Source organism: Pteropus medius, unplaced genomic scaffold (assembly GCF_902729225.1).
Source record: "Pteropus medius unplaced genomic scaffold, Ma_sr-lr_union100, whole genome shotgun sequence".
Taxonomy (NCBI): Eukaryota; Metazoa; Chordata; class Mammalia; order Chiroptera; family Pteropodidae; genus Pteropus; species Pteropus medius.
The window spans coordinates 40313247-40385335 of NW_024354875.1; the positions used below are offsets into that span (position 1 = coordinate 40313247).

Here is a 72089-nt window from a genome sequence, read left to right on the forward strand (position 1 = left end):
TTTGGAAAACTTATACTTGCAGTTATTTTTCTGTTCCTTTTGAAATGTATACAAATTCCCTTAGAAGCCTTTTGCTAGTTTTATGATCCAGGGAATGTCTTTCTCAAAGACATGAGAGTCACCATTTTGAAATATATTCATTAAGGAAGATAGCACCCTTTTCTCTCAGACTCTGTAGGAAGATTGAAGTCTAACTTCAGTGGGTGCATAGCTCCAGGTTGTAAAATTTCTTCCTGTCATGAAGATGCAAGAGTTTACTTTTCCTTTGGGTTAGATCAATTAGCAGATGTAGGTGATCTATGATTCCCCACATCCCAACTCTTAAAAAATCTCCAGCTCTTTGTTTCAGTGTAGTCAAGTTCGGTCTCTTTCTCTCCATTGCAATAATCCTGAGGAAAAGTCTTCTTTACTTGTATAACTTTGTCCAGTGCAACTTTTCTTTGAGATTAATAATATCAAGCTATTCATGTATCCCTGCTATACTATGTTTCCAGTCAGTGATGAATCTTTGCCTTTATAATGCAATGTTTCACAGCAAAAAATTTAAAAATTGCCCATTAAGTGTTCCAAAGAACATCTGTATGAAATAACAGACTGTGACGATGAATTTTTTGCACAGAAAAAGTCAAAATTCAGATTATTTAAAGTTTAGAATTCAAAGTTAACAATGGAACTGGGTCAAGATTCCAAGTGGGATATTCTATACTATTATTGAATCCTTTAACCTCTGAGTGCCAGATTAGAAAACAAAGGTACTGGGTGATGTGACTTGGAAATCTAACCAATGCTCTTTTAGTTAGAAAGGCATCTCTGAAGAACTTGCAAAAAGCTACAATGAATTGCAGAGAGAGAACACAGCAGTGTTGAAGTTAGAGAGACTTCAGTTTGAATTGTAGCTCCACCACTGGTTATATGTGTGACTTTGGGCAGATTATTTCCTTGCCTTTACAAAAGTTTTCTTATGTTTGAATAAAGAAGATAATAATATTCCCTTGGCCAGGGTTTTGTAAGTTGTATGTGAGAAAATGTGTGTAACTGAGACAAATGATGGTTTTTACCACTTTCTCAGGCCACTCATATCTTAGATGGCTGTGCAAAGCTTACCATTTAAAAGGGCATTGACAGGATGTGCTAGAATAGAGACAGACTTCTTCAGAGTAAACTCTGCCCTCACTACCTCCCTGTCCTCCTAGAGTGGTGAGAGTCTCTTGCTAGCATCCGTTAGCATTTGCAGTTGAGAGTAACCTCTCAGCAGGGAGCCTAACTGAGGCGCCTGCCTGGCTGCCCCAGGTTCTGGCTTCATCCGGAACAAGTGCTTCAGTCTTAAGCACAGAGGAGAACCAAGCCAAATCATTAACTATACAAACAAAACAGATTCGATACACTGTGAAAGGTAATTGGAGAATAGTTTTCCGAGTTACTCTACCAAAACAAACAAACAAACAAAAAACCATGACTAAAAGAAATCAAACAAACAAAAAAAACTGATATAAAAAACATGAGGGTTCCGCAACTTTTTTAAAAAAAAAAACCTATGTAAAACAGAGTCTAAAACTTTTAAACCTAAGTAGAGGAACACAGCAATCTTTTAACTTCAGCGGAGGGTAAGAGATAGATGTGGAGTGGTTAAAAACTGCATTTTGGCCCTAGCTGTCATACAAATTCTAGTTGGTCATTAAAATCTGAGAATCACCTGGAAGGTATTGATATCTTCCAAGAAATCTCATTAAAATATAGATCCTGATGAAAACCATATTCTGATGTCAACATGCTGATAGGACAACATGCTGATCTCATTTAAAAATTGATAGCATGCTATTTATATGAAATATATTTTGAAAGTCTCTTCCCTATTTGGTTAATATTTATTTTTCAATGTTCTTAATCTTAGAGATTTTTCCATTAAAATTTGCCTATAAAATTGTACAGAGAGTAGAAATCATCTAGGTTTGGGCATTTTTTATTTTCTGGTTCAGAAAGCAATTCAGAATTCCCAGTTAATTGATAATATACAGTTTTCTTTAAGGAAACGTCCATCCATTTTCTTAATCTTACATCTTTTGAACTCTACCCACATGATTTTGCTTTTCTCATGGTAAAATAGATCATAACACAAGGTTAACAAGGAGGGCAACATCTGTGCTGATTATTCAGAAAAGCAAAATATTTATCATCTTTGTACACTTGTTGGAAACAGAAGTAATTTTTCTCTTCGTTTCCATAGATACAGTAAGTCTGATTATTAATCAGAATGATAGACCGTAAATTACAAAACCAGTTAAATATCATCTGTCCTTATTTAATATTCCAAACATTTTCCTGTTTACTAATTGGTTCCATTTCTGTTATACTGAATATGATTTTAAAGGCCAGTTTGACTTAAATTTAGATGCATTTCAGATGTATATATAGAAGAAATGGTCGTACTATGCTTAACCATAAACAAAATGTAATCAAAGGAAGATAAAATTTGGATATTATAAAATAATGTATCCCCATTTCTAATAAGACAGGCCAGAAATACAATGTTTTCTCTATCCCTATATTGGAAGCACTTCAAGTTCTATCTCTTCTTCCTCCTACAAATTATGGAGAATTCATTTTTAGTTTTCCTCCCAGTATACAATCTGTCATATTCAAAGAAAATACATTTTTTAAAACTGCAAAATTGAGTGACAAATATTTTATGGACAGTTGGAGGAAATTAAGGCAACACAAAAGATCAGTAACTAGAAAAGATAAGAAAAGAATAAGTAAATTAGAGAGCACATCTAATCCTGAATCTTTTGAGCTCTACTCAGCCCACCACACATGGCACCACTAACATGGGAAGATTAGTGCCATGTGTGGTGGGCTGAGTAGAGCTCTCCATGACTTTGGTTCTGAACAACCCTCTTTCTACTTCAGCTTGAATTACTTCCAACTATGTCAGTTATTTACTTTTGCTATCCGCTTTTTTTCTACTGCTTACCCATGTGATCACCTTCGTATTACCTGTTATAATGTATATAGATTTATACACCAGCATTTCTCAGATTGACACTATCGACAATTTGGACCAGATGATACTTTGTTATAGAACCTGATCTGTATATTGTAGGATTTTTTGCAGCATCCCTGGCTCTACCCACTAGATGATATAACAAATCTTGTCAATCAACATGTCTCCCAACATTGCCAAAAGTCTCCTGGTAGGCAAGATCAAGCACCCCATTTGAAAACCACTGGTTCACACTGACATTTGTGTATTTATACATTGATCCATTCAATAAATGTCTATTGGATGCAGGCTGTGTGTCAAGTACTGGCGTACAACAGTAAAAAAAGATATAGTGCTTGCCCTCTCCTGCTCTGTAGTCTAGTTATAAGTGTGGACAAGTAAACTGACAATTACAATTTTATATATAAAGTATTATCACAGAGGTAAAAACAAAGTACTACTACACTATAATGAAAGGGCGCCTAACCTAGCTTGGGTGGATCAAGCCTTCCACAAAGGAAGAGGCACTTAAACTGATGTCAAAAAAATGAGTGAGATTTAGCTTGGTGAAAAATTATATAGGGACAAAATGTTCCAGGAAAAGAGAACAATTAAGCAAAAGCCCGTAGGTGAGAAGGCACATCATCATTATTGGGACACTGAGAACTGTAAGCAAGAACCAGATCACATGAGGTCTTACGGTTCATATTAATAAGATTTGAGTTTATTCTGAGGAGCTATGATCTTGTTCTTCAGGAAAATGACTCTTGTTGGACTCCCTTGCCCTGACTTGTGTAACTTAAGATAAATGTCCTTCCAATGTAAGTCAGTCGTTGAATACGTCTATGCCAGCCCAAAACTCTCCCCAATTTCTCTACTATTTTACCAGGTACAAGACAGAAAAGAATAAGAAATTATTTCTGTAACTAAAACTAAAACTATCTCATTTTTCACTATTACACAAATAACTCTAAACTCAAAGATATTTCATGTGGATACAACTAAGAGGCGTACCAAGTTTTATACACTAATTAAATTAATGTTCAAAGCAGTTCTTTAAGAAGATAAGCAAGTACATAGTTGATTGGTCATTTATAGATGAAACCGAAAAAAAGCGAATCAATGGCATGTCAAGTTTGGAAAAAACTACCGACTTTCCTTCCCAAGCCTTGATGTTATATGCTATTAGATTTGTCTAGAATTCAATTGGGAATTTATAAATCATAAGGATATAAATTTTTTTTAATTAAGTGTCTAATCCATGCATTACATAAGCACTGGATTTGGTTCTTTATGAGAATTAAATACATTAAATAGATAGGTGATGTTTATTCAATATAACACACAACTAAAGAAGAGATTTAGCATGAGAGAAAACAACTTGATTTGACTTTGAGTAATATCTGTGTCACAAATAAGAAAGTCAAATGAATGCTCAATATATTGGGAGAAATTTTTTTGCCAAAGAGTGACAAGTGTTTTAACAGAATGTATTTTTGATTGAATCAGTTTGGAATTTGAAGGATGAAAAATTGGTAGTGCTGCTTTGCTATTAACTAACCTTACTCAAAGCAAAGCTTTGTAGAATATGTCTATTTGCAAGTAAATAAGTTTGAATCACTTCCTCTTTATCATCTGTTCACTATGACATAAAACAGGAAAAGAGAGCTCTGAGGAAAATAAAGCAGAGATGAATTTTTTCCTCCAATTCTGTATTTAAAAAAAAAAAGTCTTTACATCTAGAGATGTGGGTAAGGGACCTCTATCTTTGACCCTTAGCTCACTTTGAAGTAATTCTTATCAATTGATTTTTCTCTCACAGGTAAAAAATTTCCTGGAGTTTTAAATTCCTTGAAATTATTCTCTTACATCTTTAATTCTGAATATTTAGTAGGCCTTTCAAGTGCTGGAAATCTAAGTTTCCCCAGAAACTCTTATTCTCATTTTCTCTTCAGAAATAAATTTAAATATCACTGCAAGTTTCTTAAAAATTAACACTCATGTGACCCTTTTGCCTTATTATCTGTTGTCTAGGTTTTAAATATTATCTCATCCTTTCTAAGTGGTCTTATCTGAGTGTTTAATTATAAAACCTACCAGAGGAGGATTGGAATTTAATTCTTTGTTCCTAACATTATTTAAATTTTCAGTGGTAATCAAAAAAATTAATTATTTAAAATAGTAAATGCCGATCTTTTGTCACAATTATATTGTTATAATTTTTTAATTTAGCATAATTGATCTGATTTTGAGAGCCAAAAAAAAGAAAAAAAATACAAAAGAAGGAAGGGAGTGATGGAGAGAGGAAGAGAGAAAAGAAAGAAAGAAAAAAGAGAGGAAGGAAGGAAAGACAGAAGGAAGGTGAAGTGAAGAGGGAGAAAGAAGAATGGAGGAAATAAAGGCGGATGGAGAAGGAGAGCAGAAGGGATGGAAATACAGTAAATGTTGTGATTCATATAAGCTACAGTGTGACAATCTCCACCGAGATTTTGAGTCAATGAATGATATATGAGTACAGAGATCCCTGGCCAAAAAGACAAAATCGACTCTGAATCAATATAATATCCTTATAGAAAGAATGTATCCATCATAAATTGGTGGAGGATATAGAAAAGCAGGAGTTTTTTGTTATGGAATTATCAAAAATGAAAATTCAAGTAGCAAAAACTTAGAGCGTCCAGTCAAGCTTCATCCAAGGAAGGAAGTATCTTAGCCAATTACACTTAGAGTACTACAATACCATGAAAAATGCTCTCTATTTCAGGTAGATGAAAGCATTAGACTAAAGAAATTTGTTTAAAAAAAAACAAACTCAAAAAGTCTATGGCCATGCTACCCTGAACGTGCCCGATCTTGTCTGATCTCAGAAGCTAAGCAGGGTCAGGCCTGGTTAGTACTTGGATGGGAGATCACCTAGGAATATCAGGGTCTGTAGACGTTAAAAAACAAAAAACAAACAAACAAACAAAACTCAAAAAAAACAAACAAAAAAAGAAATTTGTAACTTAGTCTCAGTACTCTGGTTCTGATTCCAAATGGATGTGCCTAGAGATCAAGAATACTCTGATCATGCCAACACTTGTGAATATTGATATATTAACATTTGTATTCTTTACATCAGTCTCATGAGTCTGGTTAATGGGTGTCCATCACATCAGTGGCTAGCACATCTGCTTGCAGCGTGGGCACACAAGATTTAGAATTACATACTCACCAAGAAAATAAATGCCACTTGTGATTCCTCTTGGCCAATAAGTGAACACCTTAACCTTGGCATATTGTCTATGTGCTCTCTCTATTTTAATTTTCTACCACTAAAACTTGCTCATTTCTTGTGAACATCAAACAATATGTAGAAAATATAAATAAAAATAATATGTATCTTTCTCAATGTAGGGATAAGTGATGATAGTTTATTCATTTCCATAACTATAACTCCTTCTGTGTGCCAGGTTCTTTGGTAAGTACCAGAAATGTGCCATTCCTACCTAGAAACAGCTCAGAACCGAGCAGGGGAGAAAAATATGTGCATAATGTGATGTAATAAGAAAACACTATAATGGTGATTTGTTGAAGTAAAATTGAAACAAGTGCAGGGTGACTTACTTCTGCATATAAGGGAAAGAGGTCAGTCTCTAAATTAAAATAACCAAGAGACTTTACCAAATATTCTTTCATTTTCTATTTCATGTAGCAATGACTTGCAGAACTTACAGATTCTCTATCTTTAGAGTGATTAGCCCGGATATTTTATATGCAAACCTTTTTATAAAAATCTAGGGACCTTGTTCTAAGAGTAAAATTGGTAATAACATGTGACCACCCCCACACACACACACTCACATTTATTTGCAACCACTAATTTGCATTAAAAATGACTTCCTTACTATCAAAAGAACACACCTGTGTTCAAAATTGGAACTCAGACATATTTCTAATATAAATACACAAGAAAGTAAGCACTACGCCTATTTTGTTCATCATTAAATCCATAGGAACTATAATATTGCCTGGTACTTATAAGGTGCTTAATATACCCTATTAAATGTATGCGTAAAAATTTAAGCATGTCAACAGCTCATCAAGATAGTGGGTAGTCAATGTGATAGAAGGCTAAAGCAGTACCTTGCCTTTTGGAAATTAATCTAAGCAAGATTAGTTATACACCATTATTAGATAATTTTGATAAATATAAGTAGTCTCTAATAACAAGAGATAGATAAAAGCTATAGGTCTTTGCTCTCAAAATATCTTGATCTATCAGGTATTTTGTTACAGTGAGAGTAGATCTCAGACTGAATTCTGCAACATATGCACACATATATTAGCAAACATGCACAAAAATACCTAAATCCCGGTTCTCTGACCTCTTAAAAACTCTAACTTGCACCTTCCATAAAAGGTTCACTTGAGGGAATTGCAGTGATATTCTAATAACAGATGTCAGGTAAATTTCTAGTCAAAAACAAGACAGAATCAGTTAATGGCTACACATATGAACAAATAGAATCTCAGACCTAGGGCACTACCATGAAGAATCTAGGCTGGGTTTCTCAACCTTTACACTTACCAATATTTTGGATCAGATAATTCTTTGTTTAAGGGGTGGGGGGGGAAAGTTCTGTGCATTATAGAATTTTCAGCAACATCTCTAGCATCTACCCCTCCTAGATGAGACAACCAAAAATGCTGACATTGCCAAATTATAAAGTCACCCCTAATTGAGGACCACTGATCTAGGCCGCATGGCTCACTGGACACTTAGTCTCTTTTTATGTAGGTCAGAGGTGCCTATGAAATATTTCTAATCAACTCATATATCTTAAACACTCTCATTTTACCAACGAAAAATCATTTCAACATCCCGTATGCTATAATTAGGGTACCTACTAGTACTGACAAGATGGGGATAGTAAAAGTGCTAGTAGCAGGTGCCTCTGGAGAGTGCCCTCCTGATTAGATTCTTTCAAATACTGTTTGTTATGCATGTATGCCTGAGTAGAGTATTTCAAATACCAAATAACTATCCCTCCGACTTTAAATAAAATTAACACTTGTTATCTAATTTAGACCCGAGGTTGGTACTGCACAGGCACTTTACAGAAGCAACCACTGGGAAACTTAAAGGCTGAACTCTCAAAGAAAAAGTAATAAAGCTAATAGCAATAATGCAAACTCAGACAACACAAGCACACATACTGTATGTAATTCTATTGGGAGAATAGCACATTTTATCTTCTCTCCTTGAGTCTTGCCCAATTAAAATAATTTTGCTGGTACACAAACATACTCATTTAGTATGTTTTTCAGTTCAAAGAATGAGTTATGGGTAAAAGTTTTAGAAATATGTAGAATAAATATTTGGACAGTGAGATTTGAATAGTGAGGGTTATCTGTATATGAGATCCCTTTACACCTGAGGACTGATAAATAATTTTCCATCACCAGCTCCAATGGGTCAAATTGAGAAGTGGTTTTAGATTATTTCAATTTTGATTTTAGTTATATGTTATGCCTGAGTAAAATGATTATGCTGGACAAAAAACAGCTGATCCCAATCTGTAATTGGATATTCTGGGGACACTTTTCTGTGTACAAAATACATGTAAAAATAGGACAGGCTAAATCAAGTGAATGCAATTAAATAATCAAGCCCCATGGAAATGTTTTAGATAAATTTTACCTCTGGGCAGAGTGGCAGAGGTTTTATTCCTGACCCATAGAGAAAACAAAAAAGGGAATTGGGAAATGAGATAAGGAAGGAAAAGAGGGCAATTGATACATTTGTCAAAGCATACACCACTTCCACACACAATGATCCATCTCTGGACAGTGTACAAGGTAGGACTTTCTATTCCGCCCAAGGAGGAACTAGAAGTATAAAATAAGTAGGTGATTCAGAGGTCTCACCTGAAGAAGTGTGTAGTCTTTAAACACCAAGTACAGCGTCCCGCCCCAGAAGGAGATCCAGTTGAACATCTCAAGACAATAGTTAAATTTATCTGCCCGTGACGCCATTAACGCACACTAACTGCTTAGGATGTAGGGAGAGTTATATACCCTAGGGAAAAGCTGCCATTATATCTTCCAAGGAAAATTCTTTGGTGATAATAGAAATCAGTACAGGGACTACTCAGAGGAGGTTGTAACAAGGGAGGTAGAAGTATGTTATCTGTGGCATGTGGAATAGGAAAATCTCTTTTATAAACTCCTGATATCTATTTTTCACTAATTTAAATGATGAAGGGGGTGGGAGCAGTGAAGAAACTCTTGTCCATGATCACGAATCACACATACCTAAAAATTGGCAGGCAGGAGGAGAAAAGACAACCTTATTCCTTTTGTTTCATGTTTCCTGATGTCTCTCAATTCCTTCATTACTCATTCCCCCTATAAGAAGAAGAAGGACTTACCTAATTAATATATCTGGGGAAATAAATAAGTTTGCTTGACTTAGCATGTTTTGGGTTTTCTATATCAAATTTTCCTTCGGAAAGTGGGGAAACACTCTAGCCTGTACTCTACCCTATGAGAACTTATAGTGCTAAGTTGCCATTGTAGAAATTGTGCCAATCATGGATGGTTAGTTAAATCAGGGGTGATGTGTTAAGAAGCCCATTATGGAAGTACTTCTACTTTACAGTCTCCAATCTAGTTTTCACCCATTTTGAAGCTGATACCTTAGTATCTATCTATCTGTCAGCTCCTCTATCTATGTCTCAATTGGTTTTGGACTCAGAAGGATAAGAGAAAGGTTAAATATTGGCCAAACTATCAGTAAAATAACACAAACACACACACACAAAACCTTGATACATAGAAATGAGGACTACCATATGAAGACCAAGACAATACTTGGACATTGAAGTTTTTGGTGTGATTAGGATAGATGGTTTTAAAGTTTAATAGTTTAGAAAAAGTTAAATGAGATTCTAATATTGTGGGATTCCAGCAACTTATTGTAGCTTTGTTCACAAATGAAAGGTTAGACTCATATTCATTAAGGTTGTCAACAGGCTGGAAGACACCACACACGCACAAACACACGCACACGCACACATGCACACACATACACACACATGTGTACACAAACATAAGAGTTTCAAATTGGCTCTAATTTATTAATTACATAATCCATGACCTTATTATTAGAAAATATGCCATCTTCTTCAGTTGATATAAAGAAATAACTCAAGAAAATTATTGAAAATACAACAGCTATGTAGGCAATTAAAAAGAACTGTGCCTGGAACTCTCTGTCTCTAGGATCATATTTGTTCAGAAAAACAAAAAGAGATTGAATTAGTTGTAAAAATATGCTTTGACGGGAGCATGATAAAGAAAGAAAAATAAAAGAAGATGGGAAGAAAGCAAGAGATTGACCCAAAAGAAAAGGCTGAGATCTTAGAGCTCTTCTTGTATGTATATAAATGGGAAAAGAGGATGGACTCAGGTCTAGTTGCTCCTGAAGAAGGGATGTTAAAAGGAGAAGATTTTTAGTTATCACCAGATCAGAAAGAATAACTGGTGCTCAAGAGTCAGATAAAGGAAGAGACCCATGTCCTCAGAAAGAAGACTGGAATGATTCTCCCAGAAAAAAAATCAGATCCAAAAAATTAGAGTAACTTTATGTTTAAGCTTCAGAGAAATAGAGCCTATAACAAAAACAATTATAAACACATTTACGTGATAGTCAGAATAATGTCCCCCCTCAAATATTTAAACTCCTTACTCTCTAGAACCTGTGAATATGTTATGTTATATGGCAAAGGTGACTTTGCAGATATGATTAAGGTTATGGACCTTAAAAGAGGGAGATTATCCTGGATTATCTAGTTGGGCCCAACCTAATTGCTTGAGCCCTTAAAATTAGAAGAGTATGGCAGAAAAGTCAGTCAGAAGGATGTGGCAGAAATGAAAATAGAGACACATGGCAGCATGAGAAGGGTTCAGGGTGTGCAGGGACTGGAAGGAGGTCTCTAGGAGGAGATAAGAGCAACGCCCAGTTGACAGCTAGAATGGAAATAGGGACCTCAGTCCCACAGTTGCATGGAACCAAATTTTGCCAACGATACAGATAGCCTGGGAGCAGATTCCCTGCACCCCACTCCCACCCCCATTCCTGTCCCCGGCCTTCAAAAGGGAACATAGACCTGCTGACACTTTGATTTCAGCCTTGTGAGACTGGAAGCAAAGGAAACAGACAAGACATTCTGTGCTCAGACTTTTGACCTACAGAATGGAAGATAATAAGTTCATGTTGTTTTAAACTGCTAAGTTTATGGCAATTTATTACAGTGGCAATAGAAAAATAATATAATATTCGTTGAGCTTAGGACAGGCACACAGTAAACAGACAATTTGGTGATTTAACTTCTGGGATTCAAGAGAATATCATGTCACCTAATTTTATTATATATGTTGTGCATGAATATTTTATTTTACTATCTACTTACTATGTTTATTTTTATGTGAGGATTTTGGAAGATCCAAAGTCACCTCTATTTTCCCACCAAATGATTTTTCAACAATGTAATTTATGATGACACATCAAAGTTCAAAAAGGAACTATTATTTCAAACTCCAAGTTAATACCACATGGCTAATACCAAATATTCCATATATCAAATATATTGATTGCCATAGTAAAAGGCAAGTTAACTTCATTTAACTTAAAATGTCTATATGTTAAAATTCTACCAAAAGAGTAACTTCTAATTCTAATTGCCAGATATTTATTCTTATGATAATGGTTAAATAGATTATCAAGAAAGAATCATTTGTCATGACCATTTTCATCATTTCATTGAAATAGAGTAGCCACTGACATCAAGAAAATATTTGCTATACAAAAGAAAAATAGAAACAAAAAGAAAAGAAACACTTTCCTTGACTAAGAAATAAACAAAAAGAATACATTATCTCAGAAATGTTCCTAAAAAACAAAGTTCTTTCAAAATAAACATGCTCCTTTAAAATAATTTTTTCCAGAATAATTCATGGAGATATTTGGCACAAAATATGTTTAAAATGCAATTTCACAAGCCCTATATACTATGTAGAAAATTTGCCAGTTAAAAGAAACTAGCTTGATATTCTACTCCTAATTATCCTTGGTTTCCTTTACTCTTAAACTTAGTACATGCAGCAACTTATATAAAGCTGCTATGGAAAAAACTGAAGGAAAAAAGGACCATAAGTGTTTGACATTTGTTTCATTTAATACCATGTCACAGACAATGCTGAAGGACCTCAGGAGTCCTGGGATAATGGACGCCAGATGCAATCGAGTGTTCCAGAGACCTGCGGATCACAATGGTCAGTAAGTCGCTTGTCCTTTTAGGTTTATTTGCAGAATAAGAAATAAACCAAAGAAAATGAATAACTAGACTTTCAGGTTTACTTTTATTCTGGAAAGAAAGATTTCCTAGATATTAATATTAGCACATATGAACTATGTTTTCAGATTTTTGTATTATATTGCTCAACTATAAAGACTATGTCTGCTTCAGGTAAGCTTGAAGTAAGCCAAATCAATGCACACACATACATGCTCACACACAGTATTCTTAAACAATAATAACAATAATGCTTATGCTTGAAACTCTAGAAGACTAAAAATGTGATTCAAAAAAATACACATATTTTACAAGTCAAATAAAGTGAGAACAATAACTATAAGTGTTGTTATAAACATAGGAGGTGTTGTTTACCCAGAAGTTTCAAAATCATTACTGAACATGCAGTCTCAGACCAAAACTATTACAAATAGGTAAACTCTGTTGGACTTCTCTACCACCTGCTGGTGGAACTTGGGATCAAACTAAGGATTAAACTGGGCAAGTGTGCTCTTGAAATCAGTTATAGTTAAGTCTGCTTTCATTATTAAAGGATCAGAGAACAGATATTTGTCTCAGGAATGTGAGCAGAAAAGCACTACAGCTGGACCAGAAAATTGGGAGATATTGGCAGAGATCAAATGGATACCCCATCACTGCACTCTTGTACCAATTAAGTACTCAGAATCTGCACTCCAAGATAGCAAGATGTGGTTCCATTTAACACATGACAAAATAATTCCTACTAATGAGTCAGACCTGTGGGAGAGAATCTGAGTTGGGTTTGAGAACTCCTTTGCAGTTTCTGCCAAGCAGTATCTTATACTGAAAAGATATATAATTATATAGAGTGACTAATTCATTTCTGCAGACCTCTTGCATGTTATATGGAATGGAGTTATCTATTTACCTGTTTGTCTCCACCACTGGGACTGTACCCTGTAGGACAGGAACTGTGTGGTCTTCATGCTTTCCTCTCTATAGTCCAGTACAATGCCTAGAATGTGTTAAATACCCCCCAAAAATATTTTTTGAGTGCTGAATAAATAGGCAAATGAGACTTTTCTCAGAAAAACTAGTGGCATCTGTAAATTTGAGTATTCCCTTTCGTGCTTTCAGGCCATTTGTGAAACTTCAAATAAAACTACCTTGAAAATATATGCGAGTCACTCTTTCCACCCAAAAGTACCTTTCACCTGTACCTTTTCACTTTACAAATGAAAACAACTGTGAAAATAATAAGGTGGGATTATTCTTTCTAAAGGTTATGCTATGGTTTATATTCTGAAATGAGCTTATACCTTTTAAACAACCTAGTCATAAATTCATTTTTCATTTATTTCCAACAATCATGTGCATTAACTCTTACCCAAATGATTTATTCATTTCTAGGTTGGCAAATTATGCAGAGAATACCATGAGCTTATAACTCTTCAAGCCTAAAATGTAGATCATCTCTAGATAGAGTTTAATATGGCTCTTTCCCCAATGTATTTCTTAGTAAAGATTTAAACAGTTGTTGAATATCTGTACTGTCTCCTTTCTAGCCTTCATATCAACTCCTACACAATGACTATTGAGTAGTATTCTTTTGTGTTATCAGCTGGCTTCCTTCTTTCAATATATTTTAAGAACCATTCTAGTCACAAACTAAAACTCTATTAAGGTAGCCCTCAAATTCTTTTTGACTAATCTAAGATCTGGTTTCCACATGATATGGCTTTTCTTAGTCACATATAAACCAGATATTAAATGGACCCAAAGTGGATTTCCAAAAATGATTTATAAAAGATGTTAGTTTTATTGTAACATCATTTCTTGTACAAAGATATGTTATTTAACATTTAGTTTTCTTACCTATGATATATAACTATAGAAATTTTTTAAGTTGTTTTTAAGTATAGGTGATGTTCAACATGTTTAATAACCCATTTAGCACAGTATTGACCAATCAGAATGGGTGCTGGTGGCCATAGCACTGGACCAGGGTCCTGGAGGGCTCTCTCATGTGAAAGATGTTACCTCGTTAGGAGCTACATTATGAGAGGCATGAGTGAGTTTCAGAGGAACAACCAGGTTAGATGGAATGGAAGTGAAGAATACTCAGGGGCTTGAGGCTATTTATTAACAGGTAGAGTGGTTCTTCAATAATTTAACAAGTGTACATTGTTAGTGGTATCTATCGGTTTAAAATAAGCCCTTTTTTAAGTCTTCTTTTCTTTTTTTTTCCTAATAAAAAATGAAAGATAAATACATTTGAATTAAGAACTGTTTCACTTTGAGGAAGTCCCATCTTGTAGTATTCTCAAGGATTCCACATAATCAGGTTAAACAAGGGCTGAAGCTTCTGCAGTTTGGAGAAGGTGGCCCTTCTTAAGAAAAAATTAACAATTAACATTCTTAACACAAATTTTACAAAGATATATGACTATGTGAACACATTTCTAGAGCCCCTACCAGAGACCCTAAAGCTTCAACTTCATTATCATCACTAAATTCACCTCCGTAGATTATTCAGAGGATATTGCATAATTGATTGACTCTTCAAATGATTCTCACAGGATAAATATAAACTGTGACCCTGGAAAACTGAGAAATCTGTTAAAATCTAGACTATAATATCATATGTGACATTACTGTGTTTCCGTATAGTGACAGGAAAATCAAATAGGTCAAAGATGAAAATGAGGTATTATGTGCTCATTTTTTTCATCTTAATCAATCCTTTTTAAAACTGAGCTAAAGATTTTTGTTATAGCTTTAAATGGAGAAACCTTCAACACCAGTAAGTCTGTCTTTTTTTACCCTCAAAATTTGTTTGGGATTCTTTCCTTAAAAACTGCCATGGACACTTAATTCAAGCACCAAACTAAAAGTCAGACTTCTCTGGCCATCAGGTGGGTGCTGTGATAAGATTTGCTGGAGAGCAAAGGGTATTTATTTATTTGCTTTAATCTGAATGGAAGGCCACTATTTTGACAGCACGTGGAATAAAGACTGAGATGCGGGGGAAATGAGCACAATGTCAGCCTCCTGTCAATGCCTATAAACCACAGATTTTCAGCCCTCACAGAATGATAGAATCACCCAATTCTGGGGCCCACTCCAAACAGATTAAATCAGAATCTGGGATGTGGTATAGGCATAGGTCATTTAAATGGGTGATTCTAATGCAGAAAGTTGAGAGCTACTTTAAACCTATAGCACAAGCAAATAAAATCAAAAGCTGAAAAAACTTTTTCATGAGAGAATATTTGAGATAGGACGGACATAAGGGATATAACTTAAGTGGCCAAAGCAAAAGTCTAACTGACAAGGTTACGTTCATAACCAGCTTAGGATTTGGCAGCTATGAAAGTTCAAGGAGAGTGAACATTTGGCATGAGCATAGCTGTTTTCACAGGAGAGACCTGCAGGTAGAGCACTGACAAGCAGCGCCTTAGGCAAAAGGGATTGAAAAGCACATGGAGTGACAGAGGAAAACAAGGGTAGGCAACGTACAGTAATTGCACCTGACAGATTCTTGAGGCACATATAAGATACCGCCATCGCCCACCTTCAGGATGACTGAAGACTTAATTGGGTGAATATTTGCAGAGGCTTAAAGATACCTCATCATCAGGGGAGACAAGGGCCAGTGAAATTTGAGCTATTGGAATATGATCCCTTCTGTTACCAAAGTCTAATGATCATTTTTAACAATTAACTTGTACTTTTAGTATTTTTATTTATTTAACATAATGTTCACTATATGTTAGGTAATTAAATTAAAAAAGAGATAAGAATATCAAAATTGAGAACCACAAGTAACTATGAGGCTGTGGTATATGAGCTGTCCACGTGAATAATAAACTGGATGGATGGATGGATGGATGGATGGATGGGAAAATGCCAGAGTTTGGACAAGAACAAAGAAAATAAGGCAAATGCTAATGCCTGCAATGAAAGTTGTAGACTAACCAGAAAACTGATTTTTTAAAATAGAGGCAATGAGGAGGATAAAATTTTTTTCATATAAGAAATCTAAACACATGATCTGAAAGGATTTAGGATCTCTTTCAGATTTAAGTGAAGTTCTCAGCAATGTCTTCTGTATATCAAAATCTTAGGGTTTCTGAGAAATTTCAGTTTATAGAGACAATGGAATTGTTTGTACACTACTTATCTTGGAAGATCCAGCCTATGTGGTTGCCATGCATCACTAACAAGAGGTACATTTGGATGCATGTATGTCATCAATAGGTTCAAAGGATAGCTTTGAGGAAACTCAGAGAAACTAGTGCTGATAGACTGTAGCAGAGGAAGGAAGGAGCTGAGGGACCCAGACCCAGCATGAGAACTGAGGCATCCTAGGAAGGCCCAGAGAGGTTCCAGGCAAAGGGAGAGAAGAACTCAGTAAGGGGATGGGGAGAGCTATTTCAGTAACACCTAACTCACTATTTTCCTCAAAGTCCACTCCTAGAATAAGAAATGTACTGCTTCCTATGTAAATAGAAATATCTAGGTTTTAGCTTTATTTTTGAGTAATATACAAACATCCTTTACATGATAAACATCTCCTGACATTGTAAACTCCTCAAAGAAAAGGAATCAGCCTTCACTACCTCTCCCCACAATATCTGTGTATTATGACTCTCAAAAATTCCTTCCACAGATAGAGGCAAAATATTCTCTTTTGCTTTTATCTTTGGTCATTTAGTGGTTTGGAGACTTCTCCAAAGGCATTAAACCATAAAGAAAAGTCTTTCTTCACCAATATTGCTTTGTTCTCCTGTGAAACATTTTTATTCTTTTAAAAGAACGCTAAAGTGCCCTGGTTTCAGAATTTTAAAGAATTGTGAAATTTAAGTGATTAATCCAGCCTGATGGGTCACCAATCTGAAATTACGACAATCTGTTTCTCAGTATTCAGTCTCCCTAAAAACTATTAAGTCCTATGAACAGACATAATAGCTTCATCTTTAAATGCTCAGAAGCATAGCTCAGAAATCAAAATGGGAGTTTAATTTATTCTTTTCTTCCATTCAACATTTAATCCTTTTTCAAGTGCTTTGTGGGCTGATTTATTTTAAATTGCAATTATTCTAAAAAAATTAATTTAAAAGAACAAGGATCTTTGCTAATTACTGTGCTTTCTTCTTGTCCATGTCCTATACTTCCTAACAAGTTCTGCCTTTCAAGTGTGGGAAAGGAGCCAAGCAGGGAAGCCCCACCCCAACACAAACCTTCGGTGATTGCTTCCTCCTCTAAGCTCCTATAGCACGAATTATGTTAACTATCCACTTTGTACTTAACACGTGCGTTACAGTTACTATTACTGCATAACAACAAATTATGCCAAAACTTAGTGGTATAAAACAACTACTTTATTATGCTCTAGAACGATGTAGATCAAGAATCAAGATAGGACACAGCAGAAATGGCATATCTTCATTCCACAATATCTAGGCTTCAGCTGGTAACTACTCAATGGCTAGGGGCTAGAATCACATGAAGATGACTTCAGTCACATGCTTGGTGGTTGATGTTGTCTCTATGCTACTACCTCAGGGGAATGTAAGCTGGGGTTCTTGACTAAAGTACCTACTTGAGCCTTTCCATGTAGCATGGGCTTCCTTATAGCATAGTGGCCCCAGGATAGTTAGTACTCTTATCTGGTGGCTCAGTGCCTCAACAGTGAGAGTTTGCACAAGCAAGGCAAAACTATAAACATCTTTCATGACCCCATCTCAGTAGCCATGCAGTGGCACTTCCTCTGTATTCTATTAGTTATAAGCAAACTCCTAAAACCAACCAGATTCAAGGGAAGGAACATAGAAGTTCACCTTTTAATGAAGAAGTACCAAAGAATTTGTGGATGTATGTGTTAAAACAAGCACAATATGTTTCCTTGCATTATTACTTTGTATGTATAGGTCCTGGCTCTTAAGCTTCATATTATTCTAAGCTGATAGGGTTGCCAGAAATAGCAAATAAAAATATAGAATTCCCCCATTAAATTTGAATTATAGATGCATAATTTTTTAGCATAGATACATAGATATCTCTAAATGCAGTATTTAGAACATACTTTTACTAAAAAATTGTCATTTATCCAAAATTTAAAATTAACTAGATATCTGTATTTTATCAGATAACCCTATTCTAGAACATATCCCCATACTATCCATACCAGAGAGATTCAATTATGCCAATTATTGATCCAGATATGTTGCTGAACAACTATATCTGTGAGATCACTAGACTCTACTCCCTCTATAGGAATCATAAAGTGAAATTACACATCTATACCCAGATCTTCAGGTTGCTACCTCAGCATGACAGGGAAGTCCCTGAGAGTCTGGTCTGAGTACACAACCCTATTTCACTCCCAGGAACAAAATAAGCCATTAAGTAAAATTTTCAGATTTTAGAGTCATTGTCACTGGTAATTAGATTTGAAAACTGCAGCAAAGTTCTGTTAGGTTTTAAAAATAAAACTGGCACTTTTATACAATTTGATTTTTTTTTTTTTAAAAAAAAGCACTATTTCAAAATGTTCACTCTTTCTTCCATCATCATCGACACAGGCCTCTTTCTGTACCAGTCTGTTTTGGTATATCCATTTTCTGAAAGGTTTTTTTCAAAATGTACTTGTTAAATTTTCAACAACAGAGGACCAACAGAGGGGCCCCAAAACTACTGTAAGTGGTTTATAAATCCCAAACCTTGTGTATATAATGAATACACAAAAGCACTATTACTATTTTATGAGGATTCACAATTTCATATTCATATTTGTATAGCTACAAGAAAAAGATTGAGTTGTTTACTGAATTTCTGTCATGGAGAGAGCCTTTTCATTTTTAAATATATCTTGTCAGCAGGTTTGTTTACAAAAATTAAGTCTTTGAAGGTTGGATTTAGATGACATAGGAAAAGAATTTTAAAAGAGCTGAGGTGCTTTGCATAAAATGAAGAAACAAGTAGGGGTTAGGCACAATTGAGTCACTGAGTGATAGAGAAGAGGTCAGGGAGAAAGAAGTTAGCCCAGCAATGCAATGGGATACAAGTACCCATAAGAAAACATGAACAATTAAAAAAATTTAAAAAATTAAACAATGTTAGGTGTATTGTTTACAAATTGGCTTAATAATTCTCCTTCCTGTATCCTTACCTTTGATATCCCCTCCTACACTGATTATGGACTTGACCATGTGTTTTGCTTTAGTCAATGGCAAACCAGACATAAGCAGATATTTGAAAAGTGCCTGTGTATTAAAAGTTTGTCTCTTGATATTCTTCAGAACTCTGTTGCTACTGTTAAAAGGTAAGACTAGTCTACTTGAATGATAAAAAATACATGGCCCAGTCATCCTCATCTCCTCAGCCAAAAACTATAACCATCTGCCCAATACGAGTGAGATAGTCCCAGGACAGCCAGACCTGGGTGGCTCTAGAACTACATGATCAACCCACAGACTCAGGACCAATAATAAAATGATTGTCAGCTTAAAGTTTTAAGAGGGTTTGTTATGGAGAAAAATCTAACAGATACAAATAACCATTATCTGACTTTAGATGGTATACTATCCTGTGATGCAACATATTTTTTGCCCCAAATATCCAATAAAAATTTTCTAGACAATCAAACCATGTTGATGTCAATTCGGAAGCAGAATAACATTCCACAATGGTTGCAATTTATAAACAGAGTAATGGTACGACATAGTACAGGGAAGGAATTAACATAGGCAGAAAATAAATGGTACGATAGACAAAGAGTATAAAACAACATCAGGAACTCAAGCCAATAGTAACTGGCTTTCATGAAACTGAAGATATAAAAAGGGACACTGGGTTAGAAGCTAGAGCCAATTATATCAAATCTAAAAAAACCAGTAGATCTATTGAGCATCTAAGAAGCTGACACTTATGTTGTACTAAAAATAAATGGCATGGTTGGGGAGACTGAAACACACTCTGTTAACTGGTACATTTGTTACAGTTGATGAACCTACATTGACCCATCAGAATTACTTTAAATCCATAGCTTACAATTCAGTCTTGATGTTGTACATTTTAAGAGCTTGGACAAAAGTACAATGACATAGATCCATCATTATGATCTCATACAGAGTATTGTCACTGTCTAAAAATCCTCTGTGCTTTGCTTATTCATCTTTCTTTGCCCCAGTGGTTTATACCAGGATCACTTCTAGACCCATGATCCTAGTCCATACCACTGATCCTTTTACTGTTGCCATAGTTTTGCCTCTTTCACAATGTCACACAGTTGGAATCATACAGTATGTGGACTTTTCAGATTAGCTCCTTTCACTTACTAATATGCATTTAAAGTCTCCCCATGTTTTTTTGTTGCTTGACAGCCATGATCGTAAACTATAGGAATTATCAAACATGGAGTACAATATGTCCTATATAGTTTTAATATTGAGGGGATTTTTAAATAGATAATTTCTATGTGACATGTACAGAAAATCTTCAATAACTAGAATATTCTTTTTCCTGAAAATCTCTTGTAATTGAATTCAGATTTATGCAATTTTCAATATTTCCTAAAACTATGTAGCTATGCTACATGATTTGAGATGTGTGAAATTGTTACATATATTTTTTTTCCCATTTCTATGGAGTAAGGTCCAGTGAAAGCCTCCCTAATTAAAGCCAGTAGATGGAAGTTCCACTCCCACTTCAATGAGCACCTTCAAATCATTTAACCTCCCTAAGTACCAATTTTGTTTCTTCTAATATGACAAGATCAGTTCTCCTCTTGCTTCAGGAGCAGTAAGGGATGGAAACACTTACCTTCCCTAGGAGGTGAGGGGCAGAAGCCAAAATATTAGGTAAACACATTCAAGTTGCACAGCACAAAGATGGATATGTTCCCTCTAAGGATAAAGATACATACAGGAAACCAAATTAACAGTAATAGGGTGGGGATTCATGACAAATGACATGTCTCTCTGGATACCTCAGCAACTCCAATATCAAACCATTCTCTTGACTCAGCTTCTCTGTTTTATGCTTCTTCTCCTGAGACTGCATCTTCTTTACACACTGCCAGAGGCAATTCTTTGTTTTATTCAGACTCCTTAATAAAGAACATCATGCTCCTGAGAGCATCTTTACTAGACAGAATTCTCCCAGCTAGTTTAAGTAGTGGTTCTCAGTCTTGACTATAAATTAGAATACTTGGAGAACTTTAAAACATACCAATTCTGGACCTGCCCCAGACAAATTAAATCAGAATCTCTTGGATCAAGGGATATAGACTTAAACATTAAAAATGTAAGTGCCTCTAAGTAATCCCAATGTGTGGCCATGGTTGAAAGCCACCAGATCCCAATGGATGCTGATACCTGGTCCGGTGAGAAATGCCTTATGTCAGACTTCCTCTGAAGGAAGTACAGTTAGAATTTCAGAGTTTTCTGGTGTGCAATAAAAGATTAACCTTGCCCAAAGAAAGGTTTGTCTGTTACCTACAGATCCTGGGAGGTAGCCTCTATGACCTTGGAACATCTTGCATGATAAGAGTGTTTTCGTTTACTTGGGAACCTTGGGCCATCTCAGATAGTCTGTGCTAATAGTGTGATTTATGGTTGGGGGGCCTTGAACCACATGGTGTCAGCTTGACTTCTGGAGGGGCTGGATAGAGATTAAGGTCAGCCATGTAGGTGTCAAACATGTCTACGTGACCAAGCCCCAATTAAAACTCTGGCACCAAGGCTCAAGTAAGCTTCCCTGGGTGGCAGTGCTCCATAGGATTGCCACGCATTATTGCTGGAAAAGTTAGTGCCTGTCCTCAAGATTCTACTGGGAAAGGATAACTGGGAGCTTATGCCTGGAACCATCCTAACCCTACCTTATGCACATCTTCCCTATTTCATTTTGATCTATATCTTTTGCTGTAATAATCTGTAACTGTGAGTATAATGGCTGAGTTCTAAGAGTCCCACTAGCAAATTATTGAACCTGAGAGTCATCTTGGGGACCCTCGAATTTGCAGTTGGCATGAAAAATAGGGCAATTTGAGGGATTTCCTATACTTTGCATGGGACCTATTTCAGTTCACCCAGCTCAGATGTTCTCCCCTGTGAAAGACATAATCCCCATCATGAGTAATTCTTCATTTGGGGTGCAGCAGCCTCCTCTCTCACATTCCTGGCATTTGCATCAGCTTCTTCCTTTTCTGGGAACGTCTTTCCTCATATTCATCTTTAATTACTACTCATTTGTCTAAATTGTCTCGGGGGCCACTTGCTTTCAGAAACCTCCACATCCCATCGGATTACATGTTGGCCCTTCATGTTCTCATAAGATCGTGTACTTATATCTGACATTTATCTCATTATAACACTCATACCTGAAACATTGCTTTGTTTTTGTTCAAGCTCATATATCCTTGATAGAACTTTGACCGAGCTCCAATTTTCGCAGCAGAAAAACTTTAATATTTTATATTCATCTTGCTTGCTTTGCTTTCTTATTTCTCCCGTATACCCTCTCTAAGATCATAGATAATGTGTTGTTATGGCTTTTTTTTATTTGTGAGAAATTACTAGAAAACCGAGAATGAGTACAACCGAGAGAAGGAATTAGAATAGGAAAAATTAAAAGGAAAGTACTACAGAATAACTTATTGGTTCCAAGTGAGGGTAGAAGCAGTGAAAGACCGACAAGAAAAGCAAGCAATACAATGACAGACAAAGAGCAATGGAGCCAAAGAATTTATAGAATCATCATAAAAGCGATGGTTCTGTTTGTAAAAAACTAAACAGATGTAAATGTGAATTTAATAAAGATAGATTGAATTGAAAGTTTTCTCTGAATATTGGTAATAGGCTGACTGCTTTAAAAGATGGTATGCATTATATTTCTCTTTCATGTGTGTTTGATATACATGGTTATTTCCAGGAACATGAGTCAATAGCAACAGGATTCAACTAAAAAATAATCTATTTACAGAGTGAGTTTCAGGAGGCAGGGATTTTTACCTCTACGTCCTTAACACAAAGCACAGGTCTGAATTGTGTTTGTTAAATAAATAAATGAATGACCTACAAAAAAAGAACATAAACCTCAGAGGAAGATAATCCCTGTTCTGACACCAGATTAGAATTATAGGCAACATCAAAATTGCCAAAACAAGGGGACATTATCTAGAGCAGTGACTCCCAAATTCCAGGCCTTGGTCCAGTGCCAGTCAGTGATTAAACATCATCGATTTCAATGTCTCTGCAAAAAAAATAAAAAATAAATACTATAACAAATTTATCTTAAAGCTAAATTAATTCCACATTCTTTATTTCTGCAATTATGTTTTCTTTATCTCTGATAAAAGTGTCCATTTTTTCAACATAAGAATGGGTAGTAATCAGTTCATTTTGTTAACATGCTTGCTGGCCAAATAGAAAAATCAAAACATATGATTCCCCAAAATTGAGGAGAAATATTACTAATGTAGGATTCTGAGCATGTCCAGAAAATGTTATAGATGCCTCAGAAAATGAGACAGAGCAAGTGCTGAGAAGACACTGTGTGACCCACACAAGTAGAGGAATGTTCAGCCAGTCGTGCCCCCAGTGGCCAGAAGACCAGAGTCACATGAGCAAACCACAGTTACAGAGGGAAATGCTGCAGACTTTGTTAGAGCTGCACACAGAGTGGATACTTGCATGAAAAAGAAATTCATTTTCAAAGTGGTTTTTAACATTGAGAAATAACTCTTTGTGAAACGTTGAGATTCTAAGATTTTACACCACTGTAAAAAAATCTGTTATAAAAAATATTTTTGTTCTTTTTATCAAAATTTCCTTATAATACATTAGAGGTATCATAAATGCAAGTTTAGGAGAATTTCATACCACTGTGCTTTCACAGAAAAAGGTATATTGGAGTTTTTAATGGTAATTAAGCCAAGCGCAGGATCCCATAAAATAAATGAGGTTTATAATAAAAAAAAAAAGTATTAATTCATTTAACAAACAGTAATTTAATGAAAATATAATTATCAATACATTTCTATGTTAATATTAACTTTAATTATTTGATTTTAATGATTTCTGAAATAATTCTTTAATCTTTGTTTGTTGCTTTAAACATCTGATTAAAATCCAATTTTTCATGTAATATTTCAGTTTTGATCATAGCACCTATAAATTTATCACGATTATGTGGGAAATTATTCTGTCAAAAATATTATAAAATGGCACCATCCTCTAGTGACAAAGTTGTCTTCTATTGTTATCCCTCATCCAAATTGGGTCATGATGAGCCAGGAAAAATAGTAAGGCCAAGGATTTGAAAATAATTAAATAAATTTTGCAAAGCTCTTAAAACAGGAAATAGAAGCTAGAATGCCCTGAAATTTAGGCCCTTTCAGTTACAAGATTTTTTTAATGCCATTAAAAGATCATAAATGGTAATAAACACATACTGTTGACATTCTTTAAGAATTTAATTCGACAGAGTTACATATACAAAACTACAATTTTTTTTTACTTTCCTAGAACTCATTTTCAATTTTGAACAGCCACTTCACTGGGATAACAAATATGAATCTTAGTTAATTTGAGTTCCCAATATGTATTTTTCTGGAACTCTAACTCCTGGTGTTTATATACTGCCAGAGGATTGAGTAGAAAACATTTGGTCCCCAATTCATGCAGTTCTGCAGACTTGCACTAAAATGTCAACCCAAACATCATCCTAATCATCAGCCCACACATGGCATTACTAGGACAATCCTCGTTCCTGCCTACATTCAGAGCCAGAAGTTCTCTCCACTCCCTCCTTATCACTCATAGTGTCTTAGTACATTAGGGCTGCTATAACAAAAATACAGCAGACTTGAGTGGCCTATAAACTCTGGAAATTTATTTGTCATAGTTCTAGAGGCTGGTAGTCTAAGATCAGGGTGCCAGCATGGTCAAGTTCAGGTAAGGTCCCCTCCAAGTTGCAGACTATTGACTTCTTACTGTGTCCTCAGATGGTAGAAGGGCCCTCACATGGTGGAAGATCTCTCCGGGGCCTCTTTTATAAGAGTACTAGTGCCATTCATGAGGGCTCCACCCGCAAGATCTAATCAACTCCCTAAGGCCCTACCTCCAAACGCTACTATATTGGAGATTGAGTCTCAACATATGAGTTTGGAGGGGACATGAACATTCAATCCATTGCACTTAATGATCCAGGAACCATCTCCACAGGGCTCTCTGTGCCTCTGCTATCTAGGTTCATCAAACAACCATTCCCTCTCTGAAGCTTTTCCAATACTCTAACACTGAAAATTGAGTGCAGATCTCTTTCTATCTTGGGTTCTACAACTCTCTCATATCTTTTCACCTCTTCGGGATTCTATCTCAGAAACAGGAGTACACATCCTCTCTGTGTGACCCCAAAACCACCAGCTCTTTGAAACCTGGGAGAATATTTGGCTATCTCCAGTTGAGCCCCACCTCTCCCAGTCTTGCTCTGAGTATAGAAGAATCACTTTCACTGTCAAATGTTTTTGATAGAGCCCCTAATGTCATCTCCTTTCTGGGGCTGAGCCTTTAGGAAACACAAAAGCCTGAGACTCCAATGCTTTTTTTACTTTCCAATCTATCACACTCTCCAAAGAGAAACTATCAGAAGGAAACATTTTTTTAAATTATATTCTGTCATTTTCTATACCCGTCAAGTATTTTCAACCACTGAGACAACTTTTCTTTCCAATTTCATTATCATTCTACAAATAATCCACTGTTTCTCTCTCCCTTTGTGTTATGATATTCTTTGATCTCCAACAGGTATTTTTATTGCTTAATTTTTGTGTGAATACAGCAAGATCCATGTTGTTTTTCCCAACATTTGTAAGATTCTTGAGGATACCAAAGTATTTAATTTCTATATAACTAAGTTCAGGATGGTAGACAAGAAGTATACAGCGATACATCTGAAATTTACAGGATGTGAATTACAGTTGATGCATGTTCTCTTGATTTGCTAATTTACTCAAAAATGGAAATAGCCTCAGGAGAGAATTGCACATTTTCATGACTCTGGAGGATAAGATTTGAAAATCTAATTAATGATTTTATTGATGAACAATTAAATATTATAGACTGGTTAACCTATTTCCAGATATGCAAAGGCCCTATCTTAGACGAGAATTGAGTGTTAAGTATGTTTTAAATACTTTTATTTTCCAAGAGAATAGAATGGGGGTAAGGGGGAACAGGGCTATTTAGTATGAGGTAGAAGTATTTAAAATTAGAAGCAAGTGATTGTTTTAAAACCTTCTTCTGATCCCAGTGGTTCTCATTACTAGCTGCATATTAGAAACACCTAGAGAGATTTTTTTAAATGCCCATGTTTTAGATCCACCTGTAGAAATTCGGATTCAATTGATCTTGAATGAGGCATTTCTTCAAAACCACTCCTGGTGATTTAAAATATGCACCATGGTTGAACACCACCGCTCTATCCCATTAGGTCACAGAGAGGCTAAACACAAGAAAGAAAACTATATAGTAATAGTTCCCCCAAATCAATAAGGTTAATTATCCTGAAGTAAGTTTTTACCAACACAAGCAATTTTCCGTAATGTAAGAAAAAACAAATGTTCTTTATATAGGACCTACACAGAAATGATAGGAATGACATATGTTGTTTTTAAAAATCAGTTCGTACTATCCTATATCCAAGCCAGCGATTCTACCCTCCATAGTGAGTAGGAAGCAAAGGTATTGACCGGGGCTGGGGTCTTAGGAGACTGAGCTAGGTTTACTAGAATCCAAGGCCGGCCCAGAAATTAGTGACTCTGAGAGTCTGATGAAGCTCGATAGATGCAAAGATAGCCCAAATGAAAAAAAAAGCTAGGTCAACAACGAGAAATTGACAAATATAGGGATGCACTCGAAGGTGGAGTCTTACACAGCAATATGCAGTGGAAAGAAGCATTTTAGTAATAGTAGAGAGCCTATGGGTGTGGAGCTCGATTTGAAAAACAACGAGCAAAAATAGCATATGATTTAATTTATAATAAATGCTTTTCAACAAAACCATTATTATGATGATGTGTTGTACTCGAATCCACACCAACTGCAGTCCGCAGAAGTTGTTAGACTGCAACCATGACATTATATATGTGCATGAATTGACATCCATAAAAAGCTTTGGGGTCTAGGAAGAAGGAAGAGGAGAAGATATGAATATGCACTGAGCTGGGAATCTAATGAGAGGAAAAAATGAGAATGGAGATGACAGCATGGTTAGTGACCATCCATTCTGCCCAACCCAACGGACTGGTACAGATACTATAAGGAAGGAGAAGTTTGGGAGCAGACAGACCTAATATGTTTCTCTAGGAGAGCCTAAGAGGCATTCCAGGTATTAGAAGTAGGGAATCTTGTTTCAGGCTTCAGAGACAGAAAACAACCCCAAATTAAAGCAGCTAACATTTTACCTATTCTTCCACAGACTACAGTTAAGCCCTGGGGCTCAGGGCTGTCACCAGCAATTTGACTTATAGTGCACAGAAGAGATATTAGTGAGAGGCCATAGAGGCCCCTAAACATCTATGAGACATCTTCAGAAGATACGTAAAGATACATGGAGAGCCTTGGGAGTTGAGGGTGGGTTTTGCATAAGCAGGCTGTACCTTAAAAAGCTCTCTTTATTTGGATATTAATACCAATGATTTCATTTATACCCACAAGCTGAAGACTGTTATTTGAATTACATTATTATTTAATAAAACACTATTTCATATACTCTATAAAATATAATCATCTCACTTGAACCTTATACAAACACTGTAGATAATAAGACAGGTTATATTTCCATTTTTGATCTGAAGTTCAAAAAAGATAAATACCTACTTAATATCACCCATTATGAAATTTAACTTTGTTTCCTGATTTAAAATAATAACAATAATAATAATAAGCCTGATCTTTTCCATTGGGCATGCTCACAGCAAATGTGGAGGTCTCTGCTCATGACTCCAGCTGTTTGTTGAAAAGGTGTACTCAAAAGAAGAAACAGAAGTCACAGTGTTTGTTACCCAAAATGAGATATTCACATACCAATGCATTGGGAAATGCTTGTCAATAGCTCTAAAAGCTAAGAAAAATTTATGAGGTGAGTTTTTGTATTGGTATCATGGATGAACACTATTTTCAATAGTACTCTTTATCTTTTTTTTTTTAGGTGAGGCAACCCTTGGTTGACCTCACAGATTGCAAGGACCTTGTCAGCTTACAATCCCTTTTATTATTATTATTATTATTATTTTAATTCCTACAGCACCTGGTCTTCCTAAGTGGTCTGCCATCTAAGTACTAACCAGGCCCGACCCTGCTTAATTTCTGAAATCAGATAGGATCGGGCTTGTTCAGGGTAGCATGGCCGTAGACAATAGTACTTTTTAAAAGATGCAGAAAACTTTCTCTTATGGACAGCCCTCGTATCATCTAATAAAAATTGAAAGAATAATATGAAATCATGTTTCTGGCAACCATGCATAATACAATTTTTTACGTAGTCATGACCGTTTTAAATCCCTGCCTGGAGGCTAGTCAGGTCCCCTTCTTCAGCAGCTGATTGAGTACACACCCCAAGCACTTCTTTTATTGGACTTTCACTCTCTGAGCCACTACACACCTGCCCTAGTTTGGTCCAGATATCAAACATCTAGAGATAACCTCTATGCCTTAGAGCCCACAAAACTATTCAGATTAGCTAATCCACAGGGAGCCCGCAAAACCTAGCTAAACTCACCCCTCTTGCCGTACATAAGCTGCCTCCTACAGCTCCAGTGAGCTGTTACCCTGTCCCTGGGTTCAACACTGTGTTTGGCCCTGTGCGACAGCCTTCTTTCATTTGGAGCTGAAAATAAAAATGAGCTATCCTTTCACCTATCTCATCTATCACAGTATCATTATGTTGTGTTCTGTAATCAAAAAAAAATCTTTAAATCTGTTATAGACTGAATATTTGTGTCCCCCTAAAATTCACATATTGAAGTGCTAACCCTTAATATAATAAATGGTATTAAAAAATGGGGCCTTTAAGAGGCAATTAGTTTTAAGTGAGGTCATGAGATGAATCCTCCATGATGGGATTAATGCCTTTATAGAAAAAGGTGAGACATCAGAGCTTCCTCTCTCCCATGTGAGGGCACAGCAAGAAGGTGGCTATCTGCAAGCCTGCAAGAGAGTCCTCACCAGAAGCTTACCATACTGGCAACCTGATCTTAGAATGCCAACCTCCAGAACTGTGAGAGATAAATTTATATTGTTTAAGCCACCCATCCAGTCTATGGTATTTTGTTATAGTAACTGGAGCTAAGATGAATCTTATGAAACACATAAAAGGAGGCAACGTGAGGTAGTAGTCCTCTTGGGTACAAGGTGTTCTTGTTCTCTCACTTGATACAGCTATATAAATTGGAGAACTGGATAAATAGCTTGACTCTCTTTGACTATTTCTTCCAAATATCTTTTGCCTCCTCTGGACTTTTGACAGGTGAGCTTGAGAATGGGACACCTGCCTAGTTCAGGAACACTACCATGAAAAGAGATCTCTCTGTTTTAAGGAAAAGGATACAATTGGCCCGATTTATGTTAATTTGGGGAAATAACACTTGGGTTGCTGCCCGGTTGGATACAGGGCCATCTCACCGGTGCTGGAAAAGCCTCAATCTTCCAGCTTTAGTGTAAGAACAGATTTCGTAACAGAAAAACAAGATAATATGAGATGTTTACATTGTTTTTAACTTGCCAATATCATATGATATCATAAAGCCAAGATGTATTTTTAAGGGGCCCAGGGCTAAAAGACCAAGCTATCATGTACTTCTAGCTCAGATGAAAAAAATCCAAGCATTCATATTTACTAATAAAAACACCCTTCCTCACATACAGCAATATATGCCATAGCACTGGCATTTATTATTGCCTGTATGTGAGAAAAACAAAAGGGAAGAAAGAGAATTAGGAAGATTTACAAGGATCAAATTCAACAATGCCCAAGATCAGAAATAGGCAGAGAGAAAGAAAAGTTACCTCTTATGACAGTAGAGGGTAAACACTGACAAAGCAGGAATGGGTAGCTGATCCTGCTCTCTAGTGGCTTGCCGCAGCCTTTGAAATCTGCAGGGCATCTGCATAGAGAAGATATGTAAGGTGACTGAAAATTAGACTCTAGCTTAAAGCTGTGTCTGATATGTCTCACTGATTTCTGAAGCAAAAAAACAAACTGCAACACCAGATTGCCTCAGGTCACTTTGAAACTTCCTGTAAATAAATTCTTAGCATTCTATTTAAAGCTTTTATTGATGAAAACTAGAAAGGTACTACAAAATTCAATTTCAGAGGAAGATTAGAGAAAAACTTTAAGTTCTAAAAAATATTTAGTGGAAGCAAAGGATACCTAAAATTTTTTAAAGCCTGAGTATATAAATATAATGCTATCTATAATTTTTTAAGGTGGCAGTTTAGGCTGTTCCTTTGAAAAATTAAAATTATTTCTAACACTTATTGAATATATTAAATTAATTTTAGAGGTTGTAAAATTAATTCTTGTACTGGTATGAAAAAAGCAAGATAACAAATTTCATTCTAGAGAATGTTATAGATATCACATAAAAATTTAGCAACAACCTGTAGGTCTTATAAGAAAAATGTTTCCTAATATACAGAAGGCTTTGAGCAAAATAATGTCCAAAGAAAAAAGCAAATTGCCTTCATTTTTAAAAATGTAATATCTTTCAAGCAAATACATTCAAGATTTAAGAGATAGTTCATTTAAATTGCTTTTCAGGATTGATTGCATTCTTTTTAGCTAAGGAAAAATGTCATTCATATGCAATATTATAATTACATCTACATGCTGTTTAGCTAAAAGATTTTCCAGATATCTGCAGCTGACAATTTAAAATTAATTCGAATTTTTGTTATACTATTTTCACCTTAACAGCACTTCTTTCTATGAAAAGAAAAAATGCATATATATACACACTTAGAGAGTTGGCGTTAATTAATCTAGAAATGTAAGTCTACTGCCCCAGAACCATTAAATGACTTCAGAAGAATTTGCTCTTAGAAAGTATCTTACTTATCCTCGCTTGGCCTAAATTTCATTATTATGTCTAATTTGCATTTTAAAGAAATAGAAGGCAAGCAGTGGCTCTCAACAAGCAATGTCTGAGAGGAAGGAGGCAATCCATTGGGCTTTAAGGGCCTCCAGCAGGAAGCTAAACAGAGCTTTCCTAAGGAGAAAATACCCCCAACTAATTTTCATCAAATCTAAGAAAAGTATATCTTTGAAATTGGCATATGTCTCATAATTGATGGTGCTAGAAAAGCCTAGTTTAACCAGCACTGGTTTTTTTTTTCATTGTGATACATAAAATAATGGGCCTCTGACAATAAGGGCATGTTAAAATGGATAAAATATGGAGGAAATCAACAAGGCTCGTTCCTCATGAAGAACTCAAAGTACAAGCTACCATATATCATATTAATAGTCTGCAGAGAACCCAAGGAAATGTATAACACTGATGACCTGACACATGACAGCCATTTCCTTTTTTTATGCCTTTGTTTTTTTAAAGGATTTAATATATACATGTAATTTTATGTAGTATGATCATATTAATAGTTTTTGTTTTTAATTAGTTTTTTGCCTTTATGAAATATTATTTATTTTCATTGTTTGCTTGGCTCTCTGCCAAGCCAAAAATTTTTAGCTAAATACACTCTAATATTGACTTCCTCAATGCTCCATGCCCTTGTAATAATCCCCCTACCCTTGGGTGTTGGAGAGACCTATGACCTTTTTCTAACCAAAAGAATATGGCAAAACTGGTGGGATGGAATGCCACTCTTATGATTATATTTCATTTTATGACTCTGTCTCAGCTGAGTTAGCATGGGAGACTCTCCTGCTGGCCTTGAAGAAACAAACATTCATGTTGTGAACTGCCTATGGAAAGGGACAATTGACAAGGAGTCCAGATAGCCTCTAGGACATTAAGGTGGCTTTCAGACAATAGCCAATGAGAAGCCAAGGCCCTCAGTCATACAATTGCAAATAAATTCCACCAACAACCATGTGAGCTTGGAAAAGTATCATGAGCTCCAGGAAGGAATTTGGTCCTGCCAAGACCTTCATTGTAGTCGTACAAGATGTTGAGCAGGGGATTCAGCTAGGGAAAAACTGTGGGAAAATAGATGTATGTTTTTTTAAGCTTCTAAGTTTGTGTCAATTTGTTACACAACCATACAAGACTAAGATATTATCCTTCTTTTTCTTCCTCCCCTCTACCCGCATCATCACCACTACCATCACTACCCAGGTAAATCAGGTGACAGAATTTCTTAGATTGTAAAATTATAAGTATTTACAAAATGCACATATTATAGTGTAGGGATCATACGTATATTTCAAAATTTGGATATTATGCAACATCATCAGCATCCTGCTTTTCTCACTCACCAATACCTCATGAAAATCCTTCCAAGTTCCTACTGTGGTGCTAATACAGTTTTCTCAATGGCTACAAAATAGTCCATGGTATAAATGTGCTGTGATGAGCATTCACTTTGTTTCCAGTTCTTTGCCAGTATGATAAATGTTACAACCAATATTCTGTATGCAATCTTCATGGGTGCTATTACTTCTACTGGCTAGATTCCTAAGAGAGAGACTGTAGATCAAAGTCAACTATACATTTATTTCTTTTAATAAACATTGCCACATTACTTTCCAAAAAGGATAAAAACTTACATTTTTGTTAGTAACATTTAAAAATACCCTCGCCTCTACATTCCTGGACAGAAAGTGGTATTTTTCTTCTTTTTTAATTTTGGCCATTCTGAGAGATATACAGATGTTAGTTTAATTTGCTTTTGCCTGCCTATAAAGAATTTGAGCTTTTTCAAATTTTCTCTTCTGAGATTTGCCTAGCTTTATCTTTTGCCCATTTTTCTCTTGGATTATCTCTTTGCTAATTTGTAAAACTCTTTGTGTATTACAAATATTAATCCTTTGTCTGTGTTCTACATGCATATATTTTTCAAAATATATTGTTTTTTTAATTCACTTTTTTTAAAAAAATGAAAGCTCTTCTTTTCCTCAGTTTATACTCATTGTCTTCTAAAGTTTCTGTATATGTTTGTTATTATGTTTTTGTTAAATTTAATTTTTAATCCATCCAAAATTTGTCTATATGGTGTGAGGTACTGGTACAAATTATTTACTTCCTGATGAGTAGCCAATTGGGCAAGCACCATATGTTGCAAAACCATCATTTTCCCAATGATTTAAAATATCACCTTGGCCATATGTTAAATTTTCATTCTTACCAGTATCTATTTTCAAATTTTGGATTCTTTTCCACTGGTCTGTTCTGATGCCAATGCCATATTGATTCAAGTACAGTAAATTACAGCATGTTCTCATGTAAAGGCGAGCTTTCTTTTTCTAGTCATTTTGTTCAAAAATATCTTACCTTAACTCAGGCATTTATTCCAAAAAAAAAAACTTAAAAGACTTCATCAGATTGAAAAACTATAGCTTGTGGAGAGTTCTAATTAAAAATGAATTTCACTGTTAGATTAACATTTAGAAAATTCACATTTTAATGTTGTTAATTCTTTTATTCTAAAACTGTATTCCAGCCCTTTTTTCATATTTCTTGTTATGTTCTTCAGTACAAATCTGTAGTTTTCAACATAGGGATGAATCTAGCACTAGTTCTCTCCCTGAGAGTCTCACGGGATCCAGGCACTCACTAGAACACAGATGTAAGCTCAGCAAATTTTCTCCTGTTCTCCTTTTACCCTCTATTTTTTTTCTTTTTAATGTTTATTTATTTAATGAGAATTTGAGTCCCTATAGTTGGGAAGTACTTAAACATGAATCATGTACTATGTATTTTGGGAAGTTAACAGTAAAAGTTAATTTCATATAAAGGTAAATAAAAGCTTTTGTACAATTTACTTTTCCTTTCACCCTAAGAAGGTTTTCACATAAAAGTATTTCTCAGCATTTCTATCAAGAACAATGTCAGTAAATTATCAAATTTATATTTGCTGTTCTCAAAAATATAAATTGAACTCAGAATCCCAAATAAATAGCAATGGTTACATTTGTTTTCGTGATTTCCTTAAATGGGAAGCATTATTGATCAAAACAGTGGAATCAGATACATTGTTACTAAATTATAGTCATTGCTTTCTTTCTCTCTTTTTATGCTAATTGTAAACAACTTTCAGAAGGTTTTCTTCTCTTCCAGGCTGAAGTAGCTAGGACATGAGAGTTGGTTTGGCTTCTGAGAAAATGGATGGAGAAGGAGAAAGCCTTTAGGATAATAATACATAAAACGCACATACACACACACACACACACACACACACACACACACACACACACACAATCAAGCATATTTTTCTTCCAGACAAATATTTCATCATATTTAAAGTCTAACCAAAACACAGTATGCTTTCTTTAATTGTACCACCCTTAAAAATATAATTTGAAATTGCTGGTATATTTTAACCAGACCACTTTTATCCTACCAGCTAAATATATAAAATCTGAGGCTTTTACTATCAGTTTTACAAGATTTAACATTCACCTGAGTAAATGAAGAATAACTGCAAGAATAAAGCTTCCTTTTCAAACAATTGACAATAAATTCAAAGATCAATGTAGTAATACTTCCCTTTTATTTGTAAGTATGCCCCCTGATGCTCTAGTTACCCTCTTCTTTCTCTTGCAATAGGATAGCTCTGTTAGACACCATAAGTAGCAATATTCTGCTACTCTGAAAATTATGCCTCTTCTTTCTTCCACAGCTCCTGTGACCAGTTGGGTTCTAGACTTACTATAAGTAATTTCCTAATTTTACAAAGTTAGAAAATAATTTTTTCAAGTGTTTTTATAACTGAAGCAAATGGATACAGCATAAAGTTGTTTATAACAATTCAAATTTCAGTTTAAAAATTATTCTTATAAACCCACAATTTTATATAGCCCACCTCAATTTTAAGTAAAAAGATCAAAAATTATGATATTATAGGACAATCTCAAATTATGATACTAAAAGGTAGCAATCCTACTTTGTTCCTCTCTGGATTTCTTAACTCATTAAATAAAAAGCATGTTTTTTTCCAGAAACCTAAGAAAAAGGAAAATGATTTCATGATGTCATGGTAAACTCAAACAACATAATTTGATACAGCGTTCAGGTTATGCTATATCCACTTAGGTCTTAAAGACTAACTTTTCCAAGTATGCTAGATTACAAATAAAGATACATTCCATTGGTTTCATATGTTACAACCAAAACAGAAGTAAAATAAAATGGCATGATGAGTGGACGTACTCAAATATAGTTAGAAGTGAAATGTCAGGGTAGTAGCAGGTCAGCAAAATGGGCAAATAGCACAACGTGAATAAGATTTCAGTTGCTCGGGTCAACAGTATGACATTGATTATATGTACAATTTTGAAAATAATAGGTTTATCCAATAGTCAAATATATTTTCCTCATCTAATACTAGATTAAGACGGTACACCCTGTTCCACTCTGATCCAGCCTCCCCTGATCCTCCACCTAGTCAACGTATTAATGCTAACTGCATTCCCTATGCCATGCTCCCCATCCTCATGACCATTAATTAGCTACAAATTTGTACTTCTTTGGCCTTTCACCCCATTCTCCTAGCCCCCCATACCCCCCACCCCTCTGTCCGACACCAAATCGTCCACTATATTTGTGAGTCTCTTTTTTATTAGTTTGTTCTTTTTATTCCTTAGATTCCACATATAAGTGAAATCATAGAGTGTTTATCTTTCTCTGTCTGACTTAAATATCTTCTGGGTTTTCAAAGCAATATCTTTTTCCATCCCCTTCCTTCCTTGTTTTCTTATCCTTTCAGCCACTCTATTTTTTGGTTGGAGCACTTAGTTCTTTTCCATTTAAGGTATTTACTGATAGGAATATAGTTGTTACTCTTTTTGTTTCTTATCTACATTATCTTCCAGGACCTCCACCAGTCTCAGTCACTTACACAAAGCCTAAAAACTCATTCACACTAAAATAGAAATGGCTAAGGTTGTGTCCAGTTATTTCTATTTGACATATCCTTAATATTAGCATGAAAGTCTTTGTCTCTTATTAAAGGAAGCCATGGGGAAAAGAGAAGAGATGTAAACTTGTGATTCGGATCATTGATTTCTTCCAGAGGGAATAGGAAGAACTTGACTTCTGAATTCAGTTTTCTCATTTTGCTCTCACTCTCATTTCCTTCTGCCCTTATTTCAGATATTCCTCTAAATCTTTTTAGTCACTTCACCTGCATCCCAAGAATACATATGTTCTTCCAAAAACAATTTTCTACCTATCTCAAAAAAGTTAGGTCCACATAGAAGGATTAAAAGGACAGTCATTCAAGATCACGTTCAGTAGAAGTCCTCTCATCTGATATATAAGCATTTATAACTGGTCAGTTAATCAAAACCAGTTAGTAGAAAGAGGTGAATCATTAAAAAGTATTAAAAGCTTTTAGGGACAAGTTCTCTGACTTATAGTAAGTATGCAATTCTCTGAGGAGGGGAAGAGTGCCTGAGAAAGCAATTCTCAGTCATCCACATTCAGCTCACTCTGGACACGGCTATGTTTTGCAGAAGGAATGTAGAGCACCATTTTAACTGGCAAGCTGAATAAATCAAGGTATGCTGAGAGGATCTACTTAGTACAATGTGACCCCATAGACCAACATAACTCCAATAAAACTTGAGTCAGACATAGGAAAATCCAGTTATCTCAGAGAGTTCTATCAGGAGACTCTCTTTGAAAAAGAGATCAAAAAAGGAAGATGTACTATGACCCTCTTCAATATGTTTATAATACTGATAATAAGTACTGGCAGAAGTGAAAATAACTCCGGGAACAGGGCAGACTGAAGAGCACAAACAATTGAAACAAACAAGCAGTAGCAGAAGAGTCCTGATTTGGTAAAAGAGATTTTCAACTGTCATTTTTATAGCCTGAAGCTGATCCTATTACCATTTTCTGTGTGATACTAAGGATTGCAGGTGTCATGATTATCCACTGAATAATGATACCCTCACCTTGAAGTGTAAAATCCTCATCTCAGATGGATAGCATTTTGTGGTACTCAAAGTAAGAAAACAACTTTGTAATGTGAGGACTTAAAGAAAATAAAAGTCTACAACAATACTCGATAAAATGAGAATGAATTATTTTAACAGCGGTGGCAGCTTTAGAGTGATCAAAATTCACACAGCATTTATAAATGATGATTCATCTTTAGTAGGCCCTTAATTACCACATTCATCCTAATTATTGGAACCTGTTCCAGAAATATTGAAAACAGGTGCAAAAATAAAAGATAGTATAATGTCACTCCACATGAAATAAATTGCAGTTGCAATTATTATAAGTAATATAATATAACTTATGAGATCTCAACAGCATAATCTGAATTTTAAATTTCAGAACAATAAATCAATTGGATGCCTTCATTATAAAAACTTGTTCTCAAATTCTGATTGTGGAGAGGAGAGAATAAGATACAAAGATGCATTTTGAATGAATAAAAAGGCTATTTTTAAAATTCAATCAATAGCGGTGCCTCTTTTTTCTTTAGAAATTTTTACCAATGTTGCCTTTAATTTATATTTTCAAATATGTAAAATATAATTCACATGGTCAAAAATTACAAAATTTAAAAAGACATATAGCGAAGACTTCTTCCAAGACTGTCTCCATCTGCCCAGTTTCCAACTATCTCTTTCCCAGTAACAACTGTTTTATATAATGAATATATATATTCATTTTATGCATTTATATACATAGATAGATTTTCCCAATTATACAAATTGCAATATATTATACTTTCCTGGACTTTACTTTTTTATTTAACATTATATCTTAGAAATCTTTTGGTACATAGAGCACTTGTTTATTTGTTTTATTTGTTTGTTTGTTTTAACAAATAAAAACTATTCCATTGTACTGATGCACCATATATACCCTGCGGACTTGTACGTCCATCATTTCGCACTTGTAAATTTTATCTATGACAAATTGCTGATTCAAAAGGTGAAATGTACATTTGTAACTTTCACAAATATTGTCATATTGCCTTTGATATACAGTTACTTTCATTGACACTCTCATGAGCAATGCATAGGCATGCCTGTTTCCTGTTACCAATAGATTATAGTACAAAAATCAAAACTTTGCCAATGTGACAGCAGAAATGATAACAGTATAGTTTTAATATGCATGTCTCTAATTTTCTATATTTAAAAATGTTTTCAAATTATTTGTATTTTGTTATTGGTGAGTTATCTGCTCATATTTTTTACTCTGTTATCTTTTGGGCTATTAGCCTTTTGTTGATCTCTAGGGCTTTTCCATAAAATAGTGAGATTAACTCTTTGCCTGTGATATGGGTTGCAAAATTTTCCTGAGTTTGCAATTTCTTTTGACTTACCATGTAGTGTTTTTGCCATGAAGAATTGTTTTCTTTTTATATATCCAAATTCACTAATCTTTTTTATTACAGATTCTGGATTTTGATTCATAGTTAGAAAAGCCTTCCCACTGAGAAATGAATTTTCATCTAGTATTTTAATGGCTTCTCTTTTTATATACAAATTCTCGATGAATCTGGAATTTATTATAGTATACAATGAACAATATGGATCCAATTTTACTTTTTTTCAGAGAGCTACCCATTACCCCAAGACCATTTTTTAAATAATTCGTTTTTACCTTTTCGTCATTTTAAGGTACTATATACATGTTTCCTTGCATAAGCATAAAGAAACTCTGGAAGGATATATAAGAAGCTAAGAAAAGTGGTGGCTTATGTGAGGGGAGAGAGGAAGAAGTATATAGGGTAGGTACTAGGCATATGGAGCAAAAGGATGGTATAGACTTTTCACTGTATTTTTCATTTAATTTAATTTTAGTATTACTTAATCAAAAAATAAAATATGACATAATTTTAAAAATATATTTGATCATTAAAAACTGGACCCTTTTTCTATCTGTTGTCATATTGTAATTATGCTAGTCTCAATATTTTATAATTAATATAAAATTAAAATGATTGTTTATTAGATATTTTCATAAAACCTTAGGTATCTCAACATTTTTCCCAAGAAAGCAGATATAAATTGAAGTATTTTAACCAAGAGCAGACCTAATCAAAATGAATTAATTAGGCTTATTCATCCTAGATTTTGAAAGTTAATCATTATGATGAATAAGGAGAAGATAATGAATGTATAATTAACAATTTATTATAGTTTTATATTCTGAGAACACCATTAGTTTTCTTTTGCATCCTCATGTAATGAGTTAATTTTACAACTCTGAATAATGACCAAAGACTTTTGCAAAATTTTTCTGAGATAAGAAAACAATTTTATTGTTTTCAAGTAATATTTTTATTGTTACTCTTCTTAGACAAACACGATAATTATTTGGAAATTTTATCACTTCAGTATAGCTGCTATTCAGATTACATGAGATAATATATTGTCTTCACAGTTGACTTTTTAAATAATCATCAATTGTCAAAAGATGTATCCAAAAAAAATCTGCACATTTTCCTAATATACTATGGCATACCTCTTAAGATCATCTGAGAGCTATTGTTGAAAGTCACTATAGAAACTATTTCTTTCCTAAGCAATTACATTTAATCTAATAAGATAAGACAAAGACCTATATGAGAAAGTTTTCATGTTAATAGGCTTAATGGAATAAACTTACCTGCTATTTCTAAAGCAATAGCAAACACTTCATCAGAGTCTACATACAGTGATGCATCCTACAATATTAAATTATTTTTTAGCCAAAAAATATTTATTTTACTTTTGCTCAGCTAAATTATAAATCAGAAATACTTGGAGCTTAACACTATGGGACTGTACAAGTCAGAATACTTTCAAGATCATGTGACAGAAAAGGGTCAATGAGAAGACCAAAAACTATATCTCCTGCTGAATCCAGGAGTTTAAACAATGTCCTCAGGACTCCCTTCTCTTGCCTCCTTGACTTTAGTTCTGCTTGCCTCTGCTTTGCTTGGTATCTGACAGGACTTGTCTGTGTGGCAGCAAAACAGTCACAGGTATCCCTAAAACCACATGAATCAGAGAAGTGAGAAACCTGGAAGGCTCTAAATGACCCAGTTTGAGTTACATGCCATTCCTTTAGCAACCACTGAGGTCAGGGAGATGTACTCTAATTGGGCAGGCCGTAAACTAAGAGGGTTTAGGAAACATGACCTGGCCAGGCCTAACTAATTGTTATGAAGTGGGAGAAGAGATGGATGGCCCCCTAAAAGAGAGATGCTGAAAAAGTTTATCCATGTAATTCCTTTTCACTTATAACTAATGCTAAAATATCGAACCCAGTGAAACGAGCTTTAGAAGTTCTGAAAAGGATTTCTTTGAAGCCTTTCAGATTCACATGTTAGATTTCTTAAGTTATTTTAGGGAATATCATTTGGTTTCAATCCTGGGAATTGGGTCTTCCAGTGACATTCATTATTCTCTGTGATAGACTCAGGAAATGCCTTCCACTTCTATAGGCAGAAATAAGCGATACAAGATAGCAAACCTTAAACCAAGTCTCAGGGACAAGCACATGCCCAAGAATGGAAGATCAAAGTTTCAGTTGGGTCAATGAAATGTCATCTCTCTCCATCCACACTCTCCTCTTGAAGAACGTACCCTTTTCCTGCAGTCCTCCAGGCCAGATAGTCCAGCTCTTTGCCGTAGCTGCTCAGATCCCAGGCCAGCTACTACTGAATCCTGGCCCTCAAAAAGCCCAAATTCTCAATTCCTAGCTATATGCTGCTGCTCCTCCAGCTCCATCTTAAAACTTCAAATGTAATTACAGTTACAGCACATTCATACACTTATAAATCCCCTTTGTGGTGGGTCTGATTCTCATTTTACAGAGATTAAAAACTGGTGCTCATAGACATTATAAATTAATTGCCTAGATTGACATAGGAAGGTTTTGAGTCAGGTCTTCTTTCCTGGGTCTTGTGGTTTTTTCCCCTATACACAGCTTCCAGGTTCTCTCTGGATCTAACTCATCATATGTTTGGCCCTGGGTACTGCTGTCAGTCCTACCTTCTCTCTTCTGTTCTTGCTTTCTCATCTCAGCTTCCTTCCCAACCCTCATACATTACATAACTTTCATCCCAATATTTTTGCTCTAAAGAAGCAGTACTATTTTGGTAATGAAGTATTTTTTTGTTTGGATTTTTTAAAGTAATTAAAGTAATGTGGGAAGTGAAAAAGAGAATTAGTGAAAGAGAAAAACAGATTTCTCATCAGAACCAGCAGCGTTCCTCCTCATCCTCACCAAGAGAAGGAAAAGTTTTGAAAATGGCAGGCCAGAAACAATGGGTACAGTTCAAGGGTACACAATAAAAGGAAATGAGAGACTATGTGTCAGTTTTTTAAATAAGAGAATTGACATGAAGGGTATTTGCTTTGGCACATCTGAGAAAGTATAGGAAAATACAGTATTGCAATTTATTTGCAATATATTTAAGCTGGTTATGTTGATTGCTTGTTAAATCAGACTGGGAATTCAGCCAACTTCTGTTGACTTTACACAACCAAAATTCTCTCTTTAGCTTATGATGGATGATAAATAAATGCTTATGCCTGATCTGTTACCATTTTCCCTTTCACTTAACTCCTTAGATAGATAGATAGATAGATAGATAGATAGATAGATAGATAGATCGATCGATCGATCATAGATAGATAGAAAAATAGATAGATGGATGATGATAGATAGATGATAAATAGATGATAGATAAAACCGTCTATGAAACCCAAATTTGTTATTCGATCCAAAGCATAGAGGTTGGGGTGGTGATTCTAAATCTAATGGATCAAAAACTAATTGAGTAATGGATTGCGAGAAAAGCCTAAATTGCAATTAAATAAATAAGGGGTTGGACTCTTAGGCAGCTGCACGTGTAACTCTTTACATAAGGAATTCATACCACTGACTGACAATGGAACATGTAATGTACAAATAGAACATGGTTCAGAGGAAAGGAAACTGGCAACACACTCACTATTCAAACATCTACTTAAATGTATTGTGCCTTTTTTCTCATGAGGAAAACAGCATTATTTACTGCAATGAGATGTGAAGGTTTAATAACATAGCGCACATAAGGGACTTGGCACATGCATCGATGTACTCAGGTAAACAAAAAATACTTCAGTTCAAACATTTATTCAGGACCAAATGCAATGCCTTTCTATATAGTAAAACACCCTATCAAAACTCTACACTATTAGATGATAATTATAACTCTTACAAGTGCATGTTGTTTTATAGTTTACAAAGTATACTGCATAGTGTAGAATGAGTTCCTGAACCAAAAGATTGAACTGCTTATGCCAACTTTGCTGGAATTGTTACATCTGTGATTTTTGTCTTGATTTAATCTCTCTGAAACTCATTTTCATGACTCTAAGTGAGAACACTACAAACTGCTTCAGAAGATTGTGGTGAAGATTAACTGTGACAAGGGAGGTAGCTTAAGAGACAGAGTAACTAGAAAATGGTTTTCTCTTGTTTCCCATTCCTAAGACATGAATAAAGCCAGTGAAATTCACCAATTGTTTGAACATAAATGAATTCTAAAATAAGAAAAATTATACAAATGCATACATTCAAAAGTTAAATAATAGTATTAAATTATTGTCATATTCATAAATAGTACTTTGAAAAGCATAAATCATTTCCTTCATCTTCAGGCATGCCCACATCTTCCACACTTTTACAACTACTTTCTATTATAGATTGTTGTTTTACTGTAAATATACTTTTTTGCCTGATTATATATTATTCATTTGGGATATGCTTTCTAATAAAATTGTCACTTATCATAAAATCATTACAACCAATGTATTTCTCTTCATATTTTCTTCATCCATACAAAGCTACACAGGCATGGTTGGCATTTTTTATTCAAAACACATCAATAATAATTGAGGCCATGGTACACTTCATCTTTTTTTCTGTCAAACTGAAGTCAACCATTGTACTATTCAGAATCTTAATGGAGAGCCTGTCAGATACTCAAATAACAGTGGACCAATGTTTATCAAAGTCATTATGAACAGGAAAAACAAAAAGCAACAACCCTAGATATCTAAAGTAAATTAAACATTAAATTTTTTTCAGATTACCTTATTTAAGTCTTCAATTCCTAATAAAAAATTAATTAATATGTGGCCAGTACTGAACAAAATTAATTAGTATGTAACTAGTACTGAACAAAATATGCTAAATCCAAGTAAAATGTAATCAGAATTGTTAATGTAATAGAGTAAAACAGAAAAAGTTATACCAGCTTCTTATTCTATAGTTAAGAGAAATCCATGGTTCAAATGTTACCTCTCTGCTAACAAAGTAAATGATTATTCTTCTTAATGTTATCCAGAAGAATTTACCTAAAATAAATTTTCTCTTTTTCTAAATATGCTGAATTAATGATCCATATCGTTCCTATTTAGAGAATAAAGTGTCATGTTTCAGTTGAAAATAACTTCTGAAAGGCTACTTGAAGAATTAAAAGATACATAAATGAAAGAATATAGTGTAAAAAAGAAAAGAAGCCTCTAGCCATGAATATTTACAGAAATAATTAAGCAAAATCACCTAATAAGTATAATTTCCAAGTCAGTAAAACATAAATATAACCCAATTAAAAGTTGTAATATAGCTTATGTATTAACCAGAAAGAAAGATTGATAAGCTATAAAATCATAGAATAGTCTTTTGTGAACATCGACAGCGACTACCCAGATTGTGTCTATAAAAAAACAAGAAAGTTAGCTAACAGATTTTCTTGTACTAAAATTCATTTCCATGTAGGTTTACATGAGAAAAAACGGATTCTGGATGATAGTATTCCATTTCTTATCACATGTATAATGGCACATAACAAGTTGGCACTTTGATTTTATATATTAGTTTTAAGAGTTTGGGTGTTTTTTATTTTTAAGTAGATTGTGCCCTACTGGAGTTATGCTCGCACAGATGAGGCAACGTGACAATATAGATTCATTAAGGATAGATTAACAGTTTTCAAGATGAGAATTTATTTTTAATCTTTTTCCAAAGAGGATGGTTAAATTAGATTGCATGACTTTCCAGAACATCTTATTTCTTGACACAAATAACCATTATATAATTTGTTACTTTTTCTTGTGGGATTTTTATATATGTACTTTGTTTTTATAATATGCTAAGGGTCTCCTGGAATTTAATTTAAGAGTCATTAATATGTTACATCTAATAAGGGGATAATATTCAAATTTTACAAAGAACTCATAAAACTCAACAACAACAACAACAAACAATCCAATTTAAAAAGACCTGAATAAGCATTCTCCAAAGAGGAAATACAGATGGCCAATAGACATATGAAAAAATGTTCACGATCACTAATCATTAGAGAAATGCAAATTAAAACCATAAAGAGATATCACCTCACACTTGTCAGAATGGCTATCATCAATAAATCAAAAAACAAGTGTTGGCAAGGATGTGAAGAAAAGGGAACCCTCATACACTGTTGGTGGGATTGCAAAAAAATGGTACAGCCACTATGGAAAACATTTTGGAGGTTCCTCAAAACATTAAAAATAGAACTACCTTTTGACCCAGCAATTGCATTTCTGGATATTTATCCAAAGAAAACAAAAACACTAATTCGTAAAGATCTATGCACCTCTCTGTTTATGAGGACTATCCATAATAGCCAAGATAGGAAAGCAATCTAATTGCCCATAATTAGATAAGTGGATAAAGAAGAAGTGGTACATATATATGATGGAATATTATTCAGCCATAAAAAAATGAAATCTTACTATTTGCAACGACATGGTTGAACCTAGAGGGTATTATACTGAGTGAAATAAGTCAGACAGAGAAAGACAAATACCATATGATTTCGCTTACATGCTAAATCTAAAAAACAAAAGAAATGAATAGACTAAATGAAAACAGACTCAGATGTAGAGAACGAACTGGAGATTGCCAGAGGGGAGGATGTTTAGAGGTTGGTGAAAAAGATGAATGGATGAAGAAATACAAATTGGCAGTTAAAATAGTCATGGGGACATAGGGTACAACACAGGAAATATAGTCAATACTGTTGTAATGGCTATGTGTAGAGCCAAATGGGTGCTAGTGTAATTGGGGGAACCACTTCATAAACTACATAACGTTTAACCAATGTACTGTATACCTGAAACCAATAAAAAATTAAAAATTTTTTTAAAAGAATCATTAAGATACTCTAGCAGCTTCTACAGGGATAGATTGGGGTCATTTAAAGAAAGACTTATCACCTTCTTCTGAGAGGATGAGAAAAAGATTTAAGTCCAACACTATCTGGATCCAAAATTCTTTTATTAATGTGTGGCCTTTAGAGACACTATGGCATAAATCATCTTGGGTGGGTACAATTCCAAAATCATTTACTCCGATTCAATTCAGGACAAGGAGCATCTATATATCAAATGCCTTTCAAAACCCAAATTACACAGTGGGCTGATAGACTATCAAAATGAAATTCTGTCACTGACAGCAGGAGCTGGGCAGAGGAGGAGGGAAAGAGGAAAGAAAGATGCTCAAATTCATCTACTGAGATAAAAGTCACAGACAAGGAAATGGGCATGAGCAGGTTAATTTCATGTCCTTCAAGAGACTCTGCCCTAGAAAGGTGACTTTCAAATTTGCTCAAAGATAACAGCTACCTAAAACACATTTAAAAACTCTCAGACCCGTCCCAAACCTACTAAACCGCAGTGTGCCCAAGGGAAGAAACCTGGGAACCTGGCAATCTGTGCATATAATGAGGCCTCAGGTGATTCTTCTCAGGTATGTTTGGGATGCATTGTTTGAAAAGAGAATGTCGAGTTATTGGCTGAGACAGTGCCTCTATGTGCGTGTGGTGATATTCTGAGCCTTGGGAATGGTGACCTTCATTTCTAATAAAATTATAATCAAGTTCTTGGAGTCAGCATATGAGCTCTGATTCAGATGAGCAGATGATTCAGATGAGCCTCACAATGTGGGGCAAGAGCTTAAGCAGACCCAGTAATAGAAAAGAGGTTTCAACCTTTTCTGTCTGGCTTATTTCGCTTAGTATGATTATTTCAAAATCACATGATATCGCTTATATGTGGAATATAAACTTAAAAGCAACAAATGAACAGGACAAACAAAAAGAGACTCATGGACATGGACAATGGACAAGTGGTTACCAGAGGGGAGAGGGAAGGGGAAAAACTAAATAAAATGTTAGAAAGAAAGAAAGAAAGAAAGAGAGAGAGAGAGAGATAAGTAGTGCTTATATAAGAGTATATATATATATAGAAGAGAAAGAGAGAGAGAGAGAGAGAAGAAAGAAAGAAAAAGTCAGATAAGGCAGTCAAATCCTATTACCAGTTGCAATTATTTTAAACAAACAGACATGGTTGCAAATACTGACTTTTTCAGCCACATTTTTATCATCTATTCAAAAGAAGTGATGATATCTAATTTATAGATGGTGATTATCGGAGCTGATATGACAAGCAAGTTAAATAATGCATTTGAAAGTGCTACATAAATGTAAGGGATTATGACTACCAAGTAAAGAGTATGAGGGCAAGTGTTGGTGTCAGGAGAGTCCAACAAGGCATGTCTTTACAGTGGGTGGGGAAACATTTCAATGGGAATGTAGAATGAAAGAGATGTACAATGTGGCTAAGTGGCAGCAGATGACAGCCAGTCTATCGGCCTGTAGTTCACCCGAGACTGCCATCTCCTGATATAGAAAGAGTGAAATAGGATTCAGGTTACTTGAGGAGGAATCGGGGCGCTGAAAGATAAGATTCAGACATATAGGAAAAAATTCAGCATACACATCCTGGAAATGGAGTATGTGATAGGAGCTTTGTGCAACACAAGTTATTAGCACTGAAAGCAAAGTCAGAACAGGAAAAGCAGCAGTGAGCTATTCCTAAGACTTCAATTCCCCTTGGTCAAATCTGACAAAGTTGAGCTTACAAATGGAAATAAAATATCAGCTGTGAAGAGTGTAGAGATTCAGGAAGTTGAGATTTTACACAAGGTGCAATACACTAAATACACTTATTCAACCACAAAATGGTGTTCAAAAGACACATCTGCTGCCAGCAAAAGATCCTGGCTCTACCCAGAGATTTTAAACACACATAGCTTTTCAGGTCAGGCAGGTGATATACACAAAAGGGGAATGTGAGCATTGTTGGAATTTAGACTGCAGTAGCATAAATGCAGTCAAATTCAGATTTTTGAAAACCTTGCCAGAAACAAAAATGGTCTCTGGGCTAAATTAAACCCCAAGTGACCAGATTCTTACCATCACCTAGCCCATGAATGCCCAGGGAAGAAGGCACAGATACAGATAGTGTGATATCTTCATTAATATTAAAAGAGTTTTTTTTTTAATCTTCAGATTCAGATTTAAGGAACATTCAGTTAACACTTACTATAATCCAGACACCAGATGAGGCCCTCCCATATACATATAGTGTGCTTGTATTTAGGAAAGAATCAAAGTAATGGGATGATCCCACTCCTAGAAAACATCCCAAAACTCTGACTGAAGTATTTTAATAATAATAGTAATAATAATGTTATTACTAGCAATATCAATCAAATAATTAAGTAAAATGTAATTAAGCAAAGCAGAGAAAACAATTAGACCTACAGATATTAGAACATTTAACCTTTTAAATGTAGATATATTCTCTCGAGAACCTATAATTATATTTCAGGCATTAAAAAACAAAAACTATCCCAAGTGAAAACATGTAACATAAAATGCAAATTCCCATTAATCCCTACTGATTCCAAGGTCTTGCATAAGAATTCTTACCTGCTTAGAAGTATTCACGATGATTTTTAAATATCTGCTTTCATTGCTGCTTTTAAAAGGAGTTGTACCACCTCTTGAAAAACAGCAGGCATAGAGTGCCCTCTAGGGTCTCATATGTGTTTTTAATGCCAAATCAAGGGGAAAGTCTCATTTTGATTATTTCTGGCTATGCTCTTTAAAATTTAGAAACATGGCAAATTTGTCTATTGCTGCTACAAAAATGGGTGTATCTACAACAGTTAGTAGTGTTCTTTTCTCCCCGAGAGAAATATCTTTGAACAATTACTTACTTATGCAAAACCAAAAAAAAAAAAAAAACACTAAAGATTTTTATTTAATATGTATTACATTTTTATTTTACTCTCTTTCTATGGCCTACACATACAAATATACTTGAAGCAGGTCTAATACCAGTAGGGCTATTTTCACCTTTTATGTGTATATGTTGTTTATATTATGTATTCATTTCAGTCTATATCCCAAAAAGAGAAATAATGTTTGTTAATCTATCTTTTGAGACTACTACCTTAAAATGAGACAGTGCATGAGGGTGACTAATAAATGTTTTTACATGTCTTTGTCCTGTTTAAGACGTGTAGATCAGGAGGAGGCTGTAACAACAGGCGTAATAGGAACAGGTTTATAAATAACATGTGAAGTCTGAAGCTGTGAACTTTGAATCGGAAACTAAAATTGAAAGTCTAGAAAGATGAACAGTACTTCTTCAGTTTAACAAGAGATAGGCTTTGCTTTAACATCCAGCTATCCATTTTTTATCAATAAAGGCAGAGATTAAACACACATGATCTCGTCTGATCTCAGAAGCTAAGCAGGGTCGGGCCTGGTTAGTACTTGGATGGGCGACCACCTAGGAAGACCAGGTGCTGTTGATGTAAAAAAATAAAATATAATATAAGATAATATAATAATAATAAAGGCAGAGATCCCACGTTCTTATCTCTAAAACAGGAGTAATTTTGATGTCTGTGCATATTACATAATTTTTTATTTATCAAATGTGAAATTTTATAGAAGGGCTTTATAAACTACTGCTATTATTTGTTTTCTATATAAAACTGAGATTACTAGGTTTGGCTAAGTGGGGCCATCCTTAAATAAAAACATTAAACATTCTCTGGACATTACTACTGGCCACTCTTCAAGCTTTTCCCCGGTGTTCCCTTTGCGCACGTGTATTAACTGTTCCTCCAGTATGAATGTTTTACCTATTCTTTGAAACTTTTCCCCATGACCTTTCTCTTTTCTCTTGAAATTCTTCCTAGAGAATCTCTTTCCCTCCAAAGTCTTCAAATACTTTCTACAGTCTAGAAACACTTAAATTTACCTCTACAGACCTACCTCCTAACATCTAGACAATATTCCAGTTGCCTATGTTACACCTCCTTCATCCACAGCATCAGAGGAGCCTTGAAGCTGAAATCAAAGACACACAGCACGTTTGAGGCAAGATGCTGTAAATGAAAAAGGAAGCAAAACTTACTTGGAACTGTCTTCTCCAGCTATAGCTGAACTCAGAGAAATGACCGAGAGGAAGTAAAGGCGCCAGAGGTACCTTGATACCCTCCATCCTGGTACCACTCCACTTGTACTCTACATTAAATGTAATTTGTTACTGTGTGTTCAAGGCGTTGGCCTCTCTAAAAAGCATAATGCCCAAGGGTTAGAGGGACAAGCTACAATGCTGCAACTGATACCCAAACCAAAATTTGTATTCATCATCTCACGTTTCTATCACCCTTTATATATTTTTCTCTCCCTTCTGTCTGCCAGGCTGCTCAGTCTCTCCTCAGCTTATCCAAGTTGCTCCCTAGTAGAATGACTCTGATCTTCAACCTGAGCATCTAAGCTCTTAGTTGTTTTGTTCTTATCATGTATGGTTACTGCAATTATTAGTTCATCATTATCACTAGACATGGAAACACCAATGGATCTCCTGAGTTCCACTGTTTAGTAGAAATTCTAGTTCTTCATGATATTGAGGCTCGTTTCCCCTAGAAATATAATTCAGCATATATAATTATTTTCTTTTGCTGCTGTTCTGCTGGTATAAGGATCCTATAATAAATCAGGAGTTACTTTACACTCTCTTGAAGTAGTTACAACTTCAAGTTCAGTGGACACTTACTGTATTGCTGAGTGAAAATATTCTCCAAATCTAGAAAAGTTTAGTTGTCAAGGAGGGAAAGTACAAATTCCATAAGTAGGCCTCAAGGAATGATGGTGAGAAGGATGAGTTCTATTTCCATGTTCTGTTTCCTGGACCTGTGTATTTTAGCCAGGAATACACCTCATTATATATTAGCCAATAATTTGAAGCAATCTTGAAGGGCATTAACTAAGCCATTCTGTAACCTTAATCATCCGATTCTTTCCAAGCAATGTGGTGTGCAGTAGGACCAGGGGACCTCTTGGCCATGCACCCACTTTCGTACTTCTTTCTCCATGAAATGAGTACCTTGATTTGAGAGGATGTTGTATGGTATTGCTTTTGTAAGTCACATTGTGTAAGTGCTTGAATGGTGGTGTTAGCAAGTAAAGAAACCCCTATCTAGAGAAGATATTAATTCAAATAAGAAAGATTCACTGTCATCTTCAGGTGGAAGAGAGTTGGTGTAATCAACTGGTTGACGTCCTTGAGGAATGATAAAATATCAGAAGTTTGTCATTAATCTCTGTTTCTAACAGGTCCAACATTCAGCAGCAGCAGTAGCTAGATTGGCCATAGTGAATAAGACTCCATGTTATCGAGCCCATACACAGTCTTCATCTCTGCCACCACTGCTACTCTGTTTATGAACCCATTGTGCAAGAATTGAGGTAGCTTAAGACAGAAGCTGACCAACACTCACTAGAAGGGCTATTCTGTCCACTTGGTTGTTCAGTCTTTCTCCTGTGTTGGATGTGTTCCAGTGGACAATAACATGAAATAAGAAGAGTCACACACACTCACTCATATGTCCAGCCCATGCCTCTTCCTCAGACTTTATTGTCCCCATTCTTCTAATCTTGTTCATTCCAGTCCCTTGACCAAGCAAAGCCACTCACTTCTTGGAAGATACACTCGTACGTCAGCCCACTTCTCCTTTATACAAAATAAACAACTATATCTAATGCTCACACCTCTGCTCACTGGGAATATTTTTCCTTCCCACTGTTCTTTAGGGCCACCCTCGAGTAAGGCTATAAAGAGGTAGCAGCCCATATTTGGTTCCATATCCTAAGGCCATCCAACCGGGGGGGAAAGGCTTCGGCATATGAATTTGGTGGTGATGGTGGGGACACAAACGTGCAACCCGTGACAATGGAGCAATGTGCTGTAGCTAAGGCTCCTTCAGACCAGGACTCTGTCTATAGTATAGACTTTCTTGGCCCATTTTGAGAGTTGGTTGCAGATTCATTAAAAAAAAAAAAAAATCTGTGAACTCTGTGAACTAGTCCCATATATGTGAAGTGAGGGATATATGTTAGTGCATCAGAGACAGGTAAACAGAATTTGGGTCACCTATTGACATAATTTGTTTGTCCTTATGACTTGCTTGGCCCTGATGCCAAAAGTACCATTTCCATTTGTCTTAATCTATTCAGGATGCCATAATAAAAACTTCGTAAGCTAGGTGGCTTATAAACAAGAGACATTTATTTCTCACAGTTCTGGGAGCTGGGAAGCCCAAGATCATGAGACCAGCAGGTTTGGTGATTGGTGAGAACCTGTTTCCTCAAAGACAGCTATCTTTTTCCTATAACCTCACATGGTTTAATGGGCAAGGAAGCTTTCTCGGGGCCTCTTTTGTAAGGGCACTAATTACATTCATGAAGGCTTCTCCCTCGTGAAACAATTACTTCACAAAGCCCCCCACCTGCTGATGCTGTTACTTTCCGGGTTAGGATTTTAAGATATGAATTTGTGGGGAACACAAGCATTCATATCATAGTACTATTTTACACTGAATTGCCGGTGTGCTCATCCAAACTCTAAAACCCAGTGATCTACCCCAGGTTGTGGTGGGCAGCTGACGGGCAGGTGCTTAGTCTCTACGAGTGCTCGGCAGTACACCAGAAATTGTGGCTGGCAGTTCTCTCCTATGGAATACATAATCTTGCTCTAAAACTTTAGGGGTCTGTGCTGCAACGCTCCTGTTTGGGCTTCCAGGTACTCCATATGGAGTCCTTATCTGCCTCTTGCACAGGTGGATCTACCTGAGAGACAGGGCAGCTTGCAGTACAGGCTGGACCTGCTGCAGAGTCCTTTTGCCATTGGCCCCACTTGAAACTGGCAACCATCAAAGTCACCACATAAAGGAGTGAAAGAAGTATTTTTAAGCGCAGTGTATGCTATCTTAAAAATCCAAAGAGGCCTTCTAAGCACTCTGCCTGTTTTTTTAATTGTGCTGGGTAAAAGGTGCAATAATTTGTCCTTTACCGTGGAGAGAATATCCTGAAATGTCTGAGGTGACTGAATCTCTAAAAACGTCAACAGTAAAGCCATGCTCTGAAATGTGACAGGGTTTTTCTCCCACGATCTGACGTGAATGTTGTTACTGGGGCAACTAGGGTACTTCTTTCTTGCACGTCAGTTAGCACAAGGGCCTCAGTGTAGTGGATCAGTGTAACGATCTGTGAAATGTTAAGATAGTCAATGTCCTTGCTGATCTCATTTCAGTAGAGAGCAAGAGCATTAATACTGCCCTGGGGCAAGACAGTAAATGTGTATCACTGTCCATCCAACAAAAAGTAAATTGACTTTGAAACTCTCGATGCGTGGGGGTTGAAAAGAATGCATTTCCGAGATCAATACCAAGAACCAGAGGCTTTATTGATCTGTTCTAGTAGAGATAAAATATTTGGCACAGCTGCAATTAGTTTTACTATTTGGTTGTTGGTGATAGGCTACCATCATATGACAAAATCCACATGGTTGTTGCATGGATCAAACAGGTAAACTGAAAGAAAATATGTTGGAAATAATCCTGTGCCCATTAAGTCTTTGAGGTTGGCACCAACCTCTGCAATTTCTCCCAGGTTTAGTTTTACTTCTTTTTCTTTTTTCTTTTTTTCTTGGTGCAGGAAGTTGGACACACTGGAAGACAGATTTAGGCCAGCACTCCATTTAAAACCTGCTCTTCTAAAGTTTCACCTTAACCAGGGTTCATGACAACATTTCTGGTCCCCTATCATAAGTATCAGCTCAAGTTATTTAGCCAAAACCCCTTGAAAGGTCTTTCATCCAATATATCATTATCCAATAAGTGACTATAAATCCTTCTGGGTAAGGGTTGGAGAATATTTACTGCATATACTTGAAGTAAACTCTCAGGGTTCTTTCTCAAGAGAACCCAGGCTTTACTTCAATCTATGGGCTCTGCATCTGTGAACTAGCTCAAATCTCTCTCATAACTAGCTCAGACCTGAAATCTATTTTCCATTGTCTTCTCTAACAGCAGTCTTTTCTATAAAACTCATATTTTTTCCATTAATTGAAGTTAATAAACTATGCCTTGATGAACTTTCCATTTCTCTTCTCCCAGGAACACCATGATGTTTGAATGCTTGCCACAGATCCCACTAGATCAAGCCCTCCTGGTTGCCTCTCTGGACTTACTACCCATTACAGTAATTATGGTCAAGGTGCCACCATTTGGCATCAGATATTCTGGAATCCTATCATTTCCATTTTCTCCAGGCAACCACGAATGGCAGTCTTCAACTGAACTGTCAACTGCAGCCTAGAGAGGACAGCCACTATGGAACTCCTCCAAGATGCTAATGTCTCCTTTAGTGGTGCATCCCTTGTTGCCTTAGCAAATGAAGTGTTATCTGGCCTCTCCCAGAGAACTGAGGTAGGGATGGGTTCTCTAGTCTCACATAATCAAACGTGCCCACATCCCTGAGCCTCTAATTCTATTCCTCAATACTTTTTAGGGATATTTTTGGCTTCTCCACTTAGCTTCAGAGAGTCATCCCAGCAGGGCATTAGGATGAGCTCTAAGTGTCTTAGCATGTGAAATCTTGAGTCACGGAAATGTGAACCCAAGTCAATAAACTCTCCACTTTCCAGTGTTATATTCTGCACTAGCCCTGGGCCAAGGCCCTCAAGATCTACTCCCACACATGTTCCCAGTTCCAGCTGGTACATCATATTCAGATCCTGTGTTTCTTCAGAAATTTAACTATTCCTCCCAAGCATTCCTCCTCAAGCTATGCTCAGATTCGACTCTTGTTTCTCATCTTTAGGCAGTGAGGGAAAGAGTATTCTTAAGGAGGACAATAGTTTTTACAAGGCATTTGGCTCTGTTAAGGTTTTCCATGTAGAGTCTTTCATCCCCAGGCAAGGAGAAGGTGGTCTTCTCTGGTACATGGGTGAGGGTCACTTCTGCCAGCCCAGGGGAATTGAGGATTCAAAATTCTCTAGCATATCCACACAACTTCCTCATCCTACTTCTCAAGTTTTCACTATCAGGGCCCTGACTCTAACTGAGGAGACCTGTCAAGGGTTCTCTCTCCCTCTCCTTTGCATCTTGACCACATTCACAATTCAATTCTAGTCCCAGTCTGGTCTCCAACTGCAAGAAATAAGAGTCACTTTAAACACTGTTATAAAGGCCTCTGGCTTTCACAGTGTCCTGAGTTGATAATTGGCTGACCTAAGCCTGTGGTTCTCCTTCTTCAAGCCTTCCAAAGCAGTTTAAAAAGTCCAGACAATTAAACAGTTCTTCTTCTCCTCACATCTCTCAATTACTAAGCCACCCAATATTTTATCCTCTACCTGTTGCACATCCAATCCACCACAGGTAAGGATCTTAACTATGACACCATATCAACCTAGGAGTTATCATCATTTCACTTAATACCATCACTTTCTCCTCAAAAAAAAAAAAAAAACTCTGAGACACATAAAGTACAGGCCTAGAAATCATATTTAGTTAGCAAACAATATTCATTACAATCAAAACCTCTGAAAATCTAAATAATTTAACTTTATCTTACTTTTGTCAGGCAGCCAGCTTGTAGTTTATCTATAATGCACATTCTATGATAATGTCACTTTGAAACTATTTTAACAAGATTGAACTGGGAAAAACACAAGAAAATCATCATTTATCAATTCTGGGTGCAGCCTGTATCAGGGTTATAAATTAAAAGCAAATGAAGTGAGTCAGGCTCTTTTCTTCCCTGTGCCCTAGAATGAGATTTTAGCTTCTGAAGAAAATGAAAATAAATCTTTAAAATGTCATTTTACTTAGTCTTCAATGAGTAGCTGCACTTAAAACATAAAATGCCTATTAGCGGAAATTCAAATAATCTTTTAACTATATTAAGCATGCCAAATATAGTTTTCTGCATCTATTCTTAAATTAAATATTTTCATTTTGTTTAAAAATTTGCAAAGAGTTTAAAAACATGTTATTTTTTAAGTATTTATACAATAAATCCTGGAAAGACATACCAAAATACAACATTGTAAGACTTAGGATGGTATGATTACAGTTAATTGTCATTTTCTCCTTTCCTATGTTTTTTAAATTTTAAAAAACATTAGCTATGTTTTTTAAATTTTTCACAATGAAAATGTGTTCTATGTGGTAAAAAAAAAAAAAAAATTCTATTACATGAAAACTTTGCAGCCAGATTTAAAATGTCAAAAAGTTGCTTGAGACAGGTAATGTGTCAGATACATATTCTATCCTATACCTACCAAATATTCCCACTTAGTCCTCACATTTCACACTGTTACAAATATAAATCTCCAGTGAAAATAGTGTCAGTCCTAATGACAAAATTGATTAAGCAAAAAACATCTAAGAAATATTTGCCAGAACTCAGTAAAATCCTGAAGTGGATAACATTTATTTTACGCTGCTATTCTGTTTCCTCTGTCTATACTCCTTTCACTATTCCAGGCTCATCTTTATCACCAAGTAAACAGTGCTCTTCAGAAGGGCATATTTTAACCCTTCTCAGATATTTACATTTTAAAAAGAAATATTAATTATGAAAAATATTGAAATTTCAGGCATCAGTAGGAGATGTAATTTTTGCTTCTAATGTTCTTGTAATGAGACCATGTGGGGCTGCCCTAGATGGGTAAAATCATTTCTGTGTTTAGCTGTCCCTTTGAAAATGAGTGATCATCAGTCATATTGTGGTATAATAGCTTCTTTATCAGACAGAGACTATTTACAATGTGACCTCAGAAAAGGTATATAAGACTTCTGAGCCTGAATTTTTGCATTTTTAAAATGGGGATAATATCTACCTTGCAAGGCTGTATGGAAAGAACAGTAATGATATCATGTGTGTATTGTGTAGTGCCTAGCATGCAACTAACTTCTCAGTGAAGAAAAAGTTCTTTCTGCCTTTCGTTCTGTGTTAGTTTCCTAAGAGCTGTCATAACAAAGTACCACAAATTGGGTGATTTAAATAACATAAATTTATTTTCTCAAACTCTGGACTCTAGAAGCACAAAATCAACATGTCAGCAAAGTTGGTTCCTTCTGGAGGTTCTAAAGGAGACTCTCTCCTGGATTCTGGTGATGAGTGGCAATCCTTGCCATTCCTTAGCTTGCATTTGTGTGACTCCAGTCTTTGTCTCCACCATTACATAGCATTCTCTCTGAGTGTCTGTGTCTTTATATGGCCTTCTAATAAGGATACTGGTCATTGAATTTAGAGCCTATCCTAATCCAATATTATCTCATCTTAACATGATTACATCTACAAAGACCTTATTTCCAAATAAGGCCACATTAACAGGTACCAGAGGTTATTAGGACTTCAGCATATCTTTTTGAGGTATAAAATTCAACCCACAACACTTCCTGATTCTATAATGACATCAGTGTCTTCCATACCATAATTGAGAGATTAATTCAAGTGAAGATAACTGAAGGAATGAGACTGTTAATGAGCTTAACAACAACATGGTAGAAGGAAATCAATAAGTAATAAATGTTTGTCATATTGTGCTGAATCCAACAAGCATGCACAAACAGTGTCATGTTCTCTCAGTCCTTCAACTTTGTGTCAGTTTAAGGGCAATATTCTTTTGGAAATTGAATATCCAGAAGTTTTCTTCCATATGCACATGAATGCATTTAACTGCTTTTTTCCACTCATTCTTAAATTCTGCTATAGTTTCAAATATTAGCTAATTTTTTTTTTCATTTTGAAGAACTAAACCTCTCCTTAATAAATTAGTACTCACTGCAAGCCAACAAACTACTGACAGGGACTGGAGCACAAGATCAGTAGAAAAACTCACTTCTCACTACACATTCTTGTGATCTTTTTGAATTTATTGTTTATCTATATCTATACTATCGTACAACATAATTAATTTAAAAAGACAGCTGATGTCTACCAGTTTATATCATCTCTCCTTATATTTGTCAGTTTCATCTACTTAACAAAAGCAATTGTATTGTGCTTTTAACTCTTCAACTCTCATGAATATCTATTCTAAATATTATTGTTATTTTTTTGTTAGAAAATTTGCCTCCAGATAATGAAATGTGAATAATAAGGAATAGTGTAAGTGAAGGGCTGTGAAATTTTTGAGTAAACTTATTAACTGGCACATTCTCCATTTGTTCTCTCTTTTAAATAAGATACATAGCCTCATAAAAATATAAGGAGAATGTGAAGCAGATAAGAAATATATGCCAAAGTATAAATGATAGAACATAACATAAAATAAAACCAGTTCAAAAAGAATTGCACACGAATCATGGGAAAAGAACAAATTCATCCTTTGAAACCAGTTCAGAGTTACACAAAGTAGGACTATACAAAAGAGTCCCCCTTCAGTTCTAGAAAGCTCTATCTCTAATATTTAATGCGAATATAAGAGAAATAACAAAGTCTTTTTGCTGATGTGATAGTGAAGCAACTATATAAAAAGCTCTATGCTTGAAATTGAACATCCTGGATTGAATTCCCAGTTCTACCCAATTTGATAAATCACCAATATAGATCTCACTTTCTTCCTCTATTATAGTACTGCTAAACAATAATGACATAAATATCTGATTTGACAACTTGTAAACTGTAAAACACTATGAAGATGTAGGTACTACTAATAAAGTGCACATTTCCCAAAGGTAAGAACAAAATGCCAAAAAAATGTGTTTTTTCCTGTCATTTTAAGATTCTGTAATGTTCTCATAACTTTTTAAACATTCTATATGTTCAAACTGAGAGAGAATAGAATTATACCAGGTCAATTACTAACAGCAAAAAAAATATTAGAACTCTGGGATAAGTAACCAGAAATATGTGACTTATTGTGAATATAGCTATGTATGTAGTGCATGTGTGTGCATGTATGTCTCCATATGCTTTTGAATATAACTGAAACAGCAGCTTAAAACCAGTGAAAATCAGAAACTTTTGGATTAAAATCTATCACTTAACCAATTACTAAGAGGAACATGAAAAAGATTTTCACTTACCTGAAAAATAAGACTAAAACCAAACTATCAATTTAAGGTACATGGCAGTTTAAGGTGTATGCAAATATTTGGAAAAAAGTAAGATTTACACTTTTATGCAATGATGTCATGAAACAGGAAATAAAATACATCTCTGCAAGAATGGAAGAAGGAAAGTGACATTCTACTAATGACTATATAATAGCCGGGATAGAATTCGAAAATGATCCCCATTGACCCTTATCCTCGTATAACCCTCTCTCCTAGACTGTGGGCAGAACCTATAAATATGATGAGCTACCACTCCAGTGATTATATTACATTATATGGCAAAAGGAGTTTTGCATATGTAATCAAGATCCCAAATCAGTTGACTTTGAATAAATCAAAAGCTGCAAGAAAATGAATTCTGACAATAACTCAAAAGCATTTAGAAGTCCTCAAACCCTAGGTGAGAACTGTTGCACAGCCAGTATCCTGATAACAGCCCTGTGAGATCTGAGCAGAGAATCTAGCTCAGAAACCTGTTTCCAGACTCCTGACCCACAGAAACTCTGAGATAATAAATTAGTGTTATTTTAAGCTGGTAAATTTGTGACGATTTGTTACAGAGCAACAGAAAACAAATACAGTAACAGAACTGCAGAATTTATCTTCGCTTTCTTAATGCCTAGTATTAACTTATGAAAAAGACAAGCGCAAAATCAGCTTCTAAATGACATGTTTAACATTCGAATGTTTCAACCTAGTGGGTTGGTAATAACAGGTGTTTAAAAATAACATTTTGTCATAAACCAATTCTCCTCAGTCACAGAGTAATTCCCTCCTGTTTATTACAGAGATTAGAAAGATTCTTAAATATTCAAGTTGACATTTATTCTGAGTAACTTAAGATGTAACCAGATTGCAAGCTGCAATCACTTTATACTTAAGCATATAATTTTCTAAGATTTTTATGCCTGGCAGATATGCTCTTATCTAATAATATATGTCTATATACTGGAAAGAATAATAAAATTTAAATCAACAATTATCTAATAAATATCTATTGTGTACCAGATACAAGGTTAGGTGCTAGGATCAAAGACATTCCCAACTTCTGTTTAAAAACATATACATTCAGGGACTTCATGGTTGACGGTGAATTATTAGAAGCATTGCCTTAAAAATAGATACACAGATAATAGCCATTTTGACAGATGTGAGGTGATAACTTATTGTGGTTTTGATTTTCATTTCCCTGATGATTAGTGATGTTGAGCACATTTTCATATGTCTGTTGGCCATCTGTATGTCTTCTTTAGAGAACTGTCTCTTCATGTTCTCTGCTTATGTTTTTATCAGATGGCTTATTTTTTTGTTACTGAGTTGTATGAGTCCTTTATATATTTTGGATATCAACCTCTTATTGAATACATTATTTGTGAATATATTCTCCCATTCAGTAGGTTGTCTTCTTGTTTTGTTTATGGTTTCCTTCTCTGCGCAGAAGTTTTTAGTTTGAAGTCTTATTTGTTTAGTTTTGCTTTTGTTCCCCTTGCTCGAGAGAACATATCCAAAAAGATATTACTCAGACTGATGTCAAATAATTTGCCATCTATCTTTTCTTCTAGAGGTTTTATGGTCTCAGGTCTTACCTTTAAGTCAAAAATCCATTGAGTTTATTTTTGTATATGGTGTAAGAGAGTGGTCCAGTTTCATTTTTTTACATATATCTGTCCAGTTTTCCCAATACCACTTGTTGAAGACACTATCATTTCGAAGAAAAACAAAAATAGATCTATGATATGACCCAGCAATTCCACTCTGGGTACTTATCCAGAGAAAATGAAAATACTAATTTGAAAAGATATATGCACTCCCATGTTTGTTGCAATACAGTTTATGATAGTGAAGATATGAAAGCAACCTAGGTGTCGATCAATATGTGAATGGATGAGAAGATATGGTAAATGTACAATGGAATATTATCCAGTCATAAAAAAAGAATGAAATCTTGCCATTTGCGGCAACATGAATGGAGCTAGAAGGTATTCTGCTAAGTAAAATAAGTCAGTCAGAGAAAGACAGATACCATATGGCTTTACTTACATGTGGAATCTAAAAGACAAAACAAATGAACAAACAAAACAAAACAAAAGCAGACACTTAGAAACATAGATTAAACTGATGGTTGCCAGAGGAGAGGAGAATGAGGGAATAGGTGAAAAAAAATGTAGGGGAGTACATATTGTAATAAGTCTGCATGGTGACAAATGATTATGAGACATACATAATCAGGTGTATAAGTGCTGACTTACTATACTGTATACCTGAAACTAATAGAATAATGTGTACCAACTGTACCTAATTTTTTAAATCAGCTACAAGGATAATACCTATCACTATCCTATTTACATAGTACTAGAGGGTGCCCTTACAGATGAAGAAAAACAAGAAGAAATAAAAAGATGGAAGTACTGGAAAGGAGGGAGAGGGAAACTGACATTATTATCAAACAATATTACTGTCTATAAAAAAAGTCCTGTAAGAAACTACTGATAAATTATTACAATTAACTGGATATAAGGTACCAAATGCATTCTTATACACTAGCAATAGCTGAAATATGGAATTTTAAGAGCTATTTTTCATAATTGTGAAACAAAAATACAAGGTACCTAGGAATAAATTTAGCAAAGGATATGTAAGATATCATGAAACTTTATGAAAAGATATTTTAAAAGACTAAATAACATAAGGACAGAGATTCTTTCCAAATTAATCTGTAAAATTGATGTGATTCCAGCCAAAACCCAAAGAAACTTTATATGAATTTGAGAAGGAATTCTAAAAAGAATTTATATGAAAAACTAGAGGGCCACAAATAGTCAAGACCATTTTTAAAAAAAAATGGAACATGTGGGGAGGGTTTATCCTACTTCATATCAAGATTTATTATATAGTTTTAGATGGTGTGATATGACCTCAGAAATAGGTAAGCAGAATAGAATGGAGAACCAAGGAAGAGATATGTATTGGGAAATAATATTTAAGAGGAAAGTTTGAAGTAGCCCCCCCACTAAAAAATGCTAGAATAGTAGAAAAATAAATTCCAGGATAATTAAAAACCTATATATTAATAGAAAAATTTTTAACTTTTTTAGAAAAAATAGAACTCAAGAATATAAAAAACTTCTGAAACAAGCTCCCCCAAAATAAGATAAACTATAAAGAAAGTAATTCATTAAATTTTAAAACTTTTCAATATTAAAGTTTCTCATTTTTGAAAAGTGACAAGACAAGACACAGACTGAGGAAATGTGTCTGCAACTTTTGTAAGTGGCAAAGGATTTGTATCTCAAATATATAAAGAAAAATTGATGAGAAAAAGAAAAACAGCCCAATAGAATAGTAAGCAAAAATCTGAACAGACAATTCACAGAAGAAACACAAATTCTCTATAAAAATAGTAATTCCACTACTACAACAATTTTTACAAATATGTCCAAAAAGTCATACACAAGCCTTACTTGTAAGAGCAAAAAAATGTGAATACAATCTAAATGTCCATCAACATTAGAATAGATATGCAAATTGTAGTAGATTTATCCTTTGGAAAAACACATGGTTAGGAAATGAGTGACAGAGCTACAAATATTAAAGTGGAAAAATTTCAGAAGTGGCAGAGCATACTTAAACATTTATATAGTTTTGAAACACCACTATATCATTTAAGAATGAATATAAATATAGTTAAAAAATAAAGATAGGCATTAAAATGATAAACACCAAATACAGAATGGTGGATCTCTTGGTTTGAAGAACAAAGGAAGAGGGAATGTGATTGAGTTTAACATTTAAGGGAAGAACACCACTACCTATCCAAATATCCTAGTGTCTGACAGAAAGAAATAGCTTTCTGTAAAATTAGATCTAATTAATATATGCATTTGGATCAGTGGACTGCTGAATCAGTAATAACACATACTGCATAATGTCAAGGAAGTGCTGTACAGAGTAAATTTACCACTTTGACATGCTTCTAATGAGATACATAAATCAATAAATTGCATTTTTTTTATTCTCAGGCTTAAAACAATGCATATTTCAGGTTCACGAAATTTTTCAATAATGGCTTATATAGCACTATCATTATTCTCAGAAAAGGCGAACTTAAAATACAAAGTGGTTATTGTCAAGGGTAGTTGTTTCTTAGAAGGCATCTTCTTTTGAAATTTATAAATCATTTTCTTGACAAATTTTAATCAAATTAAACTTTGATTTGTTTTTCTTTTCCCAATTTATTTATTATAAAAAGTTCAAACATCTAGAAAAATTGATAGACTATTACAATGAACTAGATTTTGCCATTTTCACTTTAATTTTTCTTTCAAAATTAATAAATAGTACAAATAAAAAGGGCTCAGGGGTATAAATTTTGTCATAAAAAATGTAAAGGTTTATAAACCAGAACCCATAAATCTGGCTTAATGAAGCAAAGATTACTACATTAAAAAAAAATTAACAGAGCCAGATGGCAGAATAAAAGATTCACTGCTTAGCACAGCAACAACTTGGCCGCCATTCACAGACAAAAATGCCTTTGTGGGAGTGTTGCAATCCAAGTAGGAGCTTATGAAACCCCAGTATATCCCAAGACCAAAGAGGGCCATTTTGAGGAGTCAGGCCCACACTGTGGTGGCAGGCTCACCAATCATGGTCTTGACTACAGACCCAGAAACAGTCTCACCTTCCTGTGGACTCAGCTACAGCCTCATTTGGCCTTGATCCTGCCACCAGCATGATCTGCCAAGGGACCTGCAAGGAGTCATACTCATGCCTCAGATCACAGGCCCACTGACCTTAGTCCAGGCTGTGGACCATGAAGCAGCTGCTGACCAGGCCCCAGCCCTTCATTGCTGCGGTTCAGGAGCAGTACTGCCCAGACAGTGATCCAATGGGAGATATGCTTATCCATGCCTCCCAAGGCATACCCACCAAACTTGGTCTGACTAAAGAAGTCTTGTAACTTGGTCAAGATCATCCAGACATAAAATCAATAAGGAAACGGTGGACTTGAATAACACTAAAGACCGAATGGATCAAACAAACATATATAGAATATTCAATTCAACAGCAGCAGAATATACATCCTTCTCAAGTATACTCATAACATTATCCAGATAGATTTTATGTAGGGCCGCAAAATAAATCTTAAATTTACAAAAATTTAAATCATACCAACTTGGTGTCCTACCAACTAGAAACCAATAAAAAGAGGAAAATTGAAAAATTCACAAATATGTGTAAATTAAACAACACAGTCCATAATAACTAATGGATCAAAGAAAAAATCAAAATGAAATCAAAAAGTACCTCAAAATGATTGAAAGTTAAAATACAGCAAACCAAAACTTATGCAATGCAGCAAAAGCAGCTCTAAGTGGGGAAGTTAATTGCAATAAATGCCTATATTACAAAAAAAAACAAAACTCTCAAATAAACAACCTTATACCTCAAGGAACTAGAAAAAGAAGAACAAACAATCTCAAACTATCTAGTAATCTCTGAAAAGCCTGGGTATTTCATTTTCCTCAGTGTGCAATCACTCTAGAAGTGACCCTTTGGAAAAGACTTGGAGGAAGATTTACAGCATATACTTGGTGCCTGAGTGTAGCATCCTTCCTCAAGAAGACCTGGCCTTCCCTTCAATCAAGGAGCTTTAAGTCTGTAAACTGATTTAGATCTAGAAACTGGATAGAAATTCATCACTCTTCACAAGATGACTCAGGTCAGGTTAATAGCCATCAGACTCGCAGTGTTACATACATTAAGCAACATTTTAGTAGGCTGTTCATCTCTTTCTGCCTAGTGACACTTTGGTCAGTTAGATAGGAGGTGGGCATATCACGATTGGGACAAATGATAGGAACCACGGACTTAAGCAGAAGACACTTACACATTAGTCAGAATCAAGATGTTATAAGCATATTTCTGCAGGACTAGTCAAGATCAGTCAACCTCAATACAGTGGAGATCAGTTCTTTCTGTGTTAATTTGTGAATTTAATGTGATTCCATTTAAATCATCAACACCTTTCTTCCTAGAGCTGATAAAATTGATTGTAAAATCCATATGGAAAAATAAGAAAGCAAAAACAGGACAGGAAAACTCTGAAAAATAGGAACTATGGGTGGGGGGAGGGGCAGAAGGAAGAGGATCAGCTAGATCTATTTTTTTCAATACACAACTTTTATTGCATCTTTAAAATATCACAAATAAGTCTGAGGAATCATCTGACATTTATGTAGCTGGACAACTTAGACCTTATTCAACAGCCTTCTGAACTATTTCTTCTTCAGAAACAGATACCATCCAAAATAAATTTGATGTCCTTGTTTTTAACTTGGGCTTGAATCAAAGCAGCAGAATTTAATACAAGTTCAATGTCGTCTCATCTTTCCGGGCATGAGATAATGAACAAGCAACACCTGACCTCATCTAAATGCTACGGATGTGTTTTTCACCCAAGAAATTTCAAATTTCAACAAGAGAACCATTCTCTTGAATAACAATATTGATGGGGAAGTGAGCATACACAGACCTCATCTTGTAACAGAAGCCAGTGTAACATCCTTGATCATGCTTTGTACCTGACCACAGATAGTGCAAACAGTAGCCAGTTTCTTTCTATTTCCTCACCACTTATCAACCTGGAGCCTCTTCTTTTTCTTTCCAAGGAGACTGAGTTCTACAGTGTGATGTGATTGAAGTCCCTCCACAGGGTGCCTCTGGGGCCCTTCACAATAACTGTGTGTCCCTTCAGAGTGATGTCCACATTTGCTGGAATGTCACAAGTCTGATTGCTGAGAATGGTCTTCATCCTCGCAGACAATGCAGCAAAGCTAGCTAGCTCTATTAAAATAGTATCAAGCTTCAATAATTAAAATAATGTGACATTGGCATATGTCACAGTAAGACTGTGAAACAAAATGAATGTCCAGAAATAGGAAAGGTACATATAGAAATTTAATAAAAGATTTTTAAAAGCAGTATTTCAAATCAACAAAAAGTATGTGCAGTCAGTTCTGCTGTAACAGAAAATATATGGTCCTAAAAATCACCCCATTACGCAAAATTGTACAATAAAAATCACAGGGCTTATAGGAAAAAATGGGTTAAGATTCAACACTCAGAAACTGCATCAATAACACATTAAAAATAGAAATCTAATTTTGAAAGTTAAAATACAGCAAACCAAAACTTATGCAATGCAGCAAAAGCAGCTCTAAGTGGGGAAGTTAATTGCAATAAATGCCTATATTACAAAAAAAAAAACAAAACTCTCAAATAAACAACCTTATACCTCAAATGTATAGCACAGTTTTACATCTGCTAAATGGTTAAGAAATACTTAATAAAATTGGCACTCAACCGCAAAAAAGACCTGCGGTTTGCTTATGGAAGGGCACTTAGAAAGGGTTGCAAACTGTGATTCCCTATGAAGTGGTAGGAAGATCATCACAATTTGTGATGTTTCAGAGCCTTAAATACTGTTTTCTGCCTTTAAAATGAAGGTCCCTTCAAGGCATGCATTTTTAATAGATACCTGTTTCATCAAAACTGCAATATGATACACTGGATAGCCTACTTCTTCAATTAACATCTGTTTCACTGATGGAAATTTTGTGGCTTTCCATTTTGTAGTCACACCTTCACCAGAAAGCTGAGAATTTGGAAATTATAGTGATGTTTAAAATCACCAAACCAGCACTTCTTTTTTTATTATTATTATTTATTATTTTTTATGCCTACAGTATCTGATCTTCCTAGGTGGTCTCCCATCCAACTACTGACCACACTCAACCCTGCTTAGCTTCCGAGATCAGACATAGGGCTTCTTCAGGGTGGCATGGCCATAGACTACAGACTGTGGCTCCACTGGGGTGTGAACCCAAGACCTTCTGCGTGTAAAGCAGAGATGCTAACCACTACATTATGGAACCATGTCCAAAACCAGCACTTTTAAATTAAAAAATCACTTCTGTAGGGTTTGGCAATACCTATTAAAGCCTTTGTGTATAGATTGTGCTTTCTCTTTGATTGTGAGAAAGGTGGTTTGCAACGCGATTTAATTTTCAATCCGTATTCCACAATCTTTCCACTTCTGTTTCTTTAGATCTCCTTATTGACTTCACAGCACTTGAAGTTTTAGCAGCTTGAATGTTTCTTTTATTTTTGTGGGGTCTTTGATTTTCTACAATGTGAATTCTTTTATGACTTTTGCTTGAGAGTTATCACAGACTTTCTCATTTCTTCAAAACCTTTAAATTTCAGGTTTTATAATTTTCCTCTTGTAGGCATTGCTTATCATTTTTGAACCAAAGATGCTGAGATGTGTTTGGGATGTTAAATGAGTGGGGGTTTTCTTAACACAGAAAAATTTACAAATGCGTGAAGTAATAGCGAACACAACCTTGTAGGGTAAAACTTGTGGGGAACTGAGAACTGGTAAGAAGTTGAAGTATGTGTGTGGGCATTGACAAGTTTGACTACATAGAAAAAAAATTTAATTGTGACCAAAAATACAACGTGAAAAAAATAACAGAGAAAAAAGTTTGCCACTTTTCATTGGCAAAAGAGTTAAAAACATTTAACTACTTTTTAAAGACCTGAAGAACAAAAAAAATGAGAAACAAGTAGAAAAATAGACAACGTGCATCATCATCATCGAAAAAGTGTATCAAATGAAACGCAAGTGGCCCTTAAAAATATGAGAATATACTGTACCTGACTCGTAACAAAAAAATGCAAATTAAGACATCATCTCTAACTCTCAGATTGGGGATCAAATTATGTCAACAACTTCTATTGATTGAAGGCTTTGAGGAAATTGCTGACAGGAATGCAAACTGTACAACACAGGATTGTCTTACAATATCTTAAAAAATTATATATAAAAAATGCACCAAAACCATTTCTAAAACTTCATTCCAAATATAAACTTGCAAAAATATTAAGATAATTTGTTCAAATATATTCATATACATAACATTGTTACATATATCTCATTCAGAGAGGTAGAGAAAGTAACTTTGTGAAACCTTGGCTATCAAAGAGAGACAGTTGGTTTGGCTGGTTTTAATGCCTGATTAAACTTAAATATACTAGGGAAATAAAATAATCTCCGCTTGCTTTTTTCTTCTTTGTATTGAACAAAAAGGGCATTTTCTGCTTATGAATCTCACTAAAGTTTTTAGTAAATCTCTTAATGAAATATTTATATACTTTGTATAATATGCATATGTAATACTTATCTCACATTCTCATTATTGAGGAAAATGGTGTAGTTGAACATTCGTTCCTTTAATTATTTCAATGGAAACAATACTGACCTTGAAGTTATACAAATTTTGAATTAAAATTTGGCTTAGCATTTTAATATCTAGGTTCAAAATAGTTAACCATCCTAAAATTCAATCTCTTCATCTATAAATTGTGAACAATCATGGTGCTTGCTATACTTAAAATGCCTGTCAAAAGTTAGGACGATGGCAAGGGAAATAAAAGCAAATGAATGGGACTATATCAAACTAAAAAGCTTTTACGCAGCAAAAGAAACCATCAAAACAAAAAGGCAACCAACAAAATGGAAGAAGATATTTGCAAACAGCACCTCCACTAAGGGATTAATATCCAAAATATATAATGAACTCATACAACTCAACAACCAAACAGATAATCCAATTTAAAAATAGGCAGAGGACCTGAACCACACACTTCTCTCAAGACATACAAACAGTCGACAGGTATATGAAAAGATGCTCAACTTCATTATGGAAATGCAAATCAAAACCACAAGGAGATGCCACCTCATACTTGTTAGAATAGCTATTATCAACAAGAAATAAAAAGTGTTGGAGAGGTTGTGAATAAAAAAGAACCTTTATACACTGCTGGTAAATTGGTACAGCCTCTATGAAAGACAGTATGGAGATTCCTCAAAAAGCTAAAAATAGAGTTACTATATGACTCAGCAACCCCTCTTCTGGGTACCTACCTGAAATTTTTGAAAACATTTATTTGTCAAGATATATGTACACCTATGTTCATTGCAGCATTATTCACGGTGGTCAGGATGTGGAAACAACTGATGTCCTTTGATAAATGAGTGGATAAAGAAGATGCAGTACATACATACAATGGAATACTACTCAGCCACAAGAAAAGATGAAATATCACCATTTGCAACAACATGGACCGTAAGAATGTCATGCTAAGCAAAATATGTCAGATGGAAAAAGTCAAGAACCATATGATTTCACTCATATGTGGGATATAAAACTGAAAGCAACAAATGAATAAAGACAAACAAACGAAAACTCATTGACACAGACAACAGTATAGTGGTTACCAGAAGGAAAGGTGGGTGAGGGGAGGTAGAAGAGGGTAAAGGAGGTCAAATATATGTTGATAGAAGGAGACTTGACTCTGGATAGTAAACACACAATAAGGATGATATAGTATAGAATTGAACATCTGAAACCTATATGGTTTTATTAACCAATATCACCCCAACAAGTTTAATTTTTAAAAAAAGAAAAGAAAAGTTGGAACCATAGGTTGCACACTTGAATGCTAATCTCTCCTCCTTCTGAATCCACCCTTCCCTTTCCCATGGAGCCCTCTGTAATTAGAGCATAGGCATTCGGGGCTCACCATAAACCAAAGTATTAGGTCGGTAAAATTGTTCTCCTGCAGTACTTTCGCCTTCTTGATGATGCACCTTTCCCCCATCTTAAGTATCCAATATATTTTTTTCCTCCTCTCCACTTTCCTAACAAAGTCTGCTCTGTTGTAATTGGCAAATGATACTGAATACATTATCCCTGCTAAGATAATTTGCATTTTAATAAGACACAAAGTCTATTCCACTAGTCATTAGAGCATTCTTAATCGTTACACATCATATAACGATTCTGTACTACATAATGAGCTTGATTTGAACCAATTTGAATTTGATTCAGATGGCCTTAGCAGTCTGTTCTTCTAGAGTAGATAAAAAAAAAAATTTCTATACCCTTCCTTTCCTTACTCTCCGCTATATAAGTTTATAGACTGAAAAATTTGCTGACTGTTACAGAAGCTATCTAAAACTAGTGTGAGAATTGAACTAAAATGTATCTTCCAAATATGCCAGTAATACCAAAAAAAGAAAAACTTCAATTAATATAATTACATGGGTTTTTGTTCAATCTGCTATAATAATGATTTATATTAATAGATTTCCTACCCTGAAAACCAATAAAAAAAATCACTTGTTTATGGTTTATTATCCCTTAATACATTGCTGAATCTAATTTGCTAATATTTTGATATTTGAATCTATATTCATGTATATTTTCATTTGAATTATTCTTACTAGTATTTAGTATTAAGATTGTCTTTGAAAAATTAATTGTGGTTATTTTGCATCTTTTTCTATGGCCTAATTTTGTAAATAATTAATATAGTATATAATGTGTTTTCTTTGAAAGTTAGATTGTATTCAGCTGTAAAACGATCTGGACCTAGTGACTTTTTATTATTTTCTCTAAAAACCTTTCCCATGTCTTACACAGTAACCAGTTTAATTTGCCTACTTCCTCTTGGGTCATTTTAGGTAATTCATATTTTTCTGGAAATCTATGATTATCTTACTTAATGAGAGATTACCTAATTTATTAATCTTTTTGTATATCTATGTTTTACTTTTATTCCCTTAATTATTTGACAGAATTTCAGCCTTCATAACAACTCCCCAGAATCCCATGAAACTTTGCTTTGAATTTCAAATATGTATAAAATCAGTGAAGCATATAGTGAACTCCCATAATCTATCACTTAACATTGACGACCAATTTTGGTCAATTTTATTCACTTACATTCTACTCAATTCTCCCCACCCTATATTATTTTGAAGCAAATCACAAATACCATCTCATGTCATCACAGATATTTGTATTTCTTATCTACAGTTAAGGAATTTTTTTAAATATACCCACAATAGTATTGTCACAACTAAAAGAACAAGAAATTTTTTTTGAAGTATAATTGACATGTAATATAATATTAGTTTCAGGTGTACAAAATAGTGATTTGATATTTGTATATATTACAAAATGATCACTACAATAATTTTAGTTAACATCATCACCACACATAGTTACCAAAAACTTTTTTCTTATGAGGACTTTTAAGATTTACTCTCTTAGCAATTTTCAAGTATGCAATAAAATTTTATTAACTATAGTTACCATACTATACATTAATTACATTCCCAGGACTTATTTATTTTAGAACTAGAAGTCTTTGTCTTTTGACCCCTTTTACCCATTTTTCCCTCCCCCGCCTCTGCCAACAACCAATCTGTTCTCTGTAGCTATGTTTGGTTTTGAGTTTCTGTTTTTCTGTTTTTTGGTTTTTTTTTTTAGATTTCACATGCAAGTGAGGTCATATGGTATTAGTCTTTCTCTGACTTATTTCACTTAGTCTAATACCCTCAAGTTCCATCCATGATGACGCAAATGGCAAGATTTCATTTTTTTTAATGGCTGGATAATGTTCCATTGTGTGTGTGTGTGTGTGTGTGTGTGTGTGTATAAATGTGTATATATATATAAATATGTGTATACATAAACATATGTGTATATAATATATGTGTATATGTATATACCACATTTTCTTCATTCATCTGAACATCCATGGACACTTAGATTGTTTCCATATCTTGCCTATTGTAAAATGATGCTGCAATGAACATGAGTGTGCGTATATCTTTTTAAATTCTTGGTTTTTGTTTTCTTCAGATAAATATCCTGAAGTGGAATTGCTGGAGCATATGGTACTTCTAATTTTAAGGAATTTCTTAATATCGAATACCCAGTGTTCAAATTCTCATTTTTCTCATTAATATAATTTAAAGTAGATTGCTTGTTTTATCTCTATAAGAGCCAATAGATTTAAAATAGTTGCTAGATCTTTTAAGACTCTTGTAATCAATGGGGTCCTCTTGATCTCTTTTCTCTCTCTTTTTTATTTTTCCTTGCGATTTATCTATTTATCTATTTGAGCATAGCAGATTGTCCTTTAGGGATTGCCACAGTCTGGATTTTCCTGTTTACGTTTCAGTGGTGCAGTTTAACATCTTTTTCTGTCCTCTGTATTTCCTTCCTGTCAACTGGTAGATGAATCAGACTTAGTATCAATATTTTGAGCAAGAATATTCTATAGCTGGTGTTATATCAGGAAGCATATGTCTGATTGCCTCTCTTTCTATAATGTTAGCAGCTGTTGATGATCA

At 34.9% G+C, this 72089-nt stretch overlaps 2 pseudogenes; one reads left to right on the forward strand and one right to left on the reverse strand.

Annotated features, from left to right (window-relative positions):
- Positions 1 to 5799: 5799 nt before the first annotated feature.
- Positions 5800 to 5918, forward strand: LOC120597317 (uncharacterized; annotated as a pseudogene).
- Positions 5919 to 28602: 22684 nt separating this feature from the next.
- LOC120597309 (uncharacterized) lies at positions 28603 to 28721 on the reverse strand (annotated as a pseudogene).
- Positions 28722 to 72089: the final 43368 nt, after the last annotated feature.